Source organism: Dromiciops gliroides, chromosome 2, assembly GCF_019393635.1.
Source record: "Dromiciops gliroides isolate mDroGli1 chromosome 2, mDroGli1.pri, whole genome shotgun sequence".
NCBI lineage: Eukaryota > Metazoa > Chordata > Mammalia > Microbiotheria > Microbiotheriidae > Dromiciops > Dromiciops gliroides.
The window spans coordinates 373,374,422-373,436,405 of NC_057862.1; the positions used below are offsets into that span (position 1 = coordinate 373,374,422).

General features: G+C 45.9%; 1 protein-coding gene and 1 pseudogene across 2 annotated transcripts; one reads left to right on the forward strand and one right to left on the reverse strand.

The window, feature by feature from the left end:
- Nucleotides 1-2,455: 2,455 nt before the first annotated feature.
- Nucleotides 2,456-37,977, reverse strand: HM13 (histocompatibility minor 13). Of its 2 annotated transcripts, XM_043983389.1 has the most exons (13): nucleotides 37,683-37,977; nucleotides 31,772-31,870; nucleotides 28,210-28,292; nucleotides 17,794-17,882; nucleotides 16,722-16,807; nucleotides 16,458-16,583; nucleotides 15,839-15,896; nucleotides 14,450-14,533; nucleotides 13,055-13,091; nucleotides 10,962-11,064; nucleotides 8,745-8,830; nucleotides 4,024-4,218; nucleotides 2,456-2,905 (listed from the first exon to the last, which is right to left on the reverse strand). In XM_043983389.1, exons 1-12 carry the CDS (start codon nucleotides 37,878-37,880, stop codon nucleotides 4,068-4,070), a joined length of 1,200 nt encoding a protein of 399 aa, XP_043839324.1. In that variant the 5' UTR covers nucleotides 37,881-37,977; the 3' UTR covers nucleotides 2,456-2,905; nucleotides 4,024-4,067. The 2 variants fall into 2 exon arrangements, with proteins under 2 accessions (XP_043839324.1, XP_043839325.1); XM_043983390.1 differs by lacking the exon at nucleotides 4,024-4,218 and having other exon boundaries at nucleotides 37,683-37,973.
- On the forward strand, nucleotides 37,879-50,774 carry LOC122738920 (annotated as a pseudogene).
- Nucleotides 50,775-61,984: the final 11,210 nt, after the last annotated feature.

The following is a 61,984-nucleotide window of genomic DNA, read 5'->3' on the forward strand; positions in this document are numbered from 1 at the left end:
TCCTGGATTTGTTGGCTGTAAGCCTAAGGTATGAGCTCCTGGGAAGGATCAGTTCGTGTCACCTCAATTAGGAAGAGGTCTTGCCGACATGGAATGCTGCTTATGCCCCTTCATGGAGTCCACGTTTTTAATGCCAATCCTCCAACAGCTGTTCTTCACCATCAACATACCAGCAGTCCTTGAACTCCCTCCTGAGTCCCTAGGGACCCAGGCTCAACTTTTTGGCCAAATTCCTCTTCTCACCTTTCCCCTCTCAGAGTGCTGGGATGAGAGTCACTACCTCTTACCTGGCCCAAGGGAACCTGGAGGGGATTTGAGAGAGGGTGGGGTATGTGTTGGGGGGGGGGGTTGGGGAGAAGGAGGGAAGGGAGGGCTTCAAGGACTCACCGGTAGGCTTTGGAAGCTGTGGGGTTTCAGGGAAGAGAAAGCTGAGAGTGAAATTCTGGAGACTAGGGCAGGTCCTGTTACTTTTATCTGGGAAAGGGAAACAACCCCTTTCTCTTTGCTTTAAAGGCTTTGAGATCCTTTCAGAGGGACAGGAAAATACTAGCTCTCACCCACACCATTCATTGGCAAGCATTCCTCTTGTTCTCCTGGCAGATAAATGGTGGTGGAGAGGGGACAGGCTATTCGGCTCCAGGGGATTAGGTGGTACAGCAGACAGAATTGGGTAACAGACACCCCAGCAGCTAAAATATCCCAGCTTTCCCACTCACTCACTGTGATCTTAAAGTTCTCTCTTTTCTGGAAGATTTTCTAATTTTCTCTTAGAAACCTAATTACTAGGTCATCTCTGAGGCTTTAGATTTTATTAATTGAAATCCAAGAGACCAAAGGGCCAACCTTAGTTTGACACCTTCCAACCACTAGGATGCCTACTCTCACTGACCTCCTTGGACACCTTCCACAGGATCAGGCACTTTCCCTGTCTGTGGTTGGTGCCGGGGCTGAGGGGGCCCGTGGGCCATCCCCACCCAGCAGCAGCTCCTCCTTCCTGCTGTTCAGGAAGCAGGCCCTATGATGCGCCGACTGCTTCTGAGTCATTTCCAAATCAGCACCCAGCTGCAGGGTGGGCAAGGCAAAACTGAGCTCACGTTAAGTGGGATCCCTGACTTTCAAGGACAGTTTGTCTCTGTGGCCCTGGTTGGGGTGGGGTCGCCTTTGTCTGAGGTCCAGCTGGGGCTCTTTGGTTTCTACTTAAAAAATATCAGTGGCCATGGGTCCCAAGGAGGGCACAGAAAAACCCATAATAGAATGTATTCATTATGGAAGAGGAAGATCTGACTTCTTATCCGGAGGCCAGACCCTAAGCCAAAACCTCTTCTTTACTCAAGAGCTGCCTGTGGCAAGGTAGCTGTCCAAGGTCAAACTCTGGGGCCTTAGCTCAAAGCAAAACTCACAAACCCAGGACCCTGGCCCTTTTAGCAATGGCTAAATGATAGGACATCCTGGCCAGAGAGGAGCCCTACTGGGATTAGTTGAGAGGATTCACAAATCAGACACATGTGGAAGGGATCTCAGAGGGTATCCAATCCCACGGCCCTTAAGCAGGAAGGCCCTCCACAGTACCCCTAAGTGGTCACTCGGGGGCCCCCTGAACACCTCAACTACCAGGGGGCTCACTCAGCCCCTGCCAAGGCAGCCATCGGTCACTCCTCTTAGCTCCACTTCTGATTTGTATGGAGCTGAGGTCTTCAGCCCTGCAACTCCCTGGGCAAGCAGGCACCCGTCTTCCCATGAAGGCAAACCTCTCCTGGGGTGAAGCACACTCAGGGCTGAAGAGTACTGTATGGAAAAGGGGAGGTGCCCGTGTGCATGGGCCTGAGCCCCCCTACCCTACCTTCTGACACCTCTCTGAACAGAGCTTGCCTTCGGATGGGAAGCTCTAGGGCCTGGAGCTAAAAAGCGGGTCCCTGATGAAGCAAGTTAGGCCTTTTATTCTTTCCTTCCTTCTCTCCTCTCTTTCTTTCTTTCTTTCCTTCCTTCCTTCCTCCCTTCAAAGTGTGTGGTGGGAGGTAGGCTGTGGACCAAGTACATGCTTGGAGCTCATTCTGCCCCCCCCCCTTATCTCAATACAGTCGGGGAAGAAAGGAGAGAATTCGGAGGAGCCTGCTGGGCTCTCTCTCTAGGGAAGGCAGGCTAGCAGGCACCACCTGCTGACTCCCTGCAATGCCTCTAAAGGCTCTTGCCCTTTTTCGAAGCTCTCTTCTCTGCTGTGGCTCCTGTGCATGCAGCAGAAAGAGAAGGCTGCTCTGGTCTGAGGCCTGAGCTTTGCTTAGGGCTGGGGCTGACTCCTGAGCTCCCAGAAAAGAACCATGTACATTAGCACCCAGCAGGAGTCCAGGAGAAGCCAAGCTTTGGAGGTCAAGGGGCTTCTACCCTCCAATGCCTCTCCCCAAGGCCTGAGGCAGGCGAAGTGGAGACAAAGACAGATGTGCTGCCCCCTTGTCCTCACTTTTCACTTGACATAGACTTTTAATGAGAGAGAGAGAGGGGTTCACGGTAATACAAAAAAATTTAAAAACCAGGCCCTCTCCCCACCTCCGCCGGCACCCTCCCCACAAAAGGTAGTTGGGGTCTCTGCCCAGTGCCGGGGAGAGAAGACACAGGAGGTACACGACCAGAAACAAAGAGAAAAATCCAAGGCTGGGCTCAGGAGGGAGAAGGGAGAGGAGCAGCCCGGCCTGAGCAGGGCAGCCTAAGGCCCAGAACATCAACCCCTGCTCTGCAGGGCCTCTGTCTCTCCCCCAGGTCCTGCAGGAGGGCCCCCGCCTGGCTCCAGGCCCATCCTTACTGCTCCTTCTTTTCCGTCTCAGTAGAGGATGACGATGGCGGTGGCGGCAGTGGTGCTCCCTCTTTGCACTCGCTGGCTGACTCTTTCTCCTTCTCATTTGTCTCCTCGTAACTGGAGGTGGAGAGAGGGAGGGAAGGGAGGGGAGGAATGTCAGGTCAGAAAAGTCCGGAGGGTTCTCAGAAAAGAGAGGCTTCCAAGGTGGGGACAGGATGGGGCAGGGGGTGGTGGGGAGTGGGAGGAAGGGTCACTATCACCACTGCTCCTCTACTTGCAGGCCAGAGAGAAGGGGAGGGACAGTTCAGATTCTTCTCCTGCCACCAGGAGATAACTGGAGCTCTGGCTCCAAACACAGTGAGGAAAGGATCAAATTTCAGCTTAAGACCCACTGCCTTTATTTTTGTAGCCACGGTGATGAATTCATACTCACATGATTTAGAGCTGGAAGGGATTTTAGAGACTATCTAGACTTAAACTCCTTTATTTTATAGATGGGGCAACCTGAAGTTAGTGGTTAAGTGACTTATCCAAGGTCATACCTCTAATAAGCAGCAGAGCAAGGATTTGAACCCAGGTCTCTCTGACTCCACATCCAGTGCTCTTTGCACTACACCTTGCCACCCCTTGGCTTCACTTCCTCGTTTCTCTTTGGCAGCAAACAGCGGGCCAGACAACCTCAGATCAAGCAGCCTCACAACAATTCTACCTTAGCCATCAGCTTGATGCATAAATTTCCCTCCCCTCATCCCAGGTCTTCAGTGGTAAGCATCAAATCCTCATGGATAGAGGACAGAATTCCTGCCTCTTGTGCCCCAGGCTCCACTGTGTGATTAGGTCACTTTGGATCAGCCATTTCTCTGTACCCCCATCTCTCCAACAGGGAGAAGGACTGTACCACAGCCCCCTTCTTATCTGCCCTGGAGGAGGAAGTGAGGTCTGCAAGGTGTTCAGAGTTCCCTAGAGAGGTGTTTGGCAAGTACAAGACGGCCAACTCACCAGAAAGATGAAGAGAGGCTCAGCCTGGAACCTCAGGTTATGGACAAGACAAAGGAAAAGAATGATCTGCTCCTCTTGGGTCCTCCCTGTGTCTAAGGCTGAAACTGGACAAGCCATGTTGGGGCTGACATTCCACCACTAATGGGTGCCCCAGGGAGAAAGGAGCCAGTGGCTCTTAGGGGCAGGGGGTGGGTGAGGAGGAAGGGCAAAGGAAGGTGAAGAATGGGATGCCCTACCTGACAGAGCAGAGGGGAAACAGAGGGAGAAAGGGCGCTGGGGACTACAGGGCGCTGGGGCTGTGTGGCCGGCGGCGGCGGGGGCAGGCCACATTCTGCTGCATGGAATCCGCAAGGCTGGCGGGTGAGCCCGAGACAGTGGGGAAGTGGGTAAGCCGAGGAGTGTGTGGCAAGATTTCAGCAGAAGATTCATAGCTGCAGGAAAGACAGAGAGCAAGAAGGGAGGGAAAAGAGGAGGAATCACAGAATCTTAGAGTTGTGAAGGATCTCAGTGACCAGTTAAGTCCAACCCCTTTGTTTTAGAGATGGGGAAACTGAGGCCCAGAGAAAGGAAGGGACTTAATCAAAGTCATATAGCAAGTCAGCGGTGGAGCTGGGACCAGGACTCCAGACAAGGGCAAAGGGAGACTTTTTCAAAAAGGAGATGGATGGGTGGGTGGGAGCTGAGGAAGGAGAGGAGAGAAGCAGGGAGCGAGAGCAAGGTTGGTGACAGGAAAGGAAGGCAGAATAATTCTACCCTTTCAAAAGCCTAGCGGTATTTCTTGCCTGCTTCCGCCTCCAGAGACAGCTAAGGCTGAGCAGGCATCAGTATGGACAGAATGACTGGAGGTATTTCATGTCATTAACAGTCTGGTATAATCCTCAGAGGCATGGGGACCTACACAGCCATTGGCTCTAAGAAGATTCTGGGGGGGGGATGTCAGAGAGGGTTAAAGGAGTTAGAGCTGGTGGGACCTTCCAGAATATTCAGTACAGCTTTTTTTGGGGGGCAGGGCAATGAGGGTTAAGTGACTTGCCCAGGGTCACACAGCTAGTAAGTGTCAAGTGCCTGAGGTTGGATTTGAACTCTGGTACTCCTGACTCCAGGGCCAGTGCTCTATCCACTGAACCACCTAGCTGCCCCAGTACAGCTTTTTAATTTTAAAATGAGGTAACTGGGGGCGGCTAGGAGGTGCAGTGGATAAAGCACTGGCCCTGGATTCAGGAGGACCTGAGTTCAAATCCGGCCTCAGACACTTGACACTTACTAGCTGTGTGACCCTGAGCAAGTCACTTAACCCCCATTGCCCCACAAAAAACCAAACCAAACCAAAACCAAAAAAATAAAAATAAAAAAAATGAGGTAACTGAGGTTTAGGTGGTCTTAACTTCAAATCTGCTGTTCTATTACATTACCCTGGCCCCCAGGGATTGGGGAAGAACAAAGTTAGCAAGAATTTGTGTGTGCATGTCAACGTGTGTGCATGTGTGTGTGTGTATGTCCATGCTGGAAAACAGTCTTAAGTAATCCCTAAGAGTGAGGTCCTAGAAGGTGGAGGTGCCTTCTAGCAGGTTTCTAACTTAAGAACCTGTCATCCATGGTCTCCATTCTTCCTACTCCCCCAGCTTCTGCACCTCCCCCGCCCAATGGCTTAAACAGCAACAGAAACTAGCTCTGTCTCAGCAGAGGATCAAGAATTGCAAAGGACCTCAGAGATCATGTCTAACTCCTCATTTTATAGAGAAAGAAGCCATGGTCCTGAGAGGGGAAGTGATGATTACATGCTCAAAAACCGCTCATATTTATTTAGAACCATAAGGTTTTCAAAGTACTTCATATATATTTGATCCTTACCACAACCCTGGGCAGTCAGTTCTATTGTTGTCCCCACATTAGAGATAAGGAAATGGGAGCAGGCAGAGGTTAAATGACTAGCCTAGGGTCACACAAGCTGGTAAGCATCTTGAGACTGATTTGAACTCAGGCCTTCCTGATTCCAGGCCCAGTGCTCTATGCACTGAGCCAGCAGCTGCCTCAATTTCTTGGGCGTGGTCATTGGCAGAGCTAGGATTCCAAACCAGGTTATCTGAACCCAGGAGTCAGGGCTGATGACATGGGTATATTCTAAACACTACTGGATTTCATCACTGAACCTCTTTTAGCCTCGGCTGCCTCCTCTGTAAAATGAAATGCTTAGACTAAAATTCCTAAAGTCCCTTCCAGCTCTAAATTAGGTTCTGACATTGCAGAAATAGGAATAATGATGAAGGTGATGATAATGTTTTGTCTACCTTAGAGGGTTGTAGTGAAAAGTACTTTTTAGAACTGTACAATGCATGGGAGTGGAAGCTATTGCTGTCAGGGCACTCTCTGAACCTGTGGTCCAGACTCAGTGCCCTTTTCTGCTAAAGCCCACTGCTGCCTTGACTGACTTGCCTCTCATGAACCCAGGCTATCTGTCCTCAGTGGGGCCCTGGCCTCCACCGCTCCCAGCACCTGCCTGCCATCAGGAGGGGGTGGGGGCCTGAAATGGAACCAAAGCCTAGGAGGGTGCCAGGGCCTGTCATATAAGGGATGGGGTGTGGGAGGCCTGAGAAGAGGGAACCAATATGCCCCTGTTTCTCCCAGCCCCAGGGTCTGGCCCACTCCCCTTTCCCCTTCACCCCACCAGGAGACACGGGGCTGTGACCGTGAGCCCTGCTGGCTTCCGGGGAGGGAGGGAGGGTGGTGCGGGGGTGGGGATGAGTCACGGGTGTGTCAGCAGCACGGCTCAGGGCGCCCAGGTGCACAGGAAGGCCAGGACCGGGACGATTGGTGCCTGCAGCACTGGGTTCCCAGAGAAACATCAAAGACTGAGCAGGTGGGGAAGGGACAGGGTGAAGGCCTGGCCAATAACCCGGAGGGATGCGGGTGGTGGTGCTGGGAGAGGGATGGGCCATGGCTGACCCCCCTGGGTGGCAGCTGCCCATGATGAGTTATTTTGAGGGTCCCTGGGGGTGCACAACTGCCCACCTGCCATCTCTTTGCAAGGCTGAAGGATAGGGGGTGGGGTGGGAAGGGAACAGGTCTCTGGAGCAGACATTGAGGGAGTCACACCAGCAAGGGGCGGGACTGTACTGAGGGTAGGACAAGTGTGGCCTTCAAGGCAGGCTAGGGGTAAAAGGGAAGGGTGCAGGAGATTAATTTATGTTCTGTCATAATTCTGATTTGAATCTAGAAGTCAGGATATTGAAATCACAAAAAGTCAGGAACTGACAGGACCTAGGACAGAGTCCTAGGAACATACATGTTGGAGCTGGGGGGGGGGGGGGCCGCCAAGAGGTCACCTGACCCAAATCCTTTGTTTTACAGAGAATACTGGGGGGGGAGGGGGGGTATACAGAGGAAAGGTGATCAGCCTAAGGTGACTAAGCTTCAGGGAGGAGGGGCTAAGAACCATCATCCCCAAGGGCCTACCCAGGATGCCTAGCCTCAAGCACAGAAGAGATGATGGTCCCCCAATCCTCTGCCTCCAAGGGCCATGCCTTGAATTATGCTAATGCCTTTTCTAAGAGAAGATCTGCCCCCCTCCAAATGACTCTACTGTCTGCCTTACTACTTAGCAAGACACAGAGGAAGATGGGAATTTTCTCCTAGAATTCTGTCTTCCTTCAATGCAGAAGCCAAGCCCATAGGGAGACATTTGTGGCCCTGAAAGATATGCAGAGCCTATGTATGGGTGGGCGGGTGTGGCTCCACCCTGGGACACTGTGTTTTAGGACTGTGGTCCTGGGAACAGCACCAGCCTGGACAGTCTCCCTGGAGACTATCTGGCCTTCCTACTCCCTATTTAGGTATGCAGCTGCCAGGTGCAGACCCCTGCCTTGTAGCCAGGGCTGGGGGCAGGTAAAAGGGGGAAGAGATGTAGATCTGCTTTTTAGCCATTTTTTTCAAAAGGGATAACCTCAGAGAATCCTTGGATGACAGAACATTAGCTATGGGTGTGAGTACAGAACACGGCACAGGGCAGCTGGAAGAGACCTTATGTATGATACAGACTATGACAAAGCTGAAACCCCAAATAAAGAATGTGAGAACTAGACCAGATCTTAGAGACCATCTAATTCAACTACGCCATTTTACAAAGGAGAAAATGGGAGGCCAGAGAGGAAAAGGACTTGCTAAAAGGTCAGCCAGTGGTGCCCAGGCCTCCCAGTCCCAGTCCCACGCTCTTTCTACTACCTCAAAAGCCTCCCTTTGGAATGGTCTATCAACAGCCTCTGTCAAGGGGAAGGATCAGAAGATCACAGATTGAGAGCTTAAAGGGAGCTCATATTACAGAGGAGGAAACTGAGGCCAGAGGCCCAAGTTTATATAGTTAGTATCAGAAGTGAGATTTGAATGCATATCTTCTGCCTCTAGGTCTGGCACTCTCTTCCCTAGGCCACATGGCCCTTTGGGGGGCCTGGGGCAGGGCTCTCCCAAGGTGTTTCTACACCTGAGACTCGGTCCTGGTGGTAGAAGCCATGTTTGTTTCAGTCTTAGATGGCTGTGGGAGTCAGGGAGCTCACTGGATCTGAGATGCCGCGTGTTGGACAGTCCACAAAAGCACTGTCCCTCCCCAGAGGAAGACAGTAGTCCAAGTCTTGCAGGGATGCCCCTGCTTGGTCCTCAGAATTTCCCAGGGGGAATGATGTGCCCTAGTTCAGTCGACTGCCATCCCAACCAGGTGGGGGGAAGGAGGGCTGGATCCAGAGCAAGACTGCCACCAAAACCCACAGACAGGCTCCCACGTCCTGGGAGAAAATTCCAGGGAGTGAAGTTTCCTGGGAGACGTGTACAAACAGCCCCCCATGCTTTTCCCCACAGCCCACAAGCTCGGTAAGGCACTGCGTCTAACCCTGAGGCCCACTGGCTGCACCTGTGAACACGCCCCGGGCCTTCGTGTGCTGTGGGAATGGGAGCCAGGTCCGCCCCTTACCTGAACATCTCCGTGACTTCTCCCTTTGCCAGCGCCACCAGCAGGGGGAAACCAATGCAGGCAGGGACCAGATAGAGCAATGCCGGCTGTGGGGGTGGAGGAGAACATAGAGATTTATCAGTTCCAGGAGGCTATGCTGGGAAATAAGGGGTTTTCCCTAGGAACTGAGGGAGAGCCTTGCACGAATGAGGGAACATGGGCCACGTCTGCTTCACAGAAGAGTTGGAAAACTACCTTAGCTGGGCTCTGATGCTAACTACTTGATCATGGGCCAGTCACTTAGTTTTCTCATCTGTCCAGTGAGAATAATGCTGCCCTACCTACCTTGAAGATGTGTTATTGGCAAAGTACTTTGAAAACTATAAAGCATTATAAAGCAGGGTGTGTGTGTGTGTGTGTGTGTGTGTGTGTGTGTGTGTGTGTGTGTGTGTGTGTGTGAGACACAGAGAGAGAAACAGCAAGATAAAGAGAGAGGGAGAGACAGAAAAAGAGAGGAAGATACAGAGAAGAGATAGAAAGAGGAGAGGGAAAAGAGAGAGGGAGGGAGGGAAAGGGGAATGGGGAAAGGGAGAGAGAGAGAGAGGGAATTAAGGAGAGTAAAAGAGAAAGAGAACAAGAAAGGAAGAGTGATAGAGGAGGGAAAGAGGGAAAGTGAAAGAGAAAAAGAGAAAGAGAGACTTCTCTCTCCTTTAAGGTCCCAGGGCTCCCAGTGCCTGATCCTTTCTTCCACACCTCCTCCACTGCCTGTTCTCTCCCAAGCTTCACATCTGAGTGGTCCTCATTGTTTGACTTTGGCAGGAAAATTCACTGCTGAAGAAAAGGGCCTGAGAACTGCTTTCTGAGCTGCTTCAAGGTCACAGCTAGAGGAGTGTTGTTACCTGCCCAAGGCTTTGCAGCAGACCCTTGGAGCTCATATTTCTTGGGGGAGATGGAGACGTGGGCCGATGGGGGTGGAGGGCTCAGGGGAGTATGTTGGTATCATTACCTTTGTCAGAGAGCAGGTATCCAGTGGGCCCTCCCCCTGCTCTCCCTACTCTGCAGAGTCCAGTTTTCCCTCATTTCCCCTTCCCTCTCTACAGGGACACAGCCTACAAAGATATGTCTTTCTCCACCAATGACACCTCTGGAAACGCTGGAGCCTCAGTTTCCTCATCTGTAGAATGAGGATTGGTTAGGTCGCCTTGAAGGTATTTTCCAGCTCAGATCATCTATGCCTTATTTTCTGGGACCCTGCACAGCTTCCTAGAGATACCTAGCTGGGTAGCAATACCAGGGGCTGGTGGCGGTTAGTGATGAATCTTGCCTGCCCAGGGAAGATCATCACCCCCACTCCCTCCAAAGATGGCGCTGCAAAATTTATCCAAAGTTGAAAAGGCAGAACTGTGGAGGGGCAGTGGGTCATGTGCCAGTCCCAGAGGTAGGAGGCCTCCATTGCAGTAATAGCTCTGCCAGACTGAGTATGTGACTCCAGGGGACTCATTTTCCTATACTTTGAGCCTCTGTTTCCTCGTCTGTAAAATAAAAGACTTTATAGTCATGCATTTCAGGGCTGGAGGGACCAAGAGAGAATTTGGTCTAATCTCCTCAGTAAGAAACTGAGGCCCATAGAAAGGAAATGACTTGACTGACATCTCAAAGGTCATACTGCAATCCAATACTCTTTCCACTATAGCCCCACTGTCCTCTCTCAGGTAAGGTCAGGAAGGATCAAAACAGACACAGAGAAAATGTTTTATTCAAAAGGAGTGTATGCCAGTCTATGGGATCATGATTCTATGACACTGGGGCTCACCCACTGAAGGGATGGCCACAGTGGAGAGTGCCACCTGCTGGCGAGTCCTGCTATCACCCCGTTTCTTTTTCAGATTTAAAATTAGCCACTAAAGTTTCTTTGGAGCCTTAAAGTTGCCAAAGAATTTTCTTCCTAAGAATCCTTTGAGCTAAGTGGTGCAAGTATCACGATGACCATTCTACAGATAATGAAACTGAGGTGCAGAGAAGTTAAGCCACTCCAGGTGGCTGAGGCTGACAGGACACGAATTTTTCACACTCTGTGTCGAGTGCTCTTTTGCTATGTCCTGCTGTCTCTTACCAGGCCATCCTAACATGGGGCTGAGGGCAGGAAGAGGTGAGGTGAGGGTGAAGAAGAGATGGGCAGCTGCTAGAACACCGCTCCTGGGCCACTCGCATCAGGAGTGGCTTGGCCCTGTAACTTACCTGAGCATGTTTGAAGACGTGCATAATGAAGATGGTGAGGCCCAGACCAAAGATGTATGCCACAAAGCTGGTGTAGAAGTAGGTGTGCGTGTTCTTCTTCAGGCTGCAGAGTGGATAAAGAGATGTATTAGGACAGTAGGTGACTTCCTGATTCTATTCCCTCCAGTGGGTCTTTGGTCCTCATGCTTTCAGGGGAAGGAGAAGACTGGAGCCCTTTGCTTTGCATGCTCTCTGCCCTCAAGAAATCTCTAGCATTTGTCTCCTCTTCTCCATCTCAATGGCTCCCACCTTAGCGCAGGTCCTTGGATAATCACGGAAGCCTCTGGTCTCTTCTCCTACAACTCCTCCTATCCACAATACCTGAGTCAGTCCCCTATAGTCCAGCTCTGAAAATACCCCCCCTCCTCAAGAATCGTTCCCTGCTTCTTTAGTGCTTACTGGGTAAAGGTCACACTCTTGCAGCCCTCCACAATCTGACCCCAAACTACTTTTCCAGCCTCATTTTCCACTACTCCCCTTCATGCTGATCTCCAACCAAAACCAAACTGATATTCTTGGCCCCTCTGATTCCATGCTTTCCTGTGGCTCTGTCCTTACTTTTCTTCTACTTCCTGGACTACCCTTGTTCCATCTCTAGCCCCTGAAACCCCAAAAGTGCTCCCTCTTTGGCGAACTTTTTCCTTTCCCCCTCTAGTTATTGGTGAATTTTGCCTCAAATCTTTCAGATCTCTGAACTGACTACCTCCTGTGCATTTGCCACATTCTGTCGTGTACTTGTATTTTGTGTACATGTCTTGTTTTCCCTTTTAAACTGTGAATTCTCTAAGGGTAGGGTCTGTGCTTTGTTTCTCATAGTACCAGCCCAAACACACTGCTTTGTATGTGTAAGGTGCTCAGGCAAGGCTGGCTGCAATGAACTGAGCTGACTTTATCTCCCTCCCATAAATGGCATGCTAGTTATTGTCTGACACAGACTCGAATGGGATTCTGAGTCTCTTATCTCAGCTGCTTCAAAATTCATTATTTTAAACATTCCAGGTAAAGAGTGAGGGGCTTTATGACAGACCCTCGTTAAGTGTCTGCTGAACTGAACTGGTCACCAAGGCTGGGGGCCCCAGGAAGGCAGGACCTGTCTTATACAAAGTTGAGCCCAGTGCCCTGCATACAGTGATTTCAAAATGCTCACTTGGTGTTCAAGGACTGAAGTTATAATAGAGCCTCAAGTCTCCTTTTATGATCTAATCTTTCCCTCTACCTCCCTGCCAACACCAAGATTTATTCTGGGCCCACAATGTGGCCCTGCCTGGTCTAGGCTGGGGAAGACCTTCAAGATTCTTCTACTGATTTTCTAGGTCTGGGCCTCTGGCTGCCAACATTAAACCTTGTCTTCCCTCCAGAGGATAAAGTGACTCTAGGGTGGTAGACAGGAGAATGTGCTTGTTACCCTGGGTCGAATACTTCCCCTCCCCCACCTCAGCTTCTACCTGTCTAATGAGGAAGTTGGAATACAGAGTATCTCAGGTTTTTTTTGGTGAGGCAACAAGGGTTAAGTGACTTGCCCAGGGTCACACAGCTAATGTCAAGTGTCTGAGGCTAGATTTGAACTCAGGTACTCCTGAACCCAGGGCCAGTGCTTTATCTACTGTGCCACCTAGCTGCCCCCTCTCAGGTTCTTTTAAATTAAAAAAAATTTTTTGGAGGGTGGGTGGGTGGGCAATGAGGGTTAAGTGACTTGCCCAAGGTATCACAGCTAGTAAGTGTCAAGTGTCTGAGGTCACATTTGAACTCAGGTCCTCCTGATTCCAGGGTCGGTGCTCTACCCACTGAGCCACCTAGCTGCTCCCAGGTTCTTTTAAATTCTAAGAGAATTCTATTCCAGACCTTGAGACTAAGTCTGACGCAGCCCAGGGCTGCCTATCTCCCCATTGCCTAGCTTGGCTTGTATAGATTTCAGGCGCTTCCTTTCAGGAGTGTGGTGATGACATTCTGGGCGGAGAATGGAGGTGGGATGCTGGAGGTAGTATGGAAGGGGACTGGAGCTAGCTTTGGCTCAGGACACCTCAGTTCTCGTTTGCCTGAGTCTCTGGGCTCACCTGATGTCGAAACGCAGAAGCAGCGCAATGAAGATACCTAAGGGTCGAAAGCGAGAGTCAGAGACTGGGAGTAGGGGTGGGGAGGACAGGGATTGGAGGGGGTGGGCCAGGGATATGGGTGCCTTAGCCTCAACACATCTTTAAGCTTTCGGATCATCATCTTCACCTGTAAAAGGGAGGGGGCCAGGCTACGTGGTCTCTACGGTTCCATCCTATAAAAACACAAGGCACCTTCCAGATGCATGTGGGTGTGGGGGGAGGAGGGAGAGCAGCCCCCAGGGCTGACATGCAGAGACCAGAAGGGCTCTTGGGGCTTTGCATGTGGGGGGCAGCGCCACCTGGTGGCCAACACCAAGCAGTGCTGGCTCGGAGAGCCTGGCTTTCCAGACAGGCTTTCCAGCTGACTCCTCACTCCTGGACTCAGGGCAAGCTGCTTCCCCATGCTGGTTTCCTCCTTTGTCAAATGCATAATAATCACGAGGCCGTCATGAGGATCAAACGAGAATGGCCTGGAAAGGGCTTTGAAACTGCAAAGTGCCCATGACGAGGACGAGGTTGTGGCCAAGTCTTTTCCCTGGGCGAGGCTCACTTCTCTTGATTCTGACCCAAGAGTCCAGTCCTTTCAGGGTGGGCCAGTCTGAGCTCTTCCGGACTGCCCGGCAGCCCCACTGTGTGCAACCAAGTCTGGTAGCACCTGTGCAGCTAAGGGTCAGATTCACAGACCTGTAGGAGGTCCCTGTCAGGAATGTCTAGGGGCCCAGGGGGAGGCACATACATGCCACCTTTCATCCAAACACACAAAATACCATTCAGGCATTCATTGCTGGGCACATGTACTCATGGCTGGTTACAAACACACTTAAGCAGCAGTCTCAGATCCCAGCACCGTCCTTGGCACTTGGCACGGGAGGAGGAGCAAAGGCCTGTCACTTCATCAAGAGGCTGAGTCACCCTTTCTGGAGCCTCCCAGTCTGGCTGGGTACCCATCTGATCAGGGCTGATGGGGCTCCAGAGAAAGAACTTTCTAAGGGCACCTTCCCTCCACGGCTGCTTGGGGGTTTCCAGCCCCAGAACCTGCATGGCCCATTTTGTGGCATGAAAGTGGTGTTGGAGCCCCAACTCCAACACCAGCTGACTGGCCAAATCATTTCCTCTCTCTGGGCCTCAGTTTTCTCAGGTGCCAAACGCAGAGAACAGTATTTACTCAGCCTCCTTCACAACAGTAGCACAAATGTTTTATCAGGAGCTCTAGAACACTAAGAAAAAGGAGTATGAAGAAGGAACCTGGCTGGGGGCGGCGAGAGTGAGGTGGCACTGTTTCCTCTTTCTCTCAGGATAGACTCTCCTCTGGTCACTGACGGCTCTCCCCACTCACCCCCAAACCTCAAGTGTTACCTGGAATGACAATGTCTCCCAGGCCCAGCATGGCGAAGTTGTCAGCCTCCAGCCCCTTCTCCAGCAGGTCTTGGGGGAAAACCACTGCAGGAGAAAAGGAGCAGGGGGTAGGGCCTTAGTCTTTGGTCAGGCAAAGCTCCTAGGAAAGCAGGGCAGAATACTCGGGATGGGGTACCCGTGCTTGAGAAGTTCGAACAACGACTTTGAGAAATCAAAGAGCCCTCAAGCAAGGAGTCAAAGGCCCCGGGTTCACCTGCATCAGCTGTGCCACCTCGGGCAAAGCCCTTTCCTACTCTGGGCCCTTTCCTGTGAGAGGAAGCATGACGTCATGGAAAGGAAGTTGAGTCCCATGACTTGGAGCAGCTAGGTGTCACCGTGGCTAAGAACATGGGACTTGAAGTTAGGAAGGCCCAAGTTCAAATCTAGCCTCAGATTCTTACTAGCTGTGTGACCCCAGGCAAGTCACTTAATCCTCTTTTTGCCTCTGTTTCCTCATCTGACGATCAAAAGAAATCTCATATATAGGGCTCTGTAAATCTTAAAGCTCTCTACAAACGTTAGCTACTGTTATTACAATGATGATTCATTTCTCAGCTTCAGTTTACTCATCTCTAAAAGAAGGTTACTGAACTGGATGAACTCTGAGGTCCCTCCTATTCAAATGAGGATCATCACAGCTGCATATCTTATTTCACAAGGCTATGATGAGAAAAATGTTTGGTAAAGTGCTACATCCGGGTGAATTGTTACCATTTTTAGTATCAGTTACTACTGGAGAGGTGGGCTAGATGATCTCTACGGCTCCTGCCACCTCCAAAAGCTGTGATCCTGTGAATTCAGCCTTGCCACTGGTGACATGGGACAGTTATACTGAACATGCCTAAGCAAAGGGCCACGGGCCCAATTCCAAAGGAAGAAAGGACAACGGACGTCCTGACACCCTGGGACAACCCTTGAAGCAGGAGCTCTGGGGTCAAGTAGGGTGGGCCTTCCCACAGCCTGTGCCCATTCCCGACTAGTGCCGTTGCTCACACTCTTGTGTGCACCTTCCTTCTCCATTAACATTTTCATTTCCCCCTCAGCACTTGGGCTTAAAAAAAACCACCAGTGCATGTACAGGATGGGGAGATCCCACTTCCCTTGACTAAGCGTCAATTTCATCAACAAGAATGGGGATAACCCTTACCCTTACAGAGAGGGGATGAGGATCAGATGAGAGAAGGAATAGGAAAGTTCTTTGGAAAATCTAAGTCCAGTGAAGTGTTATTGGTATAAGAGTTGGGCTGGGGCCTTCAGTGGGGAAGAGTTTAGCCCTGAGAATACTGCTAATTACTAAAGAGAACAGGACCCAGGGGATATGGGCGATCCCTTGGGCAGAGTTTTACTCACATTTTATTGGTGCCTCAAAGGACTTGGCCACAGTTACCATCACATTGGTGCCAAAAACCTAGGAGTAAGAGAGAACCAGAAGGCAGTGAGAGGGAAAGCTGCTTACAAACCCCATTCAACCAAGGGACTTTGGCATCATCGGGAAGGAACTGGGACTTCTCAGAAGCTCCTCTCCATTCTTTGCCCCACCAGACCTTGGTCAGGGCACTTAAAAACCAGCACTATTACACTGACCTTAAGAAACCATAGTGTTGGAACAGAGACCTGGATTAGGCACCAGAAGGCCTTGGTTTGAGGTATGGCTCTGACAATGACTAGCTGTGAACCTGGAAAGGTCACACTTCCCCTCTCTGATCCTCAGTTTCTCCCTCTGTAAATTAGGTTAGGCTAGATGAGATCACTAGATCTAGAACAGGAAGGGACTGCAGTTACCTAGAACAACCCCCTGGTTTTATTCACACAGATGATGTCTAAGGTCCCTCCCAGCTTCAACGTTTCTTTGACATCTTTTTCTGTGAAATAGGGACCAAACGTCCTAGGAACAGGAAGAGCTGCGGGAACTCCAGCCTGACTCCTGCAGCCCATCCACCCTGGGAAGCCCCAGCATGGGGCAGCTCACCCAGAAAATGTCGTAGACAAAGAGGCCTCCAAGCAGGATGCAGCCTGTGCTGACATTATTGAGGTGCAGGAGCTCCACTCCATTGAGGGAGAAGGCCAGGCCAAAGAGGTTGTTGGCAATCCAGTGCTGTTGGAGAACAATGTACCCCCACCCAGCCCAGGATGTGAAGCATGCTCCCGAGGGGAGCTAGCATCCTCCCTCTTACCTCCTCCCATCCATCAGGCAAAGGGGGTGCTCCCACAGTCCAAGCCCCGTCCCCCTCACCTTCCTTAGCAGGTACCAGACTCCGATGACACTGCTCAGGGTCAGGCACACGAGATCCTTACTGTCAAACTCATAATTGACAATTTCTGCAGCAATAGGGGTGGGGGGAGGGAGGAAAAAGATGGTCAGGTTCAGGCCCTTTGAGGGAATGAGTCTGTTTTCTTGATCTTCAGGCATTTGTGGGGAACAAGAGGCACGTAATGAGGGCTGCAGTAATAAAGAAGAAACAATGCTTGCTAAGAAACTGGCTCCTTTTAAGGATTAGCCATATCCTTATTAAGGATGGGGCAAAACTTTTCTCCTGAACCAAACACACTTGGCAGCTCTAAGGTGAAGACAAAGGAGAAGAAGAACAAGGTCAAGAATAAAGAAACAGGAGAAAGAACAATTCCATTTCATTCAACCAAAATGTATGAAGCATTGACAGGGCATTTCAAGCCCTTTGCCAGACAATTTACATTTTAGATAAGATGTGATCTTTGCCACCCTCATGGAACCCAGAGTCTTACAGGGGAATAAAACATAGATAGATACAGCCATAATCCACAGTATTGCATAATGAGTGCACCAGAGAGGTATAAACTGAGCACTACTGAGGCCAAGGTGGGTCAATCATTACCCACAGGAAGGAACCTCCATCCATCCATCCATCCATCTGTAAATCAATAAGCATTTGTCTCTTTCATGTGCCGAGCTGCAAGTTGGAAGACAAGTAGAACAGTCTCTGCCTTCAAAGAGCAGGGACTCCATCCTTTATTCTCCTAATACATAGGAAATAGTTTTGGAAGGGAGGGTCCCAGTAGCAGGGGGTGTGTGAAGGATTCTGGCACACAGCACGAGCTTAATAAATGTCAGCTGTGCTAGAGGGAAAGACAGTGGCCCCTTAGAGGCTGGAACCTATGGCACGACCCTGGAGCTGGAAGGAGGATGCAGGAGATGGAATGCTTCAAACATGGTGGCCCAAGGCCCGAGGAGATCCTCAGAGATAGAAATTACTGAGGAAGGGAAAAAGAAATAAAAAGGCAATCAATTCCTTCATCTGGCCTAAAGGCATGTTGTCTTAAGCACCTACCTTCCTTATTCTCCCCTGAGCCTTGTGTGAAGAGTAGCTGATACTGCTTGTTGGGGAAATTTCCTGGGAAGAATTTGTTCATGATGGGGCTGGAAGAGAAGGGAAGGTAAGACTCACATCAAAATAGGCACGACCAGTGAGCATCAGCCTGGGAGACAAGAGGCCCCGAGACTCCTCCCAGCCTGGTGAATCTGGGCCAATAGAAAGAGCAGACTTGGCGTTACAGGTTCATGGGGTTTAAAGGTAGAAAGGCCATTAGACAGAACTTAGTCAATTTCCCTCTGAGAGACAAGGGGACTGAGGCTCAGAGGTGTGAGGTGATTTGCCTGTGGCCACAGAGAGTGAGCACAACATGCTGCCTGGATAATGTGAGGGAAATTTCAGTGGTCACACCTATTTGGATCTCATCCATGCCCTCCACACTTAGGGTTCAGTGCTGGAATTCAGAACCTTCCTCTGGAGCAGCAGAAAGATGCCAGGCCAGAAGTCAAGGGGCTTAGAGTTGGGTCCCAGACTTGCCATTTATTAGTCATGTGACCTTGGGCTAAAGTTACCCCCTTCTCTGGACCTGTGTGTCTTCACTTTTAAAATGGAGATTATCCTTCTTGCTCACCTGCTACGAGATCCATGACAAATCAATCTGCAAACTGCATAGTGCAGTTCCCTGCCCTTTGTCTCAATGTTCCTTTCAGTAAAATGGGATCATCACAGGACTAAGCGTTACTCTGTGAGTTCCCCAGACATGAGAAGGACATTACTGATTCTTGCTTAAAAGCTAGGAACCAAAGAAACACAAATGCTTTGAAATTTACTGCCGGGAGAGTTGATTTTCATAGGAGTAGCAACGTATTTTCAAAATCTTTCAAAGTGTTTTTCTCACAGCAGTACTGTAAGGCGGTTACTATTATTGTACTACTTTTACAAAAGAAGAAACTGAAGGTCAGAGAGGTTTCTGGGCTTTCTAGGAAGTGATGGAGTGACTTGAGTCAAGCCTCCACCCCAGATCTCCTTACTCTATCTGTGGGGTTCTTTCCACACCTTGGCATGTTTACAAGATTCTGAATCAAAAGACAGATTATTTTATATTTAACAGTTCATTTTGTCAACTTCTAATCCTCTAAAAACTGGTAATCTACACGAGGCTCATGGCAAATGAATTCTCTGGGCCTTGGGTCTTTTTTCGGTAAAAGGGAGGCCTTTCTTTTTCTTTTGCTATAGCCTGAGGATCCTCTCACCCAAGGTCCTCAAACACCCCGTCTTCCAGAGCTGGGGGTGGGGTTGCACCTATCTGCACCTTCAGGACAATGGCCCAGGTATAGTCATCTGTCTTTCAACTGTGATCTAGGCAAACCCTTATTCCCTTGTCCCAGGTCATCTCAAGTTAGGTCTTACACTTTCTCTTTGGAAGCTAAAATATCTTTTTTTTTTTTTGCAAAAGATTACCTTTTTTTTTTTTTGGTGAGGCAGAGGGTTAAGTGACTTGCCCAGGGTCACACAGTTAGCAAGTTTTAAGTGTCTGAGGCTGGATTTGAACTCAGGTCCTCCTGAATCCAGGGCTGGTGCTCTATCCACTGAGCCACCTAGCTGCCCCGAAGCTAAAATATCTTAAAATCAAGGTCCAGGGCTTTGAGCATTTTTCCCAGTTTTCCTTTTCTGTGAAAATCTCTTGAGTCCTAGAAAGTCCTGCAATGGTCTAGGAGAAAGTGGTGCTGGAGGTGGGGGTCTTTTCAGCAGGTGTTTCTTGTCATCTTGAGCAGACTCGGGAAGTGTGAGGTGGCAAGCTAAGAGAGCCTGACTCCCCTGCCCCAGCACCTTGATAATGAAGACTGAGAGCCTCTCCCAGAGGCAGAGGGGTGCTGCCACCCCTGGATAAGCTGGGCTGCCCACAGCTTTGGCTCTAGCCTGGGCCTTCCTCCTTTAAGAGTCCTTTGACTTGGCATCTTGCTTAAGTCTTTATGTTTGGTGGGGAGGGAAGTCCTGGTGCTGGATGGCAGGATTTTCTTTAACTCCTGGCAGCTCTTCTTTTTCATTCCTGATAAATCTAGCCTCCTGTCCTGAGGGGGCTGGATGCAGTGTGGGGGACCTGACCTGGCCTATCTGAGCTCTTGCTCTTAACTCCTTGGTCCTAAGAAACAGACCCCTCTTCAGTTCTGATTTGCTCTGCAGAGCAGCATCTTCCAGGTCTGCTGACTGCCTGCACCTGCTCTCCCAGAGCCTAAGGACCAATTAACTGAGAGAACACGGGGAGGGGGATTCTCCTTCATTCTTCCTCACAAAGGGGTTGTTTTTGGAAGAATGGGTTGGAAGTCCTTCTGCCAGGCTGGGTGGCTGTGCAGAGCCTCATGTAAGCTTGTGTGGATTTGCAACTCACCCCCTCTCTGAAGCTCTTCTGGACAGGGAGGGGAGGCTGGTGCATAACTGTGTCTAGTGAGAGGTGCTTTTTCTCTCTCCCCAAGATCTTCACACAGCTGTGGATACGGAACAGGGGAGGCTCCTTCTGTGTCTGGTCTGGATTAGAGGGCTGCTTAGCTGTCAGCCAGGAGCAAAGAGGCAGAGAGTGCTCCAAGGATGGCGATTCTCACCCTTTAGATGGCCCCCCTGCTCAGGCCAGTTCACTTACAAAGGCCTAACTTGGCAAGTGGGAAGGGTGGGCTCTAACTACAATGTGAATCTGATGCACTTGGGACTCCAATGTTTTCAAATTGGGAAGAAGAGCCTTTGCCTTCAAAAAGTGGCTATGCTTTGCTGTGAGATGTGTGTGTGTACACGGGAGTATCTTTTTGAAATGTGCTGCTAAGGAGAGAGCCAGAGTGGAGAAATCATTCAAGGATACCCAGAGCAGAAGTAAGAGCTATGCTGGAGCACTGGGAAGCCCAGGCTGTGCACATTACACAAGGGGTGGGAAGAATCAGAAGGGCCAAAATGAGTGGTTTTGCTGTTTCACGTCCTAACGTCTGACATTGGACAAATGTACAGTTAAGTGCTTAATAAACTTTGGTTGGTGTCACAGAATCAGAGAGCTGGAAGGGACCTCAGTGGCCATCTGGTCTCAACTATCCGCCAAGGGAGTCCCCACTAAGAAATATTCCAAGAGCCAACTAGGTGGTGCAGTGGATAAAGCACCAGCCTTGGATTCAGGAGGACTTGAGTTCAAATCCGGTCTCAGACACTTGACATTTACTAGCTGTGTGACCTTGGGCACGTCACTTAACCCTTCACTGCCACACACGCACACACCAAAAAAAAAAGAAAAAATAAGAAAGAAAGAAAAGAAAAATTCCACAAGTGGTCCCCTAGCCTTGGGGGCCTGATGACCTCCACGGAAGGGAATCTACTACCTCCTGGCAGTGGCTCTCACACTTTCTGGTGTCAGGACCCCTAGACAGCTTTTGCATTTGTGGCTTAAATCGATCAATATTCACATTTGCAATAACCTTTAGTAGTATGTAAGGTTTTGACCTCACAGCCCTCTCCCCAGCCCCCAAAGGGGATCTTCAGGAAGCCAGAGTCGGGGTGGGGGGAGATCCCCAGACCACTTCTTGAGAGTCCCTGCTCTGGAGCCAAGTCGTTCCACTTTTGTTCTTTTTTTTTTTTTTTTTTTTTTTTTGCAGGGCAGTTGGGATTAAGTGACTTGCCCAGGGTCACACAGCTAGTAAGCGATAAGTGTCTGCGGCTGGATTTGAACTCAGGTCCTCCTGAATCCAGGGCCGGTGTTCTATCCACTGTGCCACCTAGCTGCCCCAGTTGTTCCACTTTTAGACGGCTCCAAGTTTAAAAAGTGTCTTCTGACATTTAGTGTAAAGTTGCCTTTTGGCCACTTCCACTCAGTGCTCCTGGTTCCACCCTCTGAGGCCAAACAGAACAAGTGTAATCTCTCCTCTATGTGACTGACTTTCAAATGCTTAAGCACAGCTATCACATCCCAGTTTTTTCTTCAGGCCTAAATAAGCCCACTTCCTTCAACTGATCCTTGTGACATGGATGCAGACTACCCTCCTCTTTTAACTCCCCAGCTTATTTATCAATGTGCTTCTTAAAGTCTGGCACCTAGAACTGAACTGATACTCCAGAGGTCTGATGAGGTGTGAGGTCAGCAGGTCTGGCGCTCCTCAATTCTGGATGCTTCATCCTCTTATTGCAGCCCAACAACACACCAGCTTTCCTAGCTGCCCTATCACATGGCTGCTGCATATCGAGCTTGCAGGGCCACTAAAACTACCAGACTGTTTTCAGGACAGCTCCTTTCTCTCCATGCCTCCCACATCTTATTCTGGGGCCAGGACTCCCTCATTTATCTCTGTCTTTATCAAATTCAGCCCAATGCTCTAGCCTTTCAACATTGCCTGGGACCCTGCCTGCCACTGCATCTATCAGCTCTCCCTCCGGGCTTGGAGTTTTGAGGAACGTTAGCTTTGAATGCAATTAAGCAGGTGCTCAGGCACTACCTTCCCTAAGGACCAGCTGTAGGCTGGGACTGAGACTCTGCAGCTTGGGAGAACCTTTGAGAGCTCAGGTTCCAGTGGCCAGAATTGCCCAGTACCATGGATCAGCTGCATGCCACAATGAGGCAGAGCCCGAGGGCTGTGCAGGACACTGACATCAACACACAATTCAAGCTGAAGAGCGTCTATTAGGCAGGAGATTTAAGAACAAAACTCAAGTTCAAATCCTCAAGGGCTGACGGTCTCAGAATTCTTCATCTAATTTGAACAAAGGGATGATGAGGGGAGGCTAGGTGGTGCAGTGGATAAAGCACCAGCCCTGGATTCAGGAGTACCTGAGTTCAAATCTGGCCTCAGACACATCACATTCACTAGCTGTGTGACCCTGGGCAGGTCACTTAACCCTCATTGCCATACCAAAAAAAAAGACAAAGGGATAATGAGCTAAAGAAATGACAACAAAATACTGCAAATGAAAAGTGGGAGGCGGGAGGGGGAGAGAAATTTTTATGTATCTCACAGTCCAGAACCCACGGAATGGTTCTCTCACCTGAGGATCCTTTTCTGTTCTTACAAGTATCTTCCTCTTAGGTACATGACCATCAATTTGCGAGGTATTAAACTAGCTAAAATGGAGCTAAATAACACAGCTGGTGGCTTAGTGGATAGAGCACCATGCCTGGAGGCAGGAACACCTGAGTTCAAATCCAGCATCAGACGCTTCTTGTGTGACCCTGAGCAAGTCACTTAAACCTGTTTGACTTCAGTTCCTTCTCTGTAAAATAAGCTGGAGAAGGAAATGGCAAACAACTCCAGTATCTCTGCCAAGAAAACTCCAAATGGGATCACAAAGGGTCTGACACAACTCAAAACAACCAAAAAAAAATAGAGCTGAAAATTGGACTGGACTCTCTAGGACACTTAAATCACTTCAGAGTTCAGTTCCAATTGTGCCTTTGGGTAACAATAACTAAAACCATGTTTGTGCTATTGTATCAACACATTTTTCCTTTCCCCAGCTGAGATACTGTTCAGAGAATGGCTCACCTACTGCTATCAAGTGGTGGGAGAACTGATATAAATGGCTATGTGGCATCTTGGAACACAGTGTGCTTATGATCCTAGTTCCATACATTGGTTCCACATACTTCAGAGGACATCTGTTCCTACATACACAGATAGGGGCTTAATGAAAGAAGACCAATTTGGTGGTAGGGACTGATGATGTGGGGAAATGTAACACTCCAGTAGGGGAAACCTATCAGCAGACTGCTTATTAGTGCTCATAGAAGCCAAAATGATGGTTTTGAATGTCACCTCTGATTACTGAATCAATCCCAGGTGTTTAAATGGGAACAGTGAGGCCTGGAGAGGAATGGCGTTCTGAAAAGATGCCATCGTTTTCCCTCCCTTGAAAACAATAGCTTTCTAACTTAGCCAATCCCAAGTCATCAAGAGGCCATTCTGGACTCAATCTTTACCAGGGATCAACACTGGATTAGAGGACTGTAGACCTAACCTTCAGTATCAAGCAAATGTAACACACAGTCCTAAGTCAAAGAGTGGCAAAAAGTCCCTCAGAGAAACATGCTGATGACAAAGGATGGGGTCCTGGTGTGTAACAGAGCTGGGAGCCTGCCTCTAAGAGCCAGTTATATAGAATTAAATTAGAGGCCCCTTTTAAGGTTATATCTTTCCAACAGGGGTGGGGTGGGGGTACTAAAGAATCCTCCCCCCCACCTAAACATGACCAGATTTTCTAACACTTCAATTCCACCCCCCCTTTCCTGTGCCTTAGGAACCAATTAAGAAAAGAAGGTCATAAACCTTGGATCCAATGCCCCAGGACTCCGTGTCTGAATAGTGGGAATTCACTCTAACTGTAGGATTTGCTTCCAGACTTATGCATCAATGATTCCCAGAGGGTGTGACCAGGTTGTACCATCAGTTTCCACCATGTGTGTTCCAGAAATTGTACAGAACTTACCCTTGTAATCACATGTGCCAACTGGAGTCTAGAGAAGGTCTTGTATTGTGCCACAATTCCCCATGGCAAAGAGTAAGTACTGTGCTGGGAGCCAAAGACGCTTAAGGACTGCTACTCTCAGCTGGTCTCGAAGGCCTCAGTGTCCAACTGTGCATTGCTGCACAGGTAAGTCAGTCAGAAAACCTCTTTGTTTCAGGTGGCCTCTGCCCTCAGCTCCTGCCTGGCACTCTCTTTCTGTTTCTGGAATCTTCTAGTCCTAGAACTTTATGTGCAGCACTAAGCCTTCCTTTCCCACCGACTTTACCAAAACTTCTATGCACTATACAAGCCCACTGATTGGTTTCCCTGACCGTGACATCAGTGATGGGAAACTACTCAGACATAGAGGAGAGAGTCTGCCCCTCCCTAGAAAACTTCTGACCTCATATCTGTTTCACCAAGTTGTTTTGCTGTGAGACGAGATTCACTCTGCACTGAACCAGGAGCGAAGAGAACTTAGGTTCCAGGTACCGGGTCTGATGGGCTTCATCATATGGGATCATCGGTTCCCTCCCTTCTCTTGCTGTAAGCTGAAGATCACTTTAGCCAAGACCTAGCAAAGTCCCTCAGCTAATTGTGGCATAGATGTTTTGTCCTCATGGCTGTGTCTTGTTCCTACTAGTGGCTATCACCTGGTATTATCTGTCTCTGCTGAAGTGATCTGTATGGATCCTTTGTCTTGGATCTCTCTTCCCTAGCATGGTTTTAGATATCTCAAGTTAAGCCTTATCCTTCCTTTCCATGAATTAAAATGAACCTGCAATAAAAGTCTATTGCTGGGGGCAGCTAGGTGGTGCAGTGGATAAAGCACTGGTCCTGGATTCAGAAGGACCTGAGTTCAAATCTAGCCTCAGACACTGATACTAGCTGTGTGACCCTGGGCAAGTCACTTAACCCTCATTGCCACCCCCCCCAAAGTCTACTGCTTCTGGCATCAATACCCAGGTGTGCCTCTTCTGTGGAAGCTTCTGAGTCCCCCAAGAGCAGCTACAGTGGACTGGGACACTCCTTCAAAACAGATCCCTTAGAAGGCTCCACAATTCCTTTTAGCGGGACAGTGGCCTCCACTTGAGGCAAATCTGAGCTTCTGTTTGGGAAGGGCTATACCTGACTTTTCCTTACTAACAACAGCGGCAGCACCTCACGTTCTACAGCACTTGAGAGTTCACCACACATTTTCTCCATTACACATCTGTGAGGCAGAGCTGCAAATACCACGTACTGGAGAGAAGAGGGAACAGAGGTTCCACATTGGAATGGGCCCCTCAAGGTGTGCTGAGGGCAGTGTTCTCCTGACACCCGGCTCAGGGCTTCTTCTAACACCTGCGTGCTTCTGAGAAGAGCTTCAATATACCATGAGGTTGCTTGGCATAGGATGGCGACAGCAGACAGCACAGCACAGCACAGCACAGCACAGTGGGGAGACAGGGCCGACTTGGAGGTGGCACAGTCTGGCCTTTAAGCCCTACTTTTGACACACACTGGCTGGGTGACCAAAGGCAAATGGCTTTACCTCTCAGTGCCTTGTGTCACTCTCCAGGACTTGGAGTCAGATGTGAATCACTTATCTGCATTAATGGGGGAGGGAGTTTCTCTATACTGATGGAATCATCAAATTCTCCCCAAATAACAAGTGCAGCTAATGTTCTTTTGGCACTTTATGCTTTCTGTGCTGTCATGTCACTCCGGCCTCACAACATGAATGGGAGGGCAGGGCAGGGCAGAGATTTTATACTTGTTTTACAGGTAAGGAAACTGAGGTCCAGAGAAAGGACTTAATGGGAGCACAAGGTCTTCCAGAGAACTAGGGGAAGGTGGACCTCTGACTGGCTTCCAGGTCTTTCCCCACAGTGCCCCAGCTGGAGGGAGGCAATGCCAGAATTCAAACCTGGGTCACCGGTTATTATAGGATTGAGAACTAGTGGAGCACTCAGAACTCCTCAAATTGAACCATTTCTTTCTTCTTTTTTTTTTTAGTGAGGCAATTGGGGTTAAGTGACTTGCCCAAGGTCACACAGCTAGTAAGTGTTAAGTGTCTGAGGCCGGATTTGAACTCAGGTACTCCTGACTCCAGGGCTGGTGCTCTATCCACTGCGCCACCTAGCTGCCCCTATTTCTTTCTTTCTTTCTTTTTTTTTGCAGGGCAATGAGGGTTAAGTGACTTGCCCAAGGTCACACAGCTAGTAAGTGTCAAGTGTCTGAGGCTGGATTTGAACTCAGATCCTCCTGAATCCAAGGCTGATGCTTTATCCATTGAGCCACATAGCTGCCCCCTATTTCTTTTTATAGAAGAGGAACCTGAGGCCCAGAAAGGAAAACCTTGTTCAGTGTCACAAGAAAACGAAAGAATGGATCTAGGATTCCAACCCAGGCCCCCTGGATTCCAAAATCCAGTGTTCTTTCCACGGCAGGAATTCCAGAACTCCTCTTCCTCCCCCAATCACACTGAGGGTCAAAAGAGGAAGCAGGACATGTGAGCCCAAATATTTTAAAATTAAGATCTGGTGCTTTCATGGCAAGGAAGGAAGTGCTACGAGGAAACCCCTGACGGGTGGGGAAGGGTCCAGATACCAACATGACTTGCAGAAACTGAAAGCAAGATAAGATCTGCAGGCTGTCCTTGCTTGAGGGTGCCTCACTTCCTGAGTTGTAATGGAGATGGAGTTTTGGTAAAATGAATGCAACCTGTCACATACACACTACAGAGACCTCTCTCTCTTTAGAACAGGTCGGAGGGTTGTCACTACCCCCAGAGCATCTTGAGAAGAGTGTTATGAAGGAATAGGGCATAGTGCAAAAAATACTGGGCCAGGAATCAGGAGGTATAGATTTTGACCCTGACTCTACTTTTAACTCTTGGTATAACCTTAGGCAGGCCTCAGTTTCTTTTTTTGTTAAAGTGTAGGGATTAGATTAGACCAACTGTTCTCAAACGTTTTTGGCCTCACGACCCCCTTACACTCTTAAAAATTACTGAGGACCCTTGAAAGAGCTTTTGTTTATGCGGGTTATATCTATCAATATTCACTGTGTGAAAAATGTTTTTTCAATTAATGAAAATTTATTTGACTAAATGAATTCTAAGATTCTTTTCCTCATGGTCCTTCTCCTCATGGAACTTACAGTCAGAATCCCTGCCCAAGTTAACAATTCTACAATAGAATCATTCTTCCTCAGAGTCTGTCTCCTGGGCTCTGGCCCATTGACCTTGGTGTCTAGTATAAAGGAGAAGCATAGACCCACCACTCCCAGCTTGGATCTTGAGGGCATCCCACCAATTCCTCAACCTATAAGAGGGCCTCTCTCCCAGACCAAACTGACTTTCTTTACAGAGAGAGTGACCACAAGGCCTCAAGAACTCTAAAAAATGAAAATGTCTTAGTATAATTATGAAAATAGTTTTGACCTCATGGATCCCTTGAAAGGTTCTCGAGATCCCTAGGGGTCCCCTGGCCACATTTGGAGAAGAGCTGGACTAGATGTTTTCTGCGTCCCCTTTTAACTCTGACAACACTACATTCTACAATTTGGTGACTGTCACTATCTTTGCCTTCTGCTGAGGGTTCTGTCATCTCCAGAAGATAGCTCAGGACTCTGCACAGAGTAGGTGCTCAATAAATATTTACCCATGAGGGGCAGCATGTGGAATGCTGGACTCTGGACCAGGAGAGACCCTGGCTTGAATCCCAGCTCTTAACACTTACCAGCTATGTACCTTGCACGAGTACTCTCTGAGTCTCAGTTTCCTGATCTGTAAAGTGGAGATGCTTTTACTACCTCCCATATAGACTTTTTGTGAGGGAAGTGCTTTGTGAACCTTAAATGGCTATACAAATACTAGCTGCTGCTGTGGATGGTAAAGACAATGAGAAGAAGGCTGTGAAATCCCTCATCCTCCCCTGGGAGAAAACTGTTACCCGTATGTGGAGGAGGACTGGTCCCCATTACCTGATGGTGTGAGAGAGAGCCAAGATCCCCAGCACGAAGAAATACATGGAGAGCAAGAGGTTGATGTACTCTTGAGAGAAGATCTGAAGTAGAAACAGAAGCAAATACATACACAGGTGGTTGAAAGTATGTTCCCCTGTGGCCACCATTAAAGCTAAGACTTGCTACCCGCTCTTACCAACCATTTTTCATTTCAGGCCTGGCATTACTGCTCTGTGGCAGGAGAAACAGGAATGGGGCCAAGGGTTTTAGGCAATCTCAGGTGTCCCCTGGCTCCCTGTGGCTTCTGCAGCTGGGCAAAGAGGGAGACCAAAACATGGCTCTCCAAAGCTCCAACCCAGGGTCATGTGTAGGATACATCCTAGCCTTATTCAGAGCAGGAAGGCAGGCTTCGCTTCTACCTTTATTCACTACCCATTAAAAAACTGCTTTATTGGTGCCTTTTTTTAAACATCACTGTCACTTCCAGTGACTCTTCCCTCCCCTGTAAAAAGGAAGTGTAACTGAGTAAAATACAGGATTGTCTTGACCCTGTCTGTCAATGTTTGCCATATTCTGCATCGTTAGTCCATCACCCCTCTGGAGAGCAGTTGGTCACTGCTTTGATCAGTGTTATTTTTCTTCATGTTACTGTGGTCCTTGTCAACACAATTATTAAGGACCTACTAAGTGTAAAGCACTGCACTTGAAAGGTAGGAGGTACATAAAGATAAAACTGATCCAGGATCGCTTCTGTGGAGGTTAAAGTTTAGCAGAGGGAGAGGGCGTGTGCCCAAATAGGCAATAACTAGGAACAAAGCTGGGTCCTGGCAGACAATGCTTTCTACAGCCTCTCCTTCTGCCTTGCTCTTTTACTTTTCCCCTTCCAATAGACTGTGTTGCAGCCAAACCGGACACGTTGCTGTACTCTGTTGTGTTCTTGTCCCCTTCCGTTTCTATCCTTTTGCTCATTCCTGTCCCCCATACCTACACAATTCTCTTTCTCTCAATTCCTAAGCCCCCACCTTAGCCCTATCTCCATTTGCTGAAGTCTCTCACTTCCTTCAAGGTCCAACAGCTCAATGCAGGTGCTACTTCCTTCATGAAGTCTTTCCTAACAGCATCCTTTAGCCCACCCCTCCCGAGGAGCAGTTATTTCCTCCTCAAACCTTCTCAGAATAGTTTGCCTGGACTTCTTTTCTGCTTTCATTTAACTTTTCCCCTGTATCAGTTATTTGTGGTTTTGGCTTTTCCCTGTTCCTCTCTAGGAGACTATACATTTGCTAAGAGGTGAGATATAAATGGGTGGAACCAATGAGGCCTGCCTGGAGACCTTCCGGAACTGCGATGCAACAAGCATGAAATGATAGTTTCCCATTCACAATGAACTCATCATTCTCCCCTTTGGGAGAAGCTCACATTGGCCACTCTCAGGAAAAGGAACGAGGCCTCTACTATGTCATGACTCCCCAACCTTTTTCCCTTCAAGGCCACGTGGGCTTTCCCTGTCTCCCAGGGGAGGATGAGGCAATAAGAGCTCCCCATCCTACAATGCTCTGAGGTTTAACAAATGCTTTACCTTATGAGGCAGGTAGAGCACATATTATTTCCTCCATTTTCTCCACTGGGGAAATTGCATTCCAGAGAGAGAGAGAGAGAGAGAGAGAGAGAGAGAGCGCGCGAGCACGAGAGCGCGAGCGAGCGCAAACTGCTCAGGGTCACAAGCTAGTGTCAGAGCAGGGACTGTGACCCAGGTCTCCTGACTCCAAGATCAGGGATCTTCCCCCTGCCTCTTTTTTTTTTTTTTTTTTTTTTTTTTGGTGAGGCAATTGGGGTTAAGTGACATGCCCAGGGTCACTCAGCTAGTAAGTGTTAAATGTCTGAGGCCGGATTTGAACTCAGGTACTCCTGAATCCAGGGCCAGTGCTCTATCCACTGCGCCATCTAGCTGCCCCCCCCCTGCCTCTTGTGCTGCCTCCCAATACGACATAATGACTGTCTTGTGATTAGTCAAAGTCTCCCCAGGGACTTGACAGACTCCCAAGGGTCTCCTTTTAATTATGCAAAGGAGGCAGCTTGGCACACTAAGAGAAGGCCTAAAGTTGAGTCAGTAGATGGAGGTTCTTTCTAGTCTTGCCTTGCCACTTCCTAGCTATATAATCTTGTATGAATTACTTTACCTCCTCTGTCAAAACTGGAGATGAAAATCTTTGCACTCCCTCTCCTCCTTTCAGGGTTGACATGAAGAAAATATTTTGTATTAACATCAACTATATTACTGGCATTGCTCATTGTAGCCTGCTGTCTAGAATTAAAGCCAGGTTTTCCAGCTCTCCCTTACAGAGTAGGAATTGAATAAATGTTTATGGAAATTAATTTAATCATGAAGATTTTCCAATTTCTGTAACTCCCTAATTCTTTTCTCTGCCCCAATTCTTCTTTGTTTGAATACTTTCCCTTTTAGCCTCTTTTGGTTAAAACAAGGGTTAACTTTTTTGGGGGAGCCAAAGACCACTATGACAATCTATGAGGCCTATGGACCCCTTCTCAGAATGTTTTAAAATGCATACATGCACAGGATTACAAAGGAAACTGAGTATTTTGAAATAAAGATGTAATTTCCCCCCTCATCCAAATTCATGAATGCCTAAAATCTATCTAAGCTTCCCCTGGGACAAGGAACCAAAGGCTTCTAAGAACCTCTGCTCTGGACCTTCCTGATGGACTCCTGCCCAGACTCTCTGGCCTAGATTCCTGACCTCACGTTTTGAGAACTTAGCTTACCTTTTTGGTCTGCTTGACTCCAATACCAGTTATTGCTACACTCTGCTCCCCGACTCCTGCCCCTTGCTACACAGAACAGTAGCAGCCTTGCCCATTCCCTTGTTCCAGCCTCTACTTGCATTCAGACGGCCCACTCCCCCTTTCCCTACATCTCTAGCTGATAAAATCCTAAGCATCCCTCCCAAAGTCCATTTCAAATGTTGCTTCCTCCAGGAAACCATGTCTGCTCCCCAGTCAAAACGACTGCTTCTTCTTCCAACTTCGCAGAATACTATGTTTCTCTTAAAAACTCTTTGTAATCTCACTTCTGTGTTCTATCTTTTGTCCCCCCTCCCTCCTAGGTTGAAAGTTATGTGAAAACTTTCTTCTCTGTATCATACCTACCCATTTGCTCAGTGCCCAGCATAAGGCCCTGTATACAGTGATCAGTGAATATTTGATGAATTGAAATCCTCAAGGCACAATTTATTTGTATGTATTTAAATCTGTATCTGTTCATTCTAGCCCTTCATTCACACTGATGGTATTGTGGTCTTCCCAACCACAAGGGGCTTTGCTTGTGGCAAAATTCGAATTTGACTCTCTGAAGGGCCCTTAGCTGGTTTTATCTTATCAAGTCCTTGTGATTGGTAGAATATGAGTCCTTTAAAAGTCCTTCCTCTGCCACATTTCTCAAGGGGTCACTAGACCACAAAAGGACCAGTTCCAAGTAAATCTGAACTCAGAGCTTCTGGGAGCTTATTAGATCAGGACCAATGAAGGGAGAAATATGTATTCAGATCAGAAGCAAAAAACTCACTTTAAAGAAGAGGTAGAGGCCCAAGAGTGTGCAGCTAGCGATGATGGGAAACCGGGCAGCATCTCGACTGGTAATGGTTTCTGGCATATCTGAAGCATTCTGCAATTAGAAGAAGGGCATGGGCTCGTTATGAAGTCAGGTGTTCCTCTAAGATGCTTTTAATGAGGTGTCCCTAGGGCAATCCTTATTATCCTAAAAAGGAACATGAAGCTTTTATTCCTATTAAGGTTTACAAAGTGATTTCCTGACAACCCCATGAGGTAGAGATTACAAAGATTAGCACAAAAAGGGCTGTATTATGAGTCAAAGGCGCTGGATTCAAACCACAATCTCTGTGACCTTGCACAAGTCATTTAACTTTTTTTCTTCTCTGCAAAATGGGGGGTGGACTAGATGACCTTTTAAAATCCCTTCCAACTCTAAATCTGTGTTCCTATGACTTGCTCACAGTCACAGAGCTATAAATGATAAAGGTAGAATTTTAACCCAGGTCTCCTGAATCTGGTCCAGCTCCCTTTCCACTACATAATGATTCTTCTCATCAATACAAAGTACAGGATAGGGAGCTCTGGTCATACAGCAATTTATGTAGAAAAAGGCCTGGGAGGGGGTTTCCCTAGTGAATTACCAACTCAGTATTAACCAAAAATGTGATGAGGCCACCAAAAAGGCTAATATCCTCACCCTTTTTTTTTTTAAAGTGAGGCAATTGGGGTTAAGTGACTTGCCCAGGGTCACACAGCTAGTGTCTGAGGCTGGATTTGAACTCAGGTACTCCTGACTCCAGGACCGGTGCACTATCCACTGCACCACCTAGCTGCCCCTTCCTCACACTTTTTTAACAGAGGTAAAACAAGGGGAATAAGGTGACTACATCCTCTGCCCTGCTTAGGTCATGTCTGCAATACTACGTTCAGCTATGGATACCCCATTTTAAGAGGGAAATTGAGAAGCTAAAGAAGGATTCACTGGAGGTATTAGAACTAGCTATCCTGGAGAAGAGTTAGGGGAACACAATCTATGTGTTCCAGTATCTGAACAGACATTGGGTGGGGACGGTGGGGGGGCTTTTGTATGGCTCCAAAGGCCAGGACTGGACCCATTGGTGGTGGGGTTGAGAGAACAGCTGGGAGCTTTCAGTTCAATATAAGGAAGAACTTCCTAACAATCAGAGCTATTCCACAATGGATTGTGCAGGAACCAGGCCCCATCACTGGATGATCATCTGTGGGGATGCTAAAGAGGAGATTCATATTCCAGGAAGGGTTGGATGGGCTAACCTCTAAGTTTCCCTCTAGTTCCAAGGCAGAATTGTGGAAATGAGATATTAGGCTTCAGACGGTCAAGAGATTTAGAACCTGAAGGGGCCTTAGAGCCATCCCTCTCAATTCAATAAATGTTTATTAAATGCCTACTATCTGATAGACCTTAGGGATACAGAGACAAAAAACAAAGCCTCTGGCCTCAGGGAGCTTATATATTATGGGGGGAGAAGGGAATGGGGTGGGCAGGAGAGGGAGAAGAGGGGAATACGTATACAGATTAGTAAAGATAAACAAAATAAATCCAAAGGAACTTCAGGGACACTGAGAAATCAAGCAGGCCTTCTAGTGCAAGGCTTGTACTCTAGAACTAAGTCTTGAAGGGAACTAGTGATCCTAAGAGATGATGTGAAAAGAAAGTATCCCAGGTGTGGGGGCCAGTCTATGCAAAGGGACTAAGACAGGAAAGGAAATGTCACATACATGGAACAGCACATGCAGGATGGGTTTGGCTGGAATGCTGAACACGTGAGGAAGAAGCTGAAGCCTGCCAGCTGAAAGGCTACACCTCACAGGTAGTTTAGGGGCTGAGTCATAGTTCAAACCCAGGACTTCTGACCCAAAGTTCTTCCAACTGTTCCACCTTTCCTCATCCTTGCCCAAGCAAGCCACATAACCAATGCCTTGGGGATGGCTCTCAGCTGCCCCACTGGTTTACAGCTGAAACCAGAAATTCACCAACAGATGCCTTTTTTTGGTGATGGCATTGTTCCCTCCCAAACACAAATACCTCTGGGACACTTAAATAAAGCAATCCAAATTAGGCCCTCAGATCCACTGTAGCCAACAGAAGATGATCCACTTTCAGCATGGGAAGAAGGATGCATACATCAGACCAGCTCTGAAGGGGTGAAAGGAAGAGTCTCTAAATCCTTGTATTCTAAGGGGAGAGCAGGCCTCAGAAGTTTCCTGGATTCAGGAAAGTAGCAGAAAGGCATTGGATTAATAGATTCTGAACCTGAAGGAAGCTTTGAGATTATCTACTTCACCGTGTTGCCTCTGAGACCTTCTCCCTGACTTTAGAGACTTGCTAATGCTTACAGAAAGTAAACATCATGAGTTTTGGTAAAGTCAGGATTAGAACTGAGGTCTTTTGCCTCTTTGGCCAGAGTGTGTCCCAGTCTGCTGTGGGTAGGAGGATACAAGGCTCAAAGCAGGGACAATGGTATAGCCCCGGAATATAGCTTTCCCCACAGTCATGTGATGGGAAGTTGCTTAAATCTTTGGGGATGGGTAAAAACCAGCCCAAGAACTCAGAACTCACTGCTCTGGGTATACCATTCCTTTCTGGAAGAGAGACAAACTTGGGCATCAGAAGGGCTTTCTTTTCTCCTTCTTTCATGCAGCAAAGGCCAGGAGGTCTGGTGTCTATCCCAGGTATTGTCTTATTATGTAACCTGGGCCAAGGCCTTCATCCTCTCTGTTGCTCTACCTGCAAAATGGAGTTATTACAAGTGACTCCCTTAAACTCATTAAGATTATTATAGGGCTTGTAATGTGAACAGCCTAGTACTTGTCTACAGAAAGGAGTTCAACAAACATTATTTGGTACAGGTCATTTGAAAAAAGGCAGTATGACATAATGGCAAGTATGCTGTTCTTAGAAACAGAAGGCCTAGAATAGAGTACTAATACAGCCTCACCTGTTTGGAGCCTCAGTTTCCTCCTCTGTTAACTGAGCAGGCTGGAGAGCTGGTGGTCTCAAAGGTGCCCCCGGCCCTCATATACTATAACTTTTTAAACTGATGTAAATCTCTCCTTCTTAAGTTGGTGCTGTATGGAGATAGCCTATGGGTGTTCTGTTCTCTGTGAATAGGATCATTATAAATTTCCAGTTTTGCTATGTCAGGTTTTTATAACGGTGGACTAACTATTTTAAAATCTGGTTGGCAGTTCAGATGTTGAATCTTATCTGGAAGTTTCTTTAAGCCACAGAAAATAAGTTAGGTTTCTGGACCAATTTGAATTGGAGATCTTAAATAGGTACACTTATGCATATTCGTTGGCTTCTGAAACACAAACATAATTAATGAAACCCTGACATAAACAGCAAGAATAAATTTAGCATCCAATTGCAACCTAAAAGCAGTTACTAGACTCAGACAAAAGCAACAGGAGTTGGCAACTCACTGTAAAGCCCTGAGGATCTGGGCTTTGCTAGAACAGTCTGATGTAGTGAATAGAGCCCTGGATGGGCAATAAAGAGATCTAGGTTCTAGCCCAAGCTCTTCTACTGACTGGCTATATGACTGTGGGAAAGTCACATCTGGGCCTCTATTTCCCCATTTGTAAAATAAGAAGGCCAGACTAGATCTCTTAAGGTCCAACTTAGCATTGTTAGCCAGCTATTGTTTATTTGGGTTTTTTGGCAGGGCAATGAGGGTTAAGTGACTTGCCCAAGGTCACACAGCTAGTAAGTGTCAAGTGTCTGAGGCCGGGATTTGAACTCAGGTCCTCCTGAGTCCAGGGCCGGGGCTTTATTCACTGCACCACCTAGCTGCCCCCCAACTTAGCATTAACACTCAATGCTCTAAGGTCCCTTAAAGTTGGGAATAGTCTATGTATTAATTAAAAAGTGGCCCACTACCCCAATATCTAAGACACTTATTATCTTTCTCCTGTAATCTTTTTTTTTCATATGGTTCTATCCCTTTCCTATACCACTAAACTGGAGACCTTAAGGACTCACCAGAGATTCCTGAAACCAGCAGTGTGCTGTAGTTGAGAACAGACTATATCAGGAGTCAAAAGACCAAGGCTCAAGTCCACTTAAAAGCTCTGACTATGATAAAGTCATATCACCTTGATGAGCCTCAGTTTCCTCATGTGTAAGATGGGTGATAATGATACTTGAACTCTACCTCATCAGGCTGTTTTGAGAAAAGAGCTTTGTAAACCATACAATTCTAAAGGAATGTGAGCCGCTATTATTATTATTATTATGAAAGGTACTGGAGAAGTACAGAAAACTAGGCCACCTCTATGTCTCTTAATTTTTCCTCTCAAATTAGAGTGGCTCTGGTATAATCACTACTGTTCTTCCTTCACTTACACAGCAACAAGCTCTGTCCTTCTTGGGAGGGAAGAGGGGCTGAGAACTCTCCTAAGGGCATCGTCAGGCAGCATGGTGGAGTGAGGTTATAGAAGGCAGCAATGAGAGGGAGGTGCCAGCTGTTTCTACAATAGGCCACCATTCTGGGAACTCAGGCCCCCGTCTCTTTAGAATGTGGAAACATGGTGGTCAGACTAGAAACAGTTCAGTTGTCTGCCTTTTCTGTAAAAGGCCAACTCAGGGCAGGGGAAGAGTTCACTTGAAGTTCTGATGTCCCAGACTGACCAGGAAGAAGGGAGGGAGGGTGGCCTCTGACATATGCCAAAGTAAATTTGTGTTCTGGTTACAGGAAATGAGAAGATGAAGGTTAGGGTTGAAGAAAAAAGGTAGAAGGTGAAACATAGAGATCATAGAAAATAGGGTCAGCTTGAGAGGAGCCAGGATAAATTTAATTGGGTGGTGGGGGAGACAGACTTTGGCATAACAGGACAAGGACATGGATCAGAGAAGCTTGAATGGTGGGGCAGAAAAGGGGGGATGGTGGGGAGAGGGAATAGAGGAGCTGCAGCCTTGAAAAAGTACAGGATAGAAAAGGTGACAGAGGGATGGACAGGATGTTAGGAACAGCTCAATTTCTGAGACAGGCAAAGACCAGGCTAGCTAGGGCTAGTTGGGGGAATGATGAATTCAAGGCAGAGACTGAATTATGGTCTTTGGATACCAGGTGGATCAGGCTGATAGGCAAGGGCTGCCCTAAATCCTTAGCCATGTGAACATCAAACATGTGTTTTGAGGGGAGGCAAAGGCAGATTGTATGATACTGGGGTTTTTTCACAACCAGAGGAAAGGGAATTCTGGGTTGCCCTGGGCAGGTATTGGGGCCTGATTCTGTCCTATGAGGGATTGATGTTGGTTCAATTCATCTAGGGTCTATCTGGGGAAAGGGGGAAATTTAGGCCTGAGGCCAAAGGGAGAAAAACCAAGGTCAGTGGGGATACCTGTGGAGGATGAGTACGGAGACTGTTCCTATCTCAGAGAATCTAGGCCCAGAAGGAAACGTTTGGGGATTCCATAGTCATATAGAAGCTATTTTAGGGTGATTGAGGTAAGCGTTGCGTGCCAAGATTGAGGCAGGTTGCATTTGTCAAGGGCGGCCGGGGACCATCTGGATTTGTGTTGATGTTTGTGTTTTTGGGGATGGGGCCAGGCTCGAATATATGTAGTATGTGTGTATGCATGCGAGTTGGGGTTTGTGCCTGATGGGGTGTGGCTCGAGGATTGGGGTCTGCCAGTCTAAGCGTGGGTCTGGGTGGGTGGTGGAATTCGGGGCGGCGGCGGCCCGGTGAGGGCCTGGGGCTGGGATCGGGATTGGGTCACCGGGCGGGGGTCCTGGGCTCCTATGGGGAAAGGGGGTGGGGCTCTATCCCCCCGCTCGCGGGGAAGGCGTGCCGGGCATTGGGGCTACGGCGGGGCGGGGGGCGAGGGTCCTGGCTCGGGAGTCGCGGGTAACCAGGGCCAGGGGCCGGTTCGGACGTACCTTGCTGCGGGCGCAGCGCACGGAGCGCAAGGCCCCGAAGAAGATGGGCAGCAGCGCCATGAGCAGGAGGCTGCCATAGGCCAGGGCGATGCCCTCGGGAGTGGAGGGCGGCCGCGCCGTGCCGTTGGTAGCGCTGGGAGTCGCAGGGGGCTCGGCGGGGCCGCTGCCATTGTGGGGTTCGCTGAGGGCCGGGTCCATGGCTAAGACTGCGGCTGTTGCGGCTGCTGCAGCTCCAGCTCCGCCGCCGGCGCTGCAGGGGAGGGGAGGGGGAGGAGGGGAAGGCCACGTTCCCCTAAAGAAACAGGATATGACGCGCTGGGCCTCCTGCTACGCGCTGCGCATGCGTCAGTCCGCCCCCTAGCAACAAGCTTGCAGCCCGGAGATGGGAAAAGGGTGGGAGGAGAGCGTTGCTAAGCAACCAGATCTGGTCCAAGAATCTGGTCCAAGAAGAAGCCCAGGGGTGGGGGTGGAGCATGGGGAATGAGGGAGAGGGAGAAGCTACACTGCCCTTATGCCACCCCCAACATGGAGCCCAGTCTCATATTCTGATACTTCCAAGGTGAGGTCTTTGTGACCCTCAAACCACACTTCATCCTCTCTGTCGCATCTCCTCCAAATTGTAACATGGCGTATGTAGTAAAAAAGAGCACATGGTCTGCAGCCAGGGACCTGATTTGACTTCACTCTTTTCCCCTTACTACCAATGTGGCATAATGGACTTAGGGCCAGTATCATAGGATTCAAATCTTGTCCTTGATATTAGCTATTCGACCTTGGACAAGTCCCTTCGTGACTCAGTTTCTTCATCTGTAAAATGGAGAAGATGATAACACCTGTAGTATCTACCTCATAGGATTATTGTGAGGAACAAACAAAATAATGAATATGTGAAGTCCATTGCAAACTCTAAAGTGTTATGTATATGTCAGTTTATTATTACCTGTGTGATTGACATTGGGCAAGCCCCTTCCTCAGTTTCCTCATCTGTAAAATGAGGAAATTACACTAGAACATAATTAAAAACCTCCCATCTCTAAACCCTTGATCTTTACATTTTATCCACTATTCAATTATCCATAACACCATCATTCAGTTGTTTGCCATCTTACCCCAAGCCTTCTATATTCCAGCTTCCCTTATAGATATTAATTATCTTTTCCTCACTGGTCCAGTCTCCCTACAAACCCTTTCCTGCTATTTTGCATCTTGTCTTTTCATTGATCCCATTTCCCTTCATCAGACCTAGACACAACATGAACTCTTATTTTAAGACAGGGCATGAAAGACTCTTCTCTGTCTCACTGAAACTACAGAAATAGGCTGGAAAGATGGATTGTGAACATTTGATCATTTATCAATAACTAAAGCTTTTTTTTTTACTATTATACCTTGTATGGAAAAGTTATAAAATGTATAAAATATCCTCCACTAAAATTTTCCTCTGGTGCCTCAATGTGCTATGGAGGCAACCTTGGGCTTTTTTTTTTTTAATAGAATTTTATTTTCCAAAATATATGTAAAAACAAATTTTAACATCAATTTTAAAAAAAAATTGTTCCAACTTCTCTTCCTCCTCCATTCCCAACCCCCACCCACTAGAACTTAAGCATTTCAAAATAAGTTATACATGAGTAGTCATGGAAAACATTCCCACATTAGCTAGGTTGTGAGAGAAAACAGTCAAAAAATTCCCAAAACTTCAGACTGAGGAATTGTCAAAGAGAAAAAAATTTAAAAAAAAATGTGTTTCCAGGGGCAGCTAGGTGGTGCACTGGCCCTGGAACCAGGAGCACCCGAGCCCAAATCCGGCCCCAGACACCCAACACCCACCAGCCGCATGACCCCGGGCAAGCCACCCAACCCCAATTGCCTCACCAAAAAAGAAAAAAAAAGAAAAAAGAAAAAAATGTGTTTCCATCTATTTTCAGATACTATCACTTCTTTCTCTGTAGATGGGTTGCCATTTTCATAAGTCCTTTAGGGTTATATTGGACCATCGCCTTGCTGAAAATAACCACATGCTTCCCAGTAGATCATCTTACACTATTGCTGTTATTTTGTATACAGTGCATTTCACTCTGCTTCAGCTCATGTAGGTCTTTCCAGGTTTTTCTAATAGTATCCTGTTCATCATAACCTAAATAAAGTACCTTAAACTTGACAAAGAATTTTATTCATATTAGCCCAGCAAAGTCATCATAACTATTTCCCTCCATACTATTCCCTTCCCATGATATTTACTCTGTTTTCTATCTTCTTTTAAACTATTCCTCCTCAAAAGTATTTTACTTCTGACTGTCCCCTCCCCTACTCTGCACTCCCTTTTTTTTCACCCTTCCTTCCTTATCCTCTTCCCCTCATACTTTCCTTTAGGGTTAAATAAATTACTCCTCCCAACTGGGTGTGAATGTTATTTCCTCCATGAGCCAACTCTGATGAATTTAAGGTCTTTGAGCTAATTCTATGTTCCAAATTTTCTTCCTCCCTCTCTCCTCAACCCTCCCTATGAAATCAAGCAATTCAATATTTCATACTTGTGCTGTTATGCAGAATATCTTTACCTTCCTCGAAAGTATTTTGTTTTTTACTACTCTCTCCCCAAATCTGACCTTCCCTCCTCCCCCCCCCATCTCCCTCCCCTCCCTCAGGGCAAAAATATATTACTATACCTACTTGAGTATGTATGTTAGTCCTTCTTTGAGTCAATTCTGATGATATTAAGGTTCACTCACTCCCCAATTCCTTCCCCCTCTTCCCCTCCCCTCCATAAGCTTTTTTCTTGTTTCCTTCGTGTGAACCTCTCCCCAGACCATCTCTCCCCTTCCCCCTCCCCCAGTCTATTTCTCCTACACCTCAACCCTATTTTAAGGATTTCATTATGGGTTAGTTAGGTGGCACAGTGGACAATGCACCAGCCCTGGACCCAGGAGGCCCCAAGCCCAAATCCAGCCCCAGACATAAGACACCCCACACAGAACAAAACATAACATCCCTTCGTATTCAGTTCAGACCTGTGTCCTCTATTAAATCCTTACTGATATAGTTCTTATGAGTTTGAAGTATTATCTTCCCATGTAGGAATATAAATAGTTTGATCTTTTAATATCCTTCATGAAGTCTTTTTCCTGTTTATCTTTTTATGCTTCTCCAAGGTCTTGTATTTGAAAGTCAAATTTTCTATTCAGTTCAGGTCTTTTCATAACAAATTCCTGAAAGTCTTCTTTCTCCTTGAAGTTCCATGTTTGCCTCTGAAAGATGATGCTTAGTTTTGCTGGGTACGTGATTTTTGGCTGTAGTCCCAGTTCCTTTGCCCTCTGGAATATCATATTCCATGCCCTCCGATCCTTTAATGTAGAAGCTGCTAGATCTTGCTTTATCCTTATTGGAGCTCCACAGTATTTAAATTCCTTTTTTCTAGCTGCTTGCAATATTTTCTCCTTGACCTGGGAGTTCTGGAATTTGGCTATAATATTCCTGGAGGTTTTCCTTTTGGGATCTCTTTCAGGAGGTGATAGGTGGATTCTTTCAATTTCTATTTTAGCTTCTGCTTCTAGAATATCAGGGCAATTTTCCCTCACAATCTCTTGGAGAATGGTGTCTAAGCTCTTGTTTTGGTCATGGTTTTCAGGTAGTCCAATGATTTTCAAATTCTCTCTCCTAGATTTATTTTCTAGGTCAGCTGTTTTTCCAAGGAGATATTTCACATTGCCCTCTATTTTTTCATTCAATTGGATTTGCTTTACTGTGTCTTGGTTTCTCATAAGGTCACTTGCTTCCATTTGTTCAATCCTAATTCTTAGGCAATATTTTTCATCAGACAGTTTTTTAATCTCCTTTTCCATTTGGCTTTTCAAACTGTTGACTTTTTTCTCATGACTCTCCTGCATTGCTCTCATTTCTCTTTCCATTCCTTCCTCTCTTTCTCTACATCTTCGTTCTATCTCTCCTACTTTCTCTTCAAAGTCCCTTTTGAGAGCTTCCATGGCCTGAGACCAGTTCATATTTTTCTTGGAAGCTTTGGATGTTGGAGCTTTGACCCTATTATTATCTTCTTCTTCTGAGGATGTATTGTGGTCTACCTTTCCCCCAAAGAAGTTTCCGATGGTCTTCTGCTTTCTCTGCCTACTCATCCTGGCTTACTGTTTCTTGGCTTTTTACTCCTTAAAGTGTAGCGCTGTTTAGAGGACACACTGTTAGTGCTACAGCGTGGCCCAGGGGCTGATTGGGCTTCTTCTCAGCCTGCCTGGCTTGTGAGTAATCACAGCCGCTTTCTCTTTGACCCGGAAACCGAAGTCTGATTGAACTCTGATTCTCTATGGTCGGAAGCTTGGCTTGCTTTTACCCCTCCCCCACTGGGCCACCACCACTCGATTCAGCCCACTGGTTCAGACCCAGGGCGCTTTGCCCCAACTCCAGTAGATACTGCCTCCACTTCACCCCGGCCTACCCTGAACACCCTCACCAGTCTGCGATCAGAGCCTCAGAAGCTGCTGGTGCTGAAGACTCTGACATGCGCTGGAAGCAGTGTCCCTGGCTGAACCTTGGGCTTTGGAATATAATTCCAGGGGGCAGCTAGGTGGCACAGTGGCTAGAGCACTGGCCCTGGATTCAGGAGGACCTGAGTTCAAATATGACTTCAGACACTTAACACTTATTAGCTGTGTGACCCTGGACAAGTCACTTAACCCCAATTGCCCCGCAAAAAGAAAAAGAAAGAAAGAAAAGAAGACGATCCTAGTAGAACACAAGCTCTGTCAGGTGTTACTAAGTTAGACAATCCTTTAGTACAAACTGGGTGACACACTGTGTCTCCTACCCAAAAATCAGTCTAGCTAAAAGTAAAGTGACTCATCACCAGAAGGCAACTACAGGATGATGAATTTTTAAAAAATCATGGTAATTCCTGTAGACTGTCCAGTAAGAAGAAAGTGGAATTGAAGCTGTGACCTGTCTGTCCAGAGAGTAAGGCACAAGTCAAAGCATCAAACATTTATTAAGCCCTTTTTATATGCCAGAAACAGTGCTAAGTGATGAGGAGGATACAAAAAAGGCAGAAACAGATCTTGTCCTCAAGGAGCCCACAATAGGGAAAATAACATACAACTATGTATAATAAACACACACTATATATATATATATATATGAAAATTTGGAGATAATCTCAGACGGACACCAGGAAAGTCAGGATGTCGAGACAAGGGAGAATTTCAAGCACAGAAGACAGCAAAAATCTCAGGAGTCAGGAGACAGGGTATCTTGTTCAAGGAATAGCAAAGAGGTCCAAATCACTGGATTATAGAATATATAGAGAGAGGGGGAAGGTGTAAGAAAAATTGAAAGTAGGAAGGGGTGGGGTTATGAAAGGCTTTAAAGCCAAACAAAGGATTTTTTATTTGATTCTGGTGATAATAGGGAGATATTGGAATTGAATGAATGGGGTAGGGAGGAAGGGGTGACATAGTCAGTCCTATGCTTTTAGAAAAGCCATACAAATTAGATAAATGGATTTTAAAAATTCTGTTCTCAATAACCACCAATAAAATAAACATTAAAATCCACAAATAAGAATGAAAAATGATTTTACACAAACTATACAGTTTATTATTTAAATTTAATGGGGGGGGCAGCTAGGTAGCATAGTGGGTAGAGCACCGGCCCTGGATTCAGGAGGACCTGAGTTCAAATCTGACCTCAGACACCTGACACTAGCTGTGTGACCCTGGGCAAGTCACTTAACCCTCATTGCCCCCCCTCAAATAAATAAATTTAATGGGGGACATGTATAAATTTCTAGGTACCTATTGTTGTTCAGCCATGTCCAACTCTTCATGGTCCCATTTTATGTAATGGAATATTATTGTGCTGTAAGAAATGATGAGGGGCAGCTAGGTAGCATAGTGGATAAAGCACTGGCCCTGGATTCAGGAGGACCTGAATTCAAATCTGGTTTCAGACACTTGCCACTTACTAGCTATGTGACCCTGGGCAAGTCACTTAACCCTCATTGCCCTGCAAAAAAAGAAAAGAAAAAAGAAATGATGAGCAGGCAGATTTCAGAAAAAACTGAAAAGATTTACATGTACTGATGCTAAGTGAAGCAGAACCAGGAGAAAATTATACACAGTAATAGCAACATTGTGTGATCAACTGTGATAGACTTAGCTCTTCTTAGCAATATAATGATCTAAAACAATGATAAAAGACTCATGATGGAAAATGCTCTCTACATCCAAAAAAAGAACCATGGAGTCTGAATGCAGATCAAAGCTTACTATTTTCGATTTTGTTGGGTTTTTTTTGTTTGTTTCATCTTTCTTGTGGTTTTCCCCTTTTGTTCTGATTCTACTCTCATAACATGACTAATGTGAAAATATGTTTAACATGATTGTAATGTATAACCTATATCAGGTTGCTTTCTGGCTTTGGGAGGGGGAAGGGAAGGGAGAGAGGCAAAAAAATTTGGAAATCAAAGTCTTACAAAAATGAATGTTGAAAATTATCTTTACATATAATTGGAAAAAATAAAATGCTATTAAAAAGAAAAAGAAAAACAAACAAGATACAAAGGTGGATACGTCAGAGACTCTCCACTCAAGGAGCTTACAACCCAATGGGGGGAAAGACATTGACACAAAAAGCAGTGATACAAGGAAGAGTTAAATGAATGCAAAGGAGACATTTGGACAACATGCTATAAGAAATTTGAAAAGAGAGAGAGAGAGAGAGAAAGAGAAAGAGAGAGAGCACTTGCTTGAGAGTCACATGACTACAGTACTTTCAAATTGGGAGGTAACTCTTTTTAATGGAAAGAACTGAATGAGAGCCAGAAAATCCCCAGTTCAAGATTTAGCTCAGACACTTATGAGTTGCTGTGACCATGGTGAGGGAATTAGAATATCAAGTGCTTAACCGTGGGAATTGAGTGAACCACACTCACTCCATCTTGTGCCTCAATTCTGGAGTTAGCTCAGTTTCCTTTCTATTTAGTTATGGGTCTAACCCATTTTCTGTCTTGTGAGAAAACTTTATTCAATTGTGGGAATTGAGAGAAAACTTTATTTTATTGCTTGAACATATCCCTGTGCAGCTGGGAAGCTGGACCATTTCTACATGCTACTTAGAGACACTTAACTAAGGACTAAGTCAGATCCAAAGATTGATGCAAAGAGTTTTCTCATAATTATATCTTTGAAAACTGGCTCCATATTGATCAATCAATTATTGTTTCCATGTTCCTTTGATTGTACACAATCACTTGGGGGAAGTGGGACACCTCTTTTTCTGATTTCAGGGAATTGTATCTGTTCACTCTTCCCCTCCCAACTTGGAAAGTCCCTAATCTTTCCTCCAATTAGAAGTCAGATTACCTAATATTGTATCCTGGTTAATTTTTTCTAATTAATTGGTCTTATTTGATCATTTTTAATGTGCAAAAATATATCTCCCCAGGGCAGCTAGGTGGCACAGTGAATAGAGCACCGGCCCTGGATTCAGGAAGACCTGAGTTCAAATCCAAGCTCAGACACTTAACACTTACTAGCTGTGTGACCCTGGGCAAGTCACTTAACCCCAATTGCCTCACCCAAAAATATATATATATCTCCCCCTGTATTCTGGGTCCAGTGCCAAAGCTGAAGGGGCATGGGCCTGATTTGTTAGACAATTGGCATGCATTGCTTAAGAAATCAATATTCTCAGAAGCTCAAACCTTTGTTTCCTCAGTGATTTCATCTTTCACCTACTACAACAGGTAATCAGTTGGTCAGTCAATAAACATTTGTTAAATGCCTACTGTGTATCAGGTATTGTGTGAATCATTTTCCTTCAGTTGAGCCTTACTTTCCTTATCTGCAGGATGGGGACAATGACACTTGTGCTAACTCTCTCATAGGAATATTATGAAGGAAGGGCTTTATGAAGGTAAAGTGCTATATAGATGTGTACTGCAATGAAAAAAATAATTCTATTGTATTTTATTTCCTGTAATATTTATTATCCTACATTTGTATAGTCAGTTTATACTTTACTGTATTTTTTAAAAAAATCATTCAGTTGGGGCAGCTGGGTGGTGCAGTGGATAAAGCACTGGCCTTAGATTCAGGAGGACCTGAGTTCAAATCCAGCCTCAGACACTTGACACTTACTAGCTATGTGACCCTGGGCATGTCACTTAACCCTCATTGCCCAGCAAAAAAAAAAAAAAAATTAAAAAAAAATCATTCAGTTAATTTGATCCTCTCAGCATTTATCTTTTCTGAACCTGTGCTCAAGGTCAAGGAGACCTAAGTCTTAGGCATGACTTCAGTGAGTCACTTTCCCTTTCTGGGTCTTACTTTTCCTGTCCAGAAAATGGGGAGATTGGAAGAGATGGTCTCAAAGGTCTCCTCTAGCTTTGTGTTCTAATTCTAAGTTCTAATAATGCCTTTGCAGCATTAGCTATTTTATGTCTAAGGTTGCTTGAAGGTCTAACATTCTACATTTAGCAGTTTAAAGGTTCTTTTAGTTCTATCATTTTATATTCTGAGTTCTTCTCATTCTACCATCATTTGCTCTAAATGCTCTAAATGCCTTGCCAGCTATTACTTTCTATGAAAGTTAGGAGGTGACTTCTGTTCAAAAAACCTATTTGAGCCTTTCCATGGAAACAGTTTGCTATTTACCAGCAGAGAGCAGCACAAGAACACAGCAGATAGGGGCTGTTAGGAGTGGCTGGGCTGAAAACCGAGAACCATAGGATAATGTCTGTCTCCAACCGGAGAATGCTTCCTTTTGTCTACCTGCCTCCCTGTCTCCTCCCACCCTCCTTTTCCCCTCTTCCCTCAACCTCTCCGGTTCAGAAAACGATCATTTAGTCACAACCCTGTCACGCCGTTGCTGTTTTGGAGTGGAATGTGGAGGGGAATCAAAGGGTCACAGAATTGTCCATTTGGGAGGCAATGACCATCAGTGACCGTCTAGTCCGACTCATTCCAGGAAAGGAATCCCCTAATAGAGGTGGCGGGTGGTTAGCCAGCTTCTGCTTGACCAGGTCTTAGGAGAGGAAGCCCTCTCGAAGCAACATGTTCATCATTTGGACAGCTCCAATGGGGAAGAAGTTTGGTTCTGCTTGGCATCAAGACTCTTTGCTATTGCTTCTGATTCTGCCCTTTGGAGCCACATGGAGCGGGTACAGTCCGACTTCTGCTTGAGTACTTGATGACCGCTATCATGTCCCTTTCCTCCCCCCACCCCTTCTGGTTTTTTTGAGGCTAAACTTGCCCACTTCCTACAACCAATCCTCCTGTGACATGGACCCAGGGTCCTTTGCCACGCTGACTCTCCTCCTCCTCTTTTCCCTCTTCGACTTCTTTGTCAATGTGCTTCTTAAACCCTGGCACTCAGAACCGAACCAAATACTCCAGATGAGGTCTGATGAGGGCAGAGAACGTTGGGAATGTTACCTCCTTCTCCTTGGAAGCTTTGCCTCTCTTAATGTAGGCCAGGATCTCACTTTCTCTTCTGCCTATGAGTGCTGCTCACTCCTATTAAACTTACACTCTACCATGATTCCTTTATAGAACAAATACTGTCTATCCAAGGTCCCCTGTAATATACTTTTTTTTTTTTTGGAGGGGGAGAGCAGGGCAATGAGGGTTAAGTGACTTGCCCAGGGTCAAATAGCTTGTAAGCGTCAAGTGTCTGAGGCAGGATTTGAACTCAGGTTCTCCTGAATTCAGGGCTGGTGCTTTATCCACTGTGCCACCTCGTTGCCCCTGTAATATATTTTATATTTATTCTAATCAACTGAATCTTATTAGATTAGTAGAGATGTGCTCCAACCTGTCAAGATCGTTTAAGAATCCTAACTTTATTAACTATCCTTTTCCGCTCTGTGTCATCCAAAAACTTAATGAGCATACTGTTTATGCCTTTATGAAAATTACTGACAAAAATATTCAACAGCCTAGGACCAAGCACAGATCTTAAGGGTGCTCTGCTGGATGTTTTCTGCCAGGCCTAAGTTGAGCCATTAATAATTACTGTTTGAGTCCAACCAGCCAATCAATCAGTTTTGATTCCATCTGATTGTACTATTCTCTAATCCAGTGATATCAAATTCAAATAGAAATGGGGCCACTAATCCCTATCCTGAAGGCTACATATTGACTTAATTTTAAAATGTCATATATCTATATTCTATTGTATTTTTATTCATTTTATCAAATACATATTTTTTGTTGATGGGGCAATGAGGGTTAAGAGACTTGCTCAGGGTCACATAGCTAGTGTGTTAAAATAATGGAATTTGGCAGATGCCCAGGGGTCCCACCTGTTTGATTTAGTATTGTTTGAATTGGGTGAGAATGAGAAACTGACTAAGTACCTACTTGGGAATGATTAGATATAGGCCACACCTGGCCTGCCCTGAGTGACATATACTACTGATGTTAGCAGGGGGACCACTCTCAGCCATGCAACTTGAAGGACCTCCCTTTTGGGGGAGGGAGAGAAAAAGTAGAAAAGGGAACGCTTACTCAGAAGAGCTCTCTCTTTTTCTGTTGGTGTGCTCCCGAGATTGAGAGCAGACTGAAGAGGGGTTGCACAACTGACTCCCATAGAAACTACAGGCCCCAAGTAGTGAGTTAATAGAAATGAGGCCAGCTCTTCAAATTAGCTGAGCTGGAAGCAAGTTTGGGAATTAACTCAGTCTTTACTAGAGCCAGGGAGCTTATCCATTTTTCTCTTCCCCTATTCCCTTGTCCCTGGCTTTATTAACTTCACCTTTGCTGTATATTTTGTTCCCATTAATAAAACCTGATTTGTTCGTGGAAAAGAGGCTGTTAATCAACTTTCTTATTAGCCTGGGAGAAATAACTTAAAAAGGCAGTTTGGAAGAGAGGAAACTTTGGACCTAGAGGTCCTTCATTATTTTCTGAACCCCAGTATTATGGCGAGCCATCCAATTAACTCTCCCCAGTAAGTGTCAAGTGGCTGAGGTCGAATTTGAATTCAGGTCCTCCTGAATCCAGGGCCAGTGCTTTATCCACTGCGCCACCTAGCTGCCCCCCCCCCATTTACATTTTAATCTGGTTCAGTCACACTTGGGAGTATTGTGGGACACATGGGGCCATGCTTGACATCTCCTGTTTAATCTATATCTCTCTATATCTCCAAAAGAATAGGAAGAGATATTTTATCAAATTGCTTCGATAAAATCTAGGCAAACTATAGTCTAATAGTTTCCTCATCTACTAGTTTAGTAATCCTGTTTTTTTGTTTTATTTTGCTTTGTTTGTTTATTCAAAGGTAAGATTGGGGGCAGCTAGGTGGCACAGTGGATAAATAACCAGCCCTGGATTCAGGAGAACCTGAGTTCAAATCCAGTCTCAGACACTTGACACTTACTAGCTGTGTGACCCTGGGCAAGTCACTTAACCCTCGCTGCCCCCCACAAAATAAAGAAAAAGGTAAGATTAATCTGGCATGACCTGTTCTTTCTTTCTTTCTTTCTTTCTTTCTTTCTTTCTTTCTTTCTTTCTTTCTTTCTTTCTTTCTTTCTTTCTTTCTTTCTTTCTTTCTTTCTTTCTTTCTTTCTTTCTTTTTAAAGAAGCTATGCTAGAAAAGCTGTTGAAGCACTTCTGGAAGTGGATGGGTCCTTAGGCCCTCTTGGGCTCCTAGGGCTCAGACTGCCCATGTGTCAGCCCATTGTCCTTGTCCTCAGGACTTTGAGGCATTGGCAACCAAGCCCAGTCTGGTGGCTCTGGGTCAGCCCAATGGCCTGTTGGACCCTTGGCCTAGCAAGCATGGCAGCAACTTTTTTTTTTTTTTTTTGGTGAGGCAATTGGGGTTAAGTGACTTGCCCAGGGTCACACAGCTAGTAAGTGTCAAGTGTCTGAGGCTGGATTTGAACTCAGGTCCTCCTGACTCCAGAGTCAGGGCTCTATCCACTGTGCTACCTAGCTGCCTCTTGGCAGCAACTTTGGAAGTGGACTTGATGGTGTCTCTGCCATGGCATTGGAAGTAAAGCCACCCTGGACCCTGTGTCTCCAGCCACCTGTCAGATGCAAGGCTCCATCATGGCACCTCCATCAGACATGCTCAACTCTTGTAACTTCCGTGACCCAGGATTGTTGAGATTCAGAGGAAGCCATAGAGATGTGAACATCCATCTCTTCCTACCAGCTTTTTCCCCCATAGGACCAGACTTGAATAATGGAGCAGGAAGAAGCTCGGAAATTCTGAGGTCATTCAGCCACCACAAGTAGGAGTGGCAGACCCTATCAAAGATTGCTCTGCCCCCTTCTCCAACCTTCATCCTAGTAATAAAAGCAGATGCTCTTTCTAGCAAGTCCAGAGCCAGACCACTCAAGATTGGCCGGGTGATTCGTGGTCAGAGAAAGGGTTCTGGCTCCATCTTCCAAGCTCATGGGAAATACAGGAAAGGAGCCGCCAAGCTCTGGGCTGTGGACTTTGCCAAGAGGTGAAGGGTATCGTAAAGGACATAATCCATGATCCAGGCTGAGGGACTCCTCTTGCAAAAGTAGCTTTCTGAGATCCTTCTGAGAGTTGTTCATTACTGCTGAAGGCATCCATACCGGCCAATTTGTGTACTGTGGTAAGAAAGCTCAGCTCAATATCGGCAATGTCCTCCCAATTGGCACTGTGCCTGAAAGACCATTGTGTCCTGCCTTGAAGAAAAGCCTGGGGATCAGGGTAAGCTTGCCCATGCATCTGGAAACTGCGCCACAGTGATTGCCCATGATTCAGAAACCAAGAAAACACCAGTGAAGCTACCTTTAGGCTCTAAAAAAAGTGATCTCTGCAAACAGAGCTGTTGGTGTTGTTGCTGGAGGAGGTTGTATTCGTAAACCCATCCTTAAGTCAGGTCGTGTCTACCACAAATACAAGGCCAAGAGAAACTGCTGGCCTTGTGCCTGGGGTGTGGCCATGAATCCTGTGGAACATCCCTTCGGAGGAGGCAATCACCCGCATATTGGAAAACCATTCACCATTCGAAGAGATGTCCCAGCTGGATGAAAGGTTGGTTTCATTGATGACCGTCGTGCTGATCACCGCCAGGGCACAAAGACTGTACAGGAGAAGGAAAGCTAAAGTACAAAATCCTGACAATAAAAATTATTTTAGAAATTGTTTAAAAAAAAAAGCAGACAGTAAGTCTTCTAGACCTAGAAGAGACTTCAGAGGGAAAACCCCTATTTCCTCCCTACTCCCAACCTAATTATAAAATATACTCCATCATTTTGCAAGGACTATAGGGATTCCCTGGCACTTTGGACTAGAATGGTCAGCTCTTTGGTGTTAGCAATTCAGTCATATGGCTTAATAACAGAGAAGGTGAGGTACTGTTTACTCAGACTCCTACAAATAAAATGACTTTTAAAAGTTTGGAACACACACATACACACACACACACACACACACACACATACACCCGCTGGCTATTTGTTTTTGTTTTTGTTTTTTTCAGTGAGGCAATTGGGGTTAAGTGACTTGCCCAAGGTCACACAGCTAGTAAGTGTTAAGTGTCTGAGGCTAGATTTGAACTCAGGTTCATACTGAGTCCAGGGCTGGTGCTCTATCCACTGCGCCACCTAGCTGCCCCTCGCTGGCTATTTGTAATCACCATTTCCCTGTCTAAATGTTTGTCAGTGATCTCTTTAACATTTTGCTTTCCTTAGAATTTTCCCAAGAATTACACCCTACACAGTTCCTTCATAGTGATGTGGGATGGAATTAAGGTGATCAAATTGATTGTGAGGCATCCCAAAGACTTACAAGACTCAGTTTCTCAGTTTCCCAGGTTTTATTGAAAGACTGTTGGGGCAGCTAGGTGGCACAATGGTTAGAGCACGGGCCCTGGAGTCAGGAGGACCTGAGTTCAAATCCAACCTCAGACACTTAACACTTACTAGCTGTGTGACCCTGGGCAAGTCACTTAACCCCAATTGTCTCACCAAAAAAAAAAAAAAAAAGACTGTTGACCACAGGGAGAGAACCAGAAAAATGGAAAGATATCTCTCCAATAGGGAAAGAAAAGACAGTTATATTTATAGTATAGATAAATTGATTATCAGTCTCATTATAATAATCTCCATCTTGAGGAGGTACAGGGGATGGCCTATCTTAATCTAGAGTTTCTGGAGTCCTAGGTCAACCCCTGAGGCAGGTACCTTTTTCCGTGGAGCTGTGTTTTGGGGGTTTACGCGTCATAAGGTGAGCTGGGGATAAATTTGTCCTTTTTTGCACGTTACCTCAACTTGCCAAGGTCAGAGTGTCCCTATGTTTTTCATTCCCAGGCTTAGTTTCTGGGTATTAGCATTTATCAATTAGGATTCCTATAGCCTGCTTCTATGTTTTTGTTGTAGTTAGAATCTCTGTGACCTGACTCTATGTTTTTGTTATGAGTGGTGATTAATGGGAATAATTAATAAGAGCCAGATCTCCACTTACCAGTTAACAAGAACCTAGGCTCTGATTTATATTGATGAAGACCCAAGTCTTAAGTTATCCATTAATCCCTTTCAGAACTGGGGTCTGTAAGTTATAGCCCCTCTCGGAGCTCAGATCTAAATTAGAGCTCAGATCTTAGGTTTTTCTGTTAACCCTTTTTTTTTTTTTTTTAACCTCCCACATCAATAGTAGTTGGTTCCACCAAGTTCATGTCCAATTGCAGCATCAAGGCCTGGATGAGTCCTTATTGCAGCTACACTGGGCTGGCTCCAAAAATCATTCCGAAGGTCACTTCTTGCTCTTTGGGTCATAGCGCACTCCCTTGCACTCGAGAAGGGAGGGAGGGCAATTAAGTCAGACCTGGTGAGGCATGCTGGTGTAAAACTGGACTATAGTCTATTAATTCTGTTCATTATAATTTTAAAAAAATTAGACATATGCTTTTCTCTAATCCTATAGTACTGCCCTCTCCTCCACCCCAACTTTCCATAATTTAAAAAATATCATTGTCAGTAGCTCAGGAATGATTGTTAGAGCCAGCCCAGTGGTAACTACAACAAGGATGAACTTGGTGTGACCACCAGCTATGTAGGAACTGTTAAAACTGAATCTATTCTCTCCTCCCAGAGAAAAAGAAATAGGGGAGTGTGCCCTTCAAGTGTAGGAGGGAAATGTTTGTTCTTTTGTTATTACTGTGTTTTCAAAGTAAATATCCCTTTGTAAAAGCTAATTGATGTTAATTGGTTAAATGAAACCGTGGTTGTAGTCACTAGCACCTAACAGTGAAGGGAGGGGAACACAATCACTGGGGCTAAAGCTAAGGGCGTTAGAGAAGAGATACTCTAAACCCCTCAGGTATACCCCTAGAACCTTAAGGAGGTGAAGTAGGTGCCTGGCTTTGGATTAGTGACCCCAGAGCAGATTCATTACATTGAACTTTAGCATTCTTTACACTCTTTTTACTGGACTGTGCTAAACTTTTACTTTCATCTTCTGCTATTTGTCTTTGTTTCCATCTCCTGCTCATGTCTTTAAAACAAACAAACAAAACTAAGTTGATTGGTTGATTCTTGGTTTAAAATTCTGCCTCTGCTGCTTACTACCAGTGTAATTGTGGAAAAATGACTCCCCCTCTAGAAGGCCTCAGCTTTGTTGTCTGTAAAATAAGGAAATTGGACAATATGTTTTTGAAGGTCTTTACCAGCTTTAAATTCTAGGCTCCTATGATAAGTTCTATAGAAGAGAGTTAAAAACAAAGCATAAGTATGCTTTCAAACATGACAAAGGCATCTGGGAAGTGGGGAAAGTGGGCAGGGAGGGCAGTTGTTAGTCCTGATGAGTCATGCTGGAGGAAAAGAAAAAGCCTGAGGCTGAGAATCGGGACATCTGGGATCTAGTCTCACCTTCTTCACTAAAGAGAGTGACCTTTGGTGAGTCACTTTCTGGGCCTCATTTCCTCAGCTGTAGAGTAGGAGCCATAGTACTTGCATTCTCTTTCTCAAGGGAGTGTTATGAGGAAAATGTTTTGGAAACTGCCAATCACAATCTGGATGTGAAGAACTGATGATGACAAATACAGAAATGCATGGGAAGACAAATGCTGAATATCACATGTGCTATGCAGTTACTATATCCATTGATTTTGCTTGATTCTGTGTATGTATGTATGTATGTATGTATGTATGTATATATGTATGTATGAATGTGACCCTGTGCCTGACAAGGGAGGCTTCTGTGGGGGAGGAGAGAAAGGAGGGATGTCAGGAAATGTCTATGATGTAAAAATAAATCATCTATAAAAGGAAAACAACAAATGTTAGAGTGGATATGGAAAAAATTGGGATACTAATAAAATCTTGGTAAAGTTGTGGATTTATCCAACCATTCTGGAGAGCAATTTGGAACTATGCCCAAGGGGGCTAAAACTATGAATACTTTTTGACCCGATAATACTGCTTCCAGGTCTGTATCCCAAAGAGATTTTTTAAAAAATAAAAGGAACTATATGTACAAAAATATTTGTAGCAGCTCTTTTTGTGGTGGCAAAGAATTGGAAATTGAGGGGATGCCCACCAATTGGGAAATGGCTGAAGAAGCTGAGGTATATAATTGTGATAGAACACTATTGTGCTATAAGAAATGATGAGGGGGGCAGCTAGGTGGCGCAGTGGATGAAGCACTGGCCCTAGACTCAGGGGGACCTGAGTTCAAATCTAGCCTCAGACACTTGACACTTATTAGCTGTGTGACCCTGGGCAAGTCACTTAACCCTCATTGCCCCACAAAAAATAAAGAAAAAAGAAAAAAGAAAAATGCTATCTACCTCCAGAGAAAGACCTGATGGGAGTCTGAATGCAGAAACATATTTTTTTTAAACTTTGTTTTTTGTTTTGTTTTTAATTTTTGGCAAGTCAGGATGCTAGGTTATCGTACCCACAGTGATAAGTACCCATAACGGGACCATAAAGGGTCAGGTCATAAGACACAAGGCAGGGTATAGAAATTCTTTTTTTTTTTAGTGAGGCAATTGGGGTTAAGTGACTTGCCCAGGGTCACAAAGCTAGTAAGTGTTAAGTGTCTGAGGCCGGATTTGAACTCAGGTACTCCTGACTCCAGGGCTGGTGCTCTATCCACTGCACCACCTAGCTGCCCGGGTATAGAAATTCTAATGAAAAATGAAGATGTTTTGAAACAACCATAAAGAGACATGCGCAGAAAAGGCCAAATTTGTCCCCAGATTCACCTTATGACATGTAAATCCCCCAAACACACCTCTACTGAAAAAGGTACCCGCCTCGGGGGATGGCTTAGAACACCAGGAACTCCAAATTAGGATAAACCCTCCCCTGTACCTCTCCAAGGTGGAGATTATTATAATGAGACTGATAAATAAATAAATCTATCTATACTATAAATATAACCGTCTTTTCTTTCACTATTTGAGAGATACCTTTCCATTTTTCTGGTTCTCTCCCTGTGATCGCTCACAGTATTGCAATAAAACTTGGTAAACGGAGTCATGTAATTCTTTTGGGATGGTCCTAAATCAATCCATGAGGCGGGTACCTTTTTCCCTGGAGATGTGTTTTGGGGGTTTACACGTCATAAGGTGAATCTAAGGACACATTTGGTCTTTTCTGTGCATGTTCCTAAAGATATGCTTAAACTTGTCAAAGCCAGAGGGTCTCTGTGTTTTTGGTATCTCTTTACTTAAGATCTGGTTTCTAGGTGTGCTATCATCTAGGAATATTAATGGCTATTAATGGTTAATGCTCCCTGGTTACTGTCTGTGTTGTGAGGGTTGATAGGGACTGAACCCTCTTGGTTACTGTAAGAACACAAACCTTAGTTTCTCTGTTAACTCTTTTAGGAACTTTTAATCTTAGTATTGATGGAGGAGGTTAAAAGGCTTAACAGATAACCTATCAATAGTAGCTAAAAAGGGTTAACAGATAACCTCCTCCATCAATACTATATAGTTCATCAGACACTTGATACTTACTAGCTGTGTGACCCTGGGCAAGTCACTTAACCCTGATTGCCTTACCAAAAAAAAAAAATACTATATAGTTCATCTCTTCTCCATTAATGTCTTCTTCCTCACTGGAGATGGACGTAAACTGGATTCTTGAAGGTTATGCCTGGTACAAGTTCAAAACACTTTGTTTTGCGCCTCTCCAATGCGAATCTTTCATTCAACATTGTGTATTCTAGTAATCTGTGTCTGTGTGTGCAGCTAGGTGGTAAAGTGGATAAAGCACTGGACCTGGGGTCAGGAGGACTTTGACACTTACTAACTGTGTTAGCCTGGGCAAGTCATTTCACCCTGTTTGCCTCAGTTTCTTCATCTGTAAAACAAGCTGAAGAAGAAAATGACAAACCACTCCAGTATCTCTGCCAAGAAAACGCCAAATGAGGTCACAGAGTCAGACAGGACTGAACAACAAACAACAATAACAACAATTTATCCTGAGGAGATTATGAGCTCTAGAAGGGCTGGAACTGAGCAGCCTCCTACTTTAAGCCTTTTGGGATTGCCCCGCCTCCTCCACCCAGTCAGTTGCTAGTGCTCTATTTCTTCTCGAATATATATGCAAGTATTATATTTGCAAAACTCTGTATGGATGGCATCCACCCACCCAGGAGACTGTAATTCTGTTCCTTGAGGGCAGGGATCATTTCATTTTAATTTATTTTCTTTGTAGCTTTAGGGCTGAATAAATCAAATGTTTTCTTGTAATCAGCAAAGAATAAGCACAGTACAGCCAGAGCCTTCCACTGTACTGAGAGAGCAAGAAAAAGAGACTCTGAACTTGGAGCTGGGGGAGGTCCCCTGTGGTAAATTTACAGGAGGATTCCAACAATATTCTCACAGCATAGGAAGCTAGAAGATTCTTTCAAAAGCACACAGGGCAGGGGCAGGGGCAGCTAGGTGGCGCAGTGGATAAAGCACCGGCCCTGGATTCAGGAGGACCTGAGTTCAAATCCAGCCTCAGACCCTTGACACTTACTAGCTGTGTGACCCTGGGCAAGTCACTTAACCCCAATTGCCTCACATACACACATAAAAAAACCACATAGGGCAGGGGCAGCTAGGTAGCACAGTGGATCAAAGCAGTAACCCTGGATTCAGGAGGACCTGAGTTCAAATCCAGCCTCAGACACTTGACACTTACCAGCTGTGTGACCCTGGACAAGTCACTTAACCCTCATTGCCCCCACCGCGCCCAAAGAACAAATGGATTAAAGCAACTACTTAATACTTTTTCTTGGCTCCTTTGGAATTGTCTTGGATCATTGTGTTGCTGAGAAGAGTTAAGTCATTCACAGTTGGTCATTGTACAATGTTGCTGTTACTGTGTACAGTGTTCTGGTTCTGCTCACTTCACTCAGCATCAGTTCATGTGAGTCTTTCCAGGTTTTTCTGAAATCCACCTGCCCATCATTTCTTTTTCTTTTTAAAGCTATTTCCCCCAATTACATGTAAGGATAGTTTTCAACATTAATTTTTGTAAGATTTTTGAGTTCCAAATTTTTCTCCCTCCCTCCTTTCCCTTCCCCCTCCTGAATATAGCAAACAATTTGGTTATATATGTACAATCATGTTAAACATTTCTACATTAGTCATGTTGTCAAAGAAGAATCAGGACAAAAGGAAAAAACCACAAGAGAGGAGAAACAAATAAACAAAAGAGAAAATAGTGTGCTTTGATCTGCACTCAGAGGAATGGGCTGCAGGGGCAAAGGGATCTTTCAGGGTGATGATCCAGAGCTGAATGCAATTATGACAACCATTTGTTAGAGTTGTTTGATTCCCTCATTTTGCCACTTCCCAACCTTATCATTTGCCATTTTCTTCTTCAGCTCATTTTACAGATGAGGAACTGAGGTAAACAAGGTTAAATGACTTGCACAGGGCATACAGCTAAGTGTCTTAGGCCAGATTTGAACTCAGGAAGATGAGTCTTTCTGACTCTAGGCCTGGTGCCACCTAACTGCCCTTAAAGAGATGGGTTGGGGAAGCTAAATGATCCCTTAGTGTTGCCACATTTGGCAAAGGGGAGGGGGGAGGAGTGACAATTCTTGTTACATTAGTGTTTACTGATAATATTGTGCTACTTCGCCTCAAGGCCAGGATCAGCACAAGGCCTTCCAAATGACAACCTTAACCATTCAAAAAAGATTGGATAAAATTTCATATTGGAAAACTAACTGGATGTAGAATGACTATTGTTCAGATTATGATTTAGTTAGATGGGCCACCCACTGAGTTAGTTCCTAAGTGCATACATCTTGGATAGACCCTGAAGAGATACAAGCTGGATCCAGAACTGGAGAAAGAAATTGGGCTGGACTGTATTTCAGAAATGGTAGAGGGCTTTCCGTGTTCCCAAACTGCTTCCCGATGCCAAAGTCCACCCTTTTTTTTTTAAACATTGTTATTCTTTTTGTAAATTTTATTGACATATTTTGTTTTTACTTGATCTTCATTTGCAGATACATTCCTTTTCTCTCTCCTACTCAGAGAGCCATTCCAAGAGCAAAGAATTAAAAAGAGGGAAAAAGCAACTGAGTAAAACAAATCAACATAGTATATATGCAGTGGGAGGTTGGGAGGTGGGGGGATGGGCATGATACCTGTGGTATACCCTGTCTCTGCAAACAAGGGAAAAAGGTGAGATTCTTCTTTCTTTTTTTTTTTTAAAGGTCAAGCTGGGTAATTATAACTACATAGCACTTGGTTTTTGTTGGTATTGTTTAATTATTGTAATCATTGTGCATATTGTATTTTCTCCTTCTCCCTTCACTTTGCATCTGTTCATATATGTTCCTTGCTTTTCTGGGTGGGGAGGGAGGCTGGTGTGGTGCAAATCAATTGACTGTGGAATCACATTATCTTGTCTCTGAGGTTGACCTCATGTGTGACCCAAGGCATGTTACTCCCGGATCTTAGTTTCTTCATTTGTAAAATGAAGGCATTAGACTGGCTGGTTTCTGAGGTCTCTTCCAGCTTCAGATGGACTGGCCAATGAGAGTCCAGTCCTCATGAGCACGTGCTGCTTGCTCAGGCTGATGCAATCCCCTACCTGGGCTTTGAAACATGCAGAGGTTTTCTACATTTATTTCTTGTCCAATTACAGTGTGGCAAAGGGAGCTTTTTGATTGGTTGGCGAGGGGGGAAAACCGAATATGTATATAAAGGCATCGGCCAACAAAATCATACTCTTGGCTTCCGTCTGTCTCAGCTGTGCTGAGTGAGGAGGGTGGATTTCTGTGGGTTAGGGAGGAGTCTGAGCTCTCTCTCTCACCTGCTTGGGCTGTGGTCTGTGAGGACATAGCTCTGGTGTTTACTGGTGCCTCTCTTTTGTCTGTTCTCTACCTTTAGGCGAAAGCATTGGCGACAGAATGAGTTTATGAGCTTCAAAAGGTTGCAGGCCCAGAGATCCAGTGAGATTAGACCTTACCAGAGTTTGCAGAAGCTAAGCCCAAGGCACCACTGAAGACTCGAAGAACAATCTGATGGGTCCAGCCCTCGAAGCAGGGGAGCAAACGCCATGTTGGGGAGTAAACTTGATGGGGAAAATGACCTGCCCTCTCCCCACCCCCTTGGTGAGAGGGTATAGGAAGCATAAGTATGTAGGTATAGGAGAGAGGGTGCATCTGGATTGGGGGTGGGGTGGGGATGTTTGTCCTTCTGTTCTTGCTACATCCACTCACCAAATACTGTGAAATAGACATCTGGTCACTCTATCAGTCATGACTCTAATGAACTGCTCTTTACCCAGCCCACAATTCCCTATTTTGTCCAGGAGGATAGCATTGAGAACCTTCATCAAAAGCCTTGCTGAGGGGGCAGCTAGGTGGTGCAGTAGATAAAACACAGGTCCTGGATTCAGGTGGACCTGAGTTCAAATCGGGTCTCAGACACTTGACCTGGGCAAGTCACTTAACCCTCATTGCCTTGCGGGGGAGGGGGGGGAAGCCTTGCTGAAATCCAGGTTTTGGATTGTCTAGGTCATTTTTCTGATTTACGAGTGTAAATCTGTCAAAGAGGACTAGTATGGCATAGTCTGTTCATAATGAATCCACATTGTTCATTATGTGTCAGTACCACTTGCTTTTCTCTATGTTCCTTAACAACTATTCCTTTAAATAATACATTCGAGAATTTTGCCTGAAGTCAAGGTCAATGGTTTGAGGGCATCGACCTTTTTTGAAAATTGGGACATTTGTTCATCTCCAATCCTGTGGCACCCTCCTGTTTTCCACAGGTTTTCAAAGATCAATGACAATAACTCCAAATCACACCTGCTAGATTCCTCAGTGCTCTTCTCCAGTCGCCTCACCAAGACATGGCGACTTGAACTCAAGGAAGGCAGTGACGTACACTAGTATAGTTGGGAGGATACAGAACTAATCCAATGCCTAGATCTGTGTTTCACAAATGTGTGTAGAGAAAGTCATGCCAAATGCAGTCAAAATGTCGTATAAAAAGGCAGCAAGTACACACAAAAAAATCCTCACCATTTTGTTCCTTTTTATGTGGGACAAAGTTGAACAGCCCTTTGCAGTTGTCTCCATGCAGTCCAACTCTATGGTTTGCAAAGAAGAAGAAGGGATTGAAAGCAACCTTCCCAACACAACTTCATCCAGTTCCTTTGCAGTTTGCTAACATGGAGTAGTGGGAACATCTGCTAGGACCAAGTGGAATGATTTCTGATAACTCAGGTCTGAATTAGATTGAAATACCCAGAATAGGTTTCAAAAGAGCAAGGTTGGTCAGAAGGAAAGAATTAACCTTCACTGGGGGTTGGGGGGTGGGGTGGATTCTGCCGGCTTTTGTTGTTGTCAGTGATTAGCCACATTGTAGTTTGTAGACCTAGGCCAGACACTCACTACCAGCCTGCCCTTGTCAGGGAGAGCCTAAAAGACACTGCATCTCTACAAATGGCAGAAAAAGAAGCTGAATCTGGCCCTGAAGAGGAGCTGAGGTCTAGCAGATGGTGACAGAGAGCAAAATGATGACTATGAAACCGATGAAAATGCCTAGGACAGGCAATGCAATGGGGAGCAGTATCTCTAGCTTTGGAGGGGTGTGAGTTGCCTCCAGTTAAGAATATGCCATGGCCAGAGGACAGCTAGATGGCACAGTGGATAAAGCACTGGCTCTGGATGCAGGGGGATCTGAGTTCAAATGTGGCCTCAGACACTTGACACTCACTAGCTGTGTGACCTTGGGCAAGTCACTTAACCCCCATTGCCCTCCAAAAAAAGAGAGAGAAAGAATATGCCATGGCCAAACATGTCCCTACATGTGTGTTTCTGTGCCTTCCATGAATGTGCTCATGTCACATGTGGGTGCCATGTCCTATTAGTGGTGTGGTAACTGGAAGAGTATATCCTAAAAGTGCATGGGAGATCCTTTCTCATCACTTTACTTACTGTGTTTCACTTGTGTCTGACTCTTTGTGACTCTATTTTGGGGTTTTCTTGCAAAGATATTGAAGTGGTTTGCCATTCCTTCTCCACCTCATTTTATAGATGAGGAAACTGAGGCAAACAGGGTTAAGTGACTTGCCCAGGGTCACACAGCTAGTAAGTGTCTGAGGCCAAATTTGAATTCAGGAAGATGAGTCTTCCTGGCTCCAGACCCAGCATTCTATCCATTTACCCCCTTGCTGCCCCTTACTCACCAGGTTGCTCAATTAAATAGATTTGCCTCTTGCTTTGAGTTAATGTGGTACAGTAGATAGAGTACTGGATCTCTGGTCAGGAAGACATGAGTTCAAATCTTTGTTCAGATACTTATTAGCTGTGTGACCCTGGGCAAGTCCCTTAACCCTATTTGTCTTCATTTCCTCATCCATAAAATAAGCCAGAAAAGGAAATATCTTTGACAAGAAAACCCAAAATGGGGTCATGAAGAGTCAGACATGACTGAAAAACGACTGAACAACAACAACTTTGTGGAGAGTGAATATCTAAGGAGGGCCCAGGTGCCAAAACTGAATTGAATACAGAGTAATGATTTATAGAATGATGTCCACCTAAAGAAAGGACTCTCTAATGGAGTTCCCATCTCCCCACTTGAGTTTCACATTCTCATGAACTATTTTTATTCAATCCTTCTCAATTCAAAGACAGTTCTCTTTGGTAGAGGAAGAGGAGTCAAAAACAAAATTTGAGTTGTTCTGTCTTCTCTCCATGATCTGTTATCATCCCATCCACACCTAGAAGTAGTTCTGTTCTTTCTTTGATCTTTCTCTTGCCCCCAACACACAGAAAGAAAGAAAGGAAGAAGGAAAGAAAAAGAAACAAAGAAAGGAAAAGATTTTCCCCCATGCTGCTTT

Coding starts and splice junctions, on each gene's coding strand:
- HM13 (XM_043983389.1), bottom strand. CDS start 37,880: ATGGACCCGGCCCTCAGCGAACCCCACAATGGCAGCGGCCCCGCCGAG. Junction 28,293..31,771: donor GCCTCTACCTCTTCTTTAAA/GTGAGTTTTTTG, acceptor TTTCTACTTCAG/ATCTTCTCTCAAGAGTACAT. Junction 13,092..14,449: donor GGGAGACATTGTCATTCCAG/GTAACACTTGAG, acceptor TTCGACCCTTAG/GTATCTTCATTGCGCTGCTT.